The sequence below is a fragment of the Microcebus murinus genome, chromosome 2 (assembly GCF_040939455.1).
Source record: "Microcebus murinus isolate Inina chromosome 2, M.murinus_Inina_mat1.0, whole genome shotgun sequence".
Lineage (NCBI taxonomy): Eukaryota > Metazoa > Chordata > Mammalia > Primates > Cheirogaleidae > Microcebus > Microcebus murinus.
Window position 1 is genome coordinate 76012189 of NC_134105.1, and position 71368 is coordinate 76083556.

General features: G+C 45.8%; 1 protein-coding gene and 1 long non-coding RNA gene across 3 annotated transcripts in view; one reads left to right on the forward strand and one right to left on the reverse strand.

Annotated features, from left to right (window-relative positions):
- Nucleotides 1–531: 531 nt before the first annotated feature.
- F3 (coagulation factor III, tissue factor) lies at nt 532–12446 on the reverse strand. Of its 2 annotated transcripts, XM_012790975.3 has the most exons (6): nt 12194–12444; nt 10930–11041; nt 6405–6604; nt 3880–4058; nt 3110–3269; nt 532–1503 (listed from the first exon to the last, which is right to left on the reverse strand). In XM_012790975.3, exons 1-6 carry the CDS (start codon nt 12288–12290, stop codon nt 1367–1369), a joined length of 885 nt encoding a protein of 294 aa, XP_012646429.1. In that variant the 5' UTR covers nt 12291–12444; the 3' UTR covers nt 532–1366. The 2 variants fall into 2 exon arrangements, with proteins under 2 accessions (XP_012646429.1, XP_012646431.1); XM_012790977.2 differs by lacking the exon at nt 3110–3269 and having other exon boundaries at nt 12194–12446.
- A 37610-nt stretch (nt 12447–50056) lies between these two features.
- Nucleotides 50057–71368, forward strand: part of LOC105885755 (uncharacterized) — a 27336-nt gene continuing 6024 nt past the window's right edge. The window contains exons 1-4 of the long non-coding RNA XR_012917004.1: nt 50057–55476; nt 61469–61513; nt 62939–65622; nt 69215–71368. The exon at nt 69215–71368 is cut by the window's right edge and continues 6024 nt beyond it. This is a non-coding gene — a long non-coding RNA (uncharacterized LOC105885755). The remainder of the gene's footprint in view (nt 55477–61468; nt 61514–62938; nt 65623–69214) is intronic.

Below are 71368 nucleotides of genomic sequence, written 5' to 3' on the forward strand. Positions count from 1 at the left end.
AAAGAGTTTTTCTTTTTTTTCTCACATCCTATCTTCAACCACAACTCAAACTGATGACCATGGGAAGAAATCTCTCCAAGTCTGCAGTAAATTGTATTCTTTATCCCTTCCCTGTAAGATTATATCCCTGCCCATTGCCATGTGACTTGGAGTGTCTCCCAGTAGACAGAGTGTTATGAGGCTTGGTCACTTGGTTGGGGCAGTGGCATGTGAACAGAAGTGACAGTGAGCCAGTATGGAGTAGGAGTTTTAAGAGGTGGCTTGAAGCTGAGTTGCTGGTTTCTACCAGTTTTTGGCTTTTTCCTCTGCTCTGGCCCAAACAGGGATTTCTCTGCAGGTTTGGGTCCTAGAATGGCAAGATATTGAGAAGAGCTTCAGCCAACCCACAATCACCAAAATGTAATATAAGTAAAAAAATTAAGAAATGTTATATGCCACTGAGATTTTTAGGGTCATTTGTTACTACAGCAGATCTGACTAATACAAATACCAAATCATAAATAAATAATAAATGGAGGACATAATAAATACTCCAGCAACAATTCCCAGTCACCTTTATTTATACAAAAGTATATTAAATAAATTATCGCAATATATACAAATAGAACAATATTACCTATATAAATAGAAAATCCCCATATATAAAACCTTTTTAAAAATGATATAAATATTTATAATGCTGACCATAGACGCTTTAAGTACCTTAAATCATAAACTCTGTATAGTTTGTTAGTGTAGTAGTCTTATAAAAATATAGTTAGCTCTCAAATGTTTAATCATCACCATATAAGTCAGTTAAAGTGCTAAACTCTAATGCATATTAGAAAGGTACCCAAAATAGAATTCTTCTGCATTTAACACATTAATATAAAATTTGCCAATTGTTTTGAACTTTCAATATACTCCTAAAAATAAAAAGAGCCTAAACACCATATTACAGACATATGTTAGAAAAGTCCACCTAATTTCCATTTTACTTGCCTACACAGTTTGAAGTCAGGCTCTTGAAAGCCCTTCAAAAGTCCACCCAGGAATTTTTAAGGCATTTGTTCGTTTGTTTTTGCTTGGGTGACCTGGTTTCTCCCCGAGTACAGAATATACAATCTAAAGCATGATATGTGCAAAGGTGCCATAGTGTTAAAAATTAAAACATTGGTTGTACCGTTCATTACATTTCAAAGTGACTAATGCTGATGTCAAAATAAGAATGCTAATTGTAATGACAGGGTATCTCAAGAGCTTTTTCAAACCCAAGGGTCTTCATGCTCCAAAATACTCATTTGTGTTTCCGTATATTCTCTTAAAAGTTCTTGGTCACAGTGCAATACAGCATTTGCAGTACTCGGCAGCTGCCACAGCATTTCCTTTATGCAACGTTCAGTGGGGAGTTCTCCTTCCCGCTTGTCCCTGCTCTTGCCTTTCTGCACTTGTGTAGAGATATAGACAGGACGATGATAAGGATGATGACCACGAACACCACTGCTCCAATGATGAAGAACATTTCTGAAAAAGAAAAGGCACCAAGTCAACTTGGAGAGCTCAAATCCCATGTATCAGTGGGCAGAATTGAGGGCATAACCTCAAATTACACCAGCCTGCTTTTGCACAACTTGAAATTTCTTTCTTCCACTCTTTCCACCTCGCTTAGGAAAGAATGTGTCAAACCCTGGGTGTTTTAGAGCAACTGACAATGGCTAAAAGCATTTAATGGGCATTTAATAAACAATAATGTTCACAGAAAAGATACACGTAGCTGGAAGTAAGAACAGCTGTTGGAAACAAGTGGCTAAAAACAGTGCTGAATTTGGTGGCAACGATGATAGTAGAAGATGAAGTGTAAGTGCAAAGAGGGAGGTCCCAACAGCTACCAGGACTCAGGTGAAGAAGCGATGATGACTGCTGGTGCAGTAAGAATGCTTCATGGTGGAGGTGGCATTTCAAACGCCTCTGGAAGAACACATGGCAGCAGATAGAGAAGGGGCAGAAGCAGAGACCTGGGTGTGCTCAAAGGCAGAATTAGAGTTGGGCTTTAGGACGATGCCCCTGACGGCTGTGAGTAGGATGGGCCAGAGGGGGTGGGTGCAGGACCAGAGAGAAGAAGAGCCCTCTTCCTCTGTCAATGGCAATAAATAGAAGGGAATAGTTTATGTAAAAATGTTTTACATAAATATTTTTACATAAATAAAAATGTTTATGTAAAAAACATAAACATTTTTATGTTTATGTCTCTACTAAAAATAAAAAAATGAGCCAGGCATGGTGGCGCATGCCTGTAGTCCCAGTTACTCAGGAGGCTGAGGCAGAAGGATCGCTTGAGCCCAGGAGTTTGAGGTTGCTGTGAGGTAGGATAAAGCCACTGCACTCTACCCCAGGCAACAGAAGTGAGACTCCAAAAAAAAATTGTTTTAAAATTTTTAAATCCCATCTTAGCAAGGAGCTAGGTCATCATTACTATCTTCAGACTCTTGTTCCCTGAAAGTACTCAGAGCACGTTCCCTATAAAGCCTGTGGGAGATTCTCAGGCTTTCAGCCTCAGGCATGTCTGGATGCCCACAGGACTCCTAGTTAGGGACTATTCCTCAGCCAGTGTGTCCAAGCTCCTGTGTGTACACATGGGTGTACACACACGTGTCAGCCACAGGCATGTACACGGGTATGTTTGATATACTCAGTCCCTTCCCTTGATAGGTTAGACTCTATATTCTTATGGCAACAGCCCATAGCCACAAATGTCTATCAAGTGCTACTGCAGCTGGTCTAGAATCGCTGCCCCCTCCCCCCAACACAGATCAGAATTTAAGAATGAAAAATGCCCAGAGAAATCTGTGACTTGATGCTAAATCCTAAACATGATTTGTGTACCCAGTGCTCAACAGAGAATTTGGCACATGGTGGATATTCAAGAAAATGCTTGCTAATACAAGGGAGCAACATTTGGAAATATTTCTAAATGCTTAAAATCTAAGAGTACCAAAAACAAAACCAAAAAAACATCTAAAGCAGTTGCTCTCTGAATAGTTAACAAAAGAAGGACATCGTGGCTCTAGGGTGGAGCTGGTCCTCGAAGGCACCCAGGCCTCCCAGACAAATGACAGGCAGAGCCACTCACCTCTGAATTCACCTTTCCCTTGGCTTGTGCACTCAATGAGGCTTTCTGGACTCTTCTGGTTAGTCCTTCGGGATGGAATCACCGCTTGAACACTGAAACAGTAGTTTTCTCCTTTATCCACATCAATCAAAAACTCATTAGTGTTTGTCTTGGCTGTTTTCTGTGAAAAGATAAAGAGTTCTTAATTCATCTGGGCTCAGAGTGAATTCTTTTCCCCTTACTAAGTCACTGTGGAAGTAAAAACCTAAGCTCTAAGCAGAGCGTACACGGGCATATGTGACATATGAAGGATTAGAAGTGACTTGGCTAATCAGTTCCCCTGATCACTGCTAAAAATGCCTTTTCCAAGACTGAAAATATCCCATTTAGGTATATCCAGCCCAGTTTATCCCCTTCAGAAGATATTAATGTCTGCAGTGAAGAAAAAGGAAATATTAATTATTGAATAGAAAACAAACTTTGTCTCTGAGCTCCTCTACAGACAGAGAAATGTGGGAGTTGACGGGACCCATACGGATGATCTGCCCAGCCCCCGACGACCCTGGGTCTCCGAGGGGCCCTGCCCAAAGTCCCAAAGCAGATCAGAGTCTCAAGTAGAACCAGGACCTGTTGTCCAGCCCCCACCCAAGCAGGCTCCCCTCCCACTCCACCAAACCACCCGCTCGACAACCCCCATTCTGCTAGTTTTGAACTGGGTTCGAAGAAGTGGGCTGTAAAACCCAGGAGTCACAATTTAAAACGAGTCATAAAAACATGAAAAAAATTCTCACCTTTCCTGTACTTGAAGCTTTCCAATAATAAAGCGTATAGTTTAGGTCCTTGCCAAAAACATCCCGGAGGCTCAGGAACGTGCCATTCATTCTGACTAAGGTACGTGCATCTTGTACTATCACCTTCAGTTTTGTACCAACTTGTTCAAAACTCTGAATTGTCGGCTGTCCAAGGTTTGCTGAAACAAAGGAAATGAGCTTGGGTGGAATCAAAGAATTCTATACAAAGTAAAACCCTATTTATCACAGATAACAACGTATCTCTCATATAAAACCACAGCATTGAATCAAATCCCTGATAGTAGCAGGCTTGGTGGCACCAACGCTAGATTCCAAGACTACAGGACTCTGTGGCAGTCGCATTCCCATTGTCCAATGCTCAATGGGAAGGCAATGCGAGCCACAGGTGTAATTTTAAAGTTCCTTGTAGTCACATTAGAAAAAGTAAAAAACAGGTGAAATTAATTTTAATAATACATTTGATTTAACCAAATACAGTTGACTCTTGAACGACATGGGTTTTAACTGCACAGGTCCACGCACACACAAATGTTTTTCAGTAAATTTACACCAAGTGTAAATTTACACTGCCCCCCCCACCACCACCTCCTTCACCTCTTCCGCCTCTGCCACCCTGAGACAGCAGGACCAACCCTCCTCCTCCCCCTACTGCCCCTCAGCCTGCTCAGCACGGAGACAACGAGAATGAAGATCTGTATGACGATCCATTTCCACTTAACAAATAGTAAATACATTTTCTCTTCCTTATGATTTTCTTAATAGCACTTTCTTTCCTCTAGCTTACTTTAGGAATACAGTATCTAATAGGTGTAACATATAAAATATATGTTAATCGACTGTTATCGGCAAGGCTTCCTGTCAACAGTAGGTTATTAGTAGTCAAGTTTTGGGGGAGTCAAAAGTTTTACTTGGATTTTTGACTGCACAGGACGTTGGCAACCCTAATCCCAGCATTGTTCAAGGGTCAACTGTATATATCTAGAATGTTATCATTTTAACATGGAATCAGTATTTTTCAGGATGTAGTGTATATTTCAGACATATTGCATTAGCCATATTTCAGCTGGTCACTAGCCACCTGTGGTTAGCGGCAACTGTATCGAACAGTGCAGTAGTGTAAGGTTCCACATTCTAGGTACAATAAATCTAGGGCTGTGGGCAAGCCCAGGAAATGTCCTTGGTACCGCAAGGAACTGGTTTTAACCACTGGGTCTTTATAATGGCTCAGTTATTTCATGTGCTTTGGTTGAATGACAGTAAAACAAACACCAATCCTGTGCAAGTCACAGGCCAAAGTGTGTGTGTGTGTGTGTGTGTGTGTGTGTGTGTGTGTGTGTGTAGACATAATATAAATATACAAAATATTTTCTGCCTTGCACCAATGATAGACGTGAAGTGGGTTATAAAAAACTCAAGAACTAAAAGGAAAGTGTAAGGATGTCATCCACTGCGGGGAGAATGAATATCAGTGATCCTGCAAAGGCACTGGAGGTGACTGTCAAGGTGTCTGTACTCCAGCCTTTCGAGACACACAGGCAGAGGCACTGGAGGGGTTTGCCTCTGGGGAGGCAGTCACAGTCACCTGGGCAAAGGCCCCCTATTTCGACCTTCGAAGTAGGTACTAAAAGAGTATGGATGGTTCATTATCCATCGACCCCTCCTCACCACCTCAACCTGAGAAACCGTTCTCTCTCCCTGGACCGTCACAGGGGTAAATATAGAAACACTAATAACACAACACTTTCATTCTAATCAGCCTGCCTTACAAGAGGAGTTAATTTCACTCTTCCCAATGGGCCACATGTTTGTACGTAAAATGCCCAGCTCAGAACCACAGTCCTGAGATAAGAATTTAAATCTCCTGCTGGACGTGCATTCTCTGCATTCCCTCACTGGATCCCTGGGTTGGCTCACCAGGGCACAGGTCCGGGAGGAACGGAGTCCACATTTCCAAGAGCAGCGTGAGGGAGGCAGGCTGGGAGCTGGGCAGGTGCCGGCACACCACGAGACTAAATCTCGGCCAAGTGATTGGAAAAGGTCAGCGAGCCTGATTATGGGCTCAAAGGGAGACTGGACTTTCCCCATGGATCTATGACTGCCTGTGCAAAATCCTAAACTGGAATTTTTGGTATGATGATGGGACAGAAAATTCAGGATGTATGATATACATAAGGGAAAGCCGAAAGCCCAGCCGTGGTGGATTTCCTACCCCTAGCACCACCACCACCACCCCACACGCACATTCCACTGGTTACTGGTGGGGTCTGGGGCCAGACTGGTGGAGACAGTTACTTGATGACACTGTTATCAACTCCCAAGTTCACATGCTGTGAACCTCCTACCACATTTGGGCTGTGTGAAGAGGGCCATGGTACTTAGCAGTATCTGAGAAAGAAGATGTGTTCATGGATAAATATTTTTTATCTAATGGCCTCTAAGGGTCACAAGAATTTTCAGAAGTTTATAACAACTGGAATAAAGGTATTAGAAACCGAGCTACTTACTCTCCAGGTAAGGTGTAAACTCGGGGGAGTTCTGAAACGGAGGTTCCCCCGCAGAACCCACGGCGTCTACATTCCCTGCAGGGTAGGAAAGGACCCGTGCCAAGTACGTCTGCCTCACGTCCTGCACGATCTCGTCGGTGAGGTCACATTCCGTGTCTGTGGTGTAGAAGCATTTGCTTTTCCAATTTCCAAATTTAGAGCTAAAGAGAGGAAGACAAAGAAATGGAACATTATGATTTGCACCCAACAGGACAGATTGATTTCTGGCTGCAGTCTGTGATGACGACAAGAGCTCCACAACCAGTCCCGACAAGGCGCTTACTGTGCTGAGACTTGTTTTGAGTCCTCACAGCACCCTGGGGATAGAGGCTCTGTAATTAGCCCTGTTTTTTTACAACAAATAAGACAACTGAGGCCAGGGGTGGTGGCTCGCACCTGTAATCCTAGCGCTCTAGCTACTCAAGAGGCCAAGGCGGGAAGATCGATTGAGCTCATGAGTTTGAGACTAGCCTGAGCAAGAGCAAGACCTCGTTTCTATCAAAAATAGAAAAAATTAGCTGGGCATGGTGGCACGCCCCTATACTCCCAACTACTCAGGAGGTGGGGGCTAGAGGATCACTTGAGTCCAGGAGTTGAAGGTTGCAGTGAGCTATGATGATGCCACTGCACTCTACCCATGGTGACAGAGCAAGACTCTGTCTCAAAAAATAAATAAATAAATAAGGCAACAGAGACAAAGTGAGATTGAGTGACTAGCTAAAAAAATCACACAGCTGGACTTTGAACCAGACAGCAGTTTGACTCCTGGGGCTGTGCTCTAAGCCATTTTGTTAAATATCTTCCTTAGAATGTAGTGCTTTGTCATGGTAACATGGGAGAGAGAGCAATTCTCCATCAAGATCAGTATATCTACTTATTATATCATATTACATTGTTTATTACATCACATTCTATATTCTAAGAGAACACAGTCTATAGAGTAACAAAATCTGTATAATAACATATTATATATATTATAGCCTATCATGACCATTATTAGTGTGGTTATATTAATCATTTATTGATTCTATGCCAGGTACTGTACTGGGCCCTTTACACATGTTACTTCATTTGATACAATCATTCTAAGAAGGTATTGGATATTTTTTTACACATAAGGACAGTGAAGCTCAGAAGCACTAAGTAACCTGACCAAGGTAACACAGCTAAAGAGAGGCAGAGCTGGGTCTGTTCGCTTCATCATACCTCACTTCTGCAAGGTATGAATGCATCTCACACAGATTGCAGAATTATGATACAGGTAGCCTCTGTCTAGCAAAGTCTGAGACCAAAAGGCTTAAGACAGATCTTTCCTTGGCAAGACATCCTTGAAAAAGAAATAATCTAAGGAACTTCTACTAAAAATGAAATTCTTCTAAGGAACCAAAAAAAAAATCATAGGTCAGGTGTCACTACAACTTGAACCATGAACTTCTATTCTCTGGAAAGTGATGATTATGCTGCTCTTCCTGTCCACGTCATCGACTGCCACAGCGCAACCCCACTTGCTCTGGATCTCTAGAGCTCCTTGCCGTGTGCTTAGCTCTCCCTCCCCTGTCCCCCAGCACAGGTACCTCCAGAACACGCTCGATTGATTCAGTCTGCTTTGTACCTGGGTCCGAACTCTGTGCTCCTCACCAACAGCAGGGCTTTAGGGCCTTGCTGAGTCTTAGTTTGCATTTACAGGTTGAATTAATACACCATTGGGGGTAAACAAGTCACCATATGGATTCAATTGTCTAAATCCATACACAACGGCCATTAATATGTATTATTTAAAAATTTGAACTAAATAACAAGGCTGATTTGGGTAAACTTGTTCTTTATCCTAAAATGCACAAACTAAGATTGATATAGAAATATTTTGGCTTCTTATATTTCAATTTTTAATTCTAATAAAAGTAGAGAGGCTATTTTTGGTCTAGAATGATCAAAATACATTTTTATTATATCATTTCCATGTCAAAAGCGAATGAGAACGCGATGATTCCTTTCCATCGCTATGGCAAACGGCTGTTCGCACACCAGGAGAAAGAAAGACTGCATTGGCCTCTGCAGCTGCATACGTCTGACAGATACAGGATTTGGTTCCTCCAGCTCACAAGCAGGGACTATGCACTCCACGGCAAAATTTAACACAAAGGTCTATTCAGTACCACTGTGAGTAATAAATCATGCTAACAGGTAACGAAGGGGCAATTCTGTATAAATTCTTCAGAAGGCCATTAGCAGCATTAACACTTTAAAAGCCTTGGAGATTCCTCTAGGCATTTCCAAACCCCGTGATTTGGAAATAATAAAAGTCCTTCCTGAGTTACTAAAAAATTCCAATGGAATACAAATCGTCATTAATTTAGTTGTAGGTTGTTTTCTAGAAGCTTTGTAAATTCAGCTTTAGAATTCGGAATATTCCCATGGAATGACTATAACAGATGATGGTTTGGTGGTAAGGTCTGAGCCAATAACATTTTTGCAAAGAGGAAGATGCAGCCAGAGCTCCGGCAGGGGCTTCAGCACAGGTGCCTGTGGCTAGAGCCCGGCTTCCGTAGTGAGGGAAGGGAAGGAGGCAGGGAAGGAGCCCCAATGAGGAGAGGCAGTGGGCAAGGCTTTCCTCCCTTCTCCTAGCTTTGGGGCCCCCCATCATACTGGGCTGAGCCGTCTGAGGACAGGGTAGTGTGGCGTACTGGGGAGATCTCGGTTCCAGAGCTGGCAAGGGCACTCAGCATCAGTGCAGTCAGGAGTGAATCCCTTCCAGGGCGATAGTTTCCTAGTCTGGAAAACGTTTGCTCTAGTCATTTCAACAAGGAATCCCATTTACCCCTGGGGCAGGCAGGTGAGGCGTGCAGGTCTTACGCAAGGCTGATGGAGCTGCTCCCAGGCCCTCCAGCAAGAGTGTGGGCAGAGTGCCCTCATCCGCAGGAGCACCCTGAGTCTGCAGGCACCCCAAGCTTAGCCCTGTGAGTCTGGTGTTTGCAGATGAGGAGCTGTGCTCATTTAAATAATGGCGGCCTTATAAAGTCCGAGAGCTTAAGAGTTAACAATGGCTTATATTTAAAAATCAGGTAAATCATAAATACATTCCCACATGACCCTAAAACATAAGGCCGAATATATTTAGGAGGTAAGCGTTCCTCCCCAAATCTAATTTTCACTATCCAGAAGGAAAATTGGTTACTAAAGTAAACTTCAGGTCTGTATTAGAGAAATTACTTACTAATTCTCAATCAGTGGAATCTGAATTGACACGTTTGACCATAATTGTAGTCATTATCTCAGGTTATGACATTCCTTTCTCTCTCTCTCTCCAGATACACACACACACACACACACACACGCGCGCGCATGCACGCACGCACTTGAACACACAAATTCTCCTCCCTGTTGGTTTGGCAATAGTCATCATGAAGATCATTTTGAAAAACAAGAACATCCACCTAAAAGACCCACCCCATGCCTAGAACATTTTAGAGACCAAACACTTGCCAAGAATATGGTGAAAACCATCAAGGAAGACATAACCTTTAGATTGAATGTCATGAATTACTGGCTCCCAGGAAGAGCTGTCGATCAGAGATGAGACCCAGTGAGCAGAACAGCCCAGACAGCGGAGGGTGCGGACAGCGAAGTGTTTTTTCGAGGCTCCGTGACTCACGAATTTGGCTTCCTCCACCAAGATCATGTGTGCTACCAAATTTTGATTCACAGAGTCCAAAGATTAATGAATCAAACACTGCTTACGGGCAATGTATACATCAGAATTCCTCCCCACCTTTTCCCTAACTTGTTAGACATGGCTCACAGTCTAGACGGCAAAAGAAGACATCTGCGCTTAGATGAGATTAATCTATCATCCATGCAGAAGCATACTTCAGGGCCTACTCAAGAAGGTTCACCTCTCCACAGCTTATACTAGGCTTATGAATATTCCCATCATTTCCAAAAACAATTTAAACATTCTATTACTTTAAGACCCAGAAATGTCTCAGGCTTGATAGAGTGTAACACTGGCCAGCATATTACCATAAATGCCCTCTTCTTTGCTTTTTGTTAAATAATCTCATGTAGTAATCAGCTTTAAAGACATTTGTGGGCCAGGAACGGTGGCTCACGTCTATAATCCTAACACACTGGGAGGCAGAGGTGGGAGGATCGCTAGAGCTCAGGAGTCCAAGGCCAGCCAGAGCAAGAGCGAGACCCTGTCTGTACTAAAAATAGAAAGAAATTAGCCAAACAACTAAAAATAGAAAAAATTAGCTGGGCATGGTGCCGCATGCCTGTAGTTCCAGCTACTAGGGAGGCTGAGGCAAGGGGATTGCTTGGGCCCAAGAGTTTGAGGTTGCAGTGAGCTAGGCTGACGCCACGGCACTCTACCCAGGGCGACAGAGCAAGATTCTGTCTCAAAGAAAATAAAAAGAGACATTTGTGTTCAGCATAGGAGAGTAGAAACATCAAAAACCTTAATTTTCTTTCTTTGTACCTCGCTTACCTTATCTGAACAGTGTATACATGATTGATGGGCTTGGGTTCCCACTCCAAAATTGTCTTGAAATTAATTGATTTCCAAGTTAAATTATATGCTTCCACTACATCTGTAGTGCCTTTAAACAACAGAGAAACATCTATTATTATGTGTACTTCTCAGCATATGACTTTGAGTTGACAGTATAAAACATCTTTTCCCCTTCCATCACCATAAACTTCACATTTTGTTTTTAACCACAAAAGCTTCATTACTGAATTATCAAGAGAAAAAAAATTTCAAATTTTTTCCTATTATTTTCTCATGGCAAGATCTACCTTATCATCCATGGAAATGAGCAAGGATCTTGAAATCCTTTGAAATTCTTTATGGGGAAAGGCCTCTCATAACCTGACCAGGAAACACAGCCCAGAGCCATCAATGTGCCAGGGTGTTCGGCCCCCCTTGGGAAGTCCAAGATTCAGGTTCAACCCACCAGCGAAGGCCAGGTAGAAAGGGCTTACAATAAATTAGGGAAAGAGGCAAATCCCACATGTATGAGAAATTAGGACTGCATACATACGAAAAAAAGCCAAAATTGATTCTTTCCAATTTTATCTGAAATGTCTCTATACTAAAACTTCCATAGAGACCAAGGTGGCTGTGTGGCGGGTCACACCATCGCATGGATGTATTCAATCAGCAGCTTTATCATTAAGGCCCGCTTTGTCACCAGGCAGCAGGCCCCAGCTCTGCACAGCCCCAAACACAAAAAACAGGCATATGGGGCACGCACAATGCCGTAGCTGCTCCGATCCTAGCAACAGTTGGCAAAAGGATTGCCTACCCCTAATTCTAAAACAAAGACAACCAAGAAAACACCAAGGCTGCTCTTTATTAGGAGAAGACGCACATATAATGAAAGATGACATCCAAACCTTCGCACGCCGACCTGCGCAGATGCAGACCCACGTCCCATCACCTTCAAGGTCGTGACTCCCTGGGAAAATCTTTCCCCGGTGTTAAAGAGGGAGCCAAAAACCCGCTTATGCAACAACAATGGACGCCCAGAGCAAACACCTCTAGCAGAAGGGGCAGCCGGGCCGGGGCGCCAACTACTCCCGCGACTCCCGCCGGCGCGCCTCGGGGCCCACGAGCGCAGCCGAGTCCTGCAGGCGCGGGGGCACCACGGGGCACCCCGGGGACCCAGGGCGAGCCCGCTGACAGCCAGGACTGTCCCCTCCCTCCCACGGGCAGCGCGCCCCGACTCCCGGGAGCTGGCGCTACTCACCTGAAGCGCTGACCACCTGGGAGAGGACCCAGCCGAGCAGGAGCGTGCGAGCGACGGCGGTCCCCTGCGGGACCCGGGGCCAGGCAGGAGTCTCCATGTCCACGAGCTGGCGACGAGGTCAGGTGGGTTCCGATGCACCCGGAGGCTGGGGAAGGTGGGCTTTAGGCACCCCAGGCAGGCCAGAGAGAGCGGGATGGGGCGCGGGGAGCCCCGAGTCTGGGGAAGCCCGAGCCCCGCGCGCTATAAAGGCCGCGCGGACGCCCACGCCTCGGCCGGCCCCCGGCGCTGCCCCCGCCCCGCCGGCCTCCCAACTCCCCGCCCCCGGCCCGGGTCACTCGCCGTCGCGGAGGGCGGCCCCGGCGAGTCCACACCCCTGCCCCGCCTCCTCGCCGTAGGAAACTCCGGGACCCTGCAAGGGGTGACTCACCCGTGATTCAAACGCGCCGCGAGCGCCACGCTGCCCTCGCGCCGCGGGCAGGCCCAGGTGCTGCGGGGGCCCAGGTGTCCCCGGGCCCCCCAGCCCTCCCGGCCACCCAGGCCCGCCGCCGGGGTGGGGCTCAGATTTACGGAGAAGAGCGAGGTGCCTCCGAAGGAGTTGTCAAGTTGGAGGAAAGGGATCTAACCTTCTGTTTGGTGATACAGTGTTGTCCGCCTGGTGGGAGGGGCAGTATTTACAACATTTAATAGAAAGTACGGTCTCTGGGCTCCGCTCGGGGAGCGGAGGGCATTTGCCCACCTGGGCTGCAGTTGGGCTCTGCAGCCAGGTAACGGTGTGGCGGCCAGCGGGCCCTCTCCCAGCCACGGCTTCCTCCTCTCCCCCGCGGGGCAGGATGCCTGGCCCTCCCACCTCACCCGCCCTCAGCGCGGTCGCATTGTGTAAAGGTGGCGCAAACGCAGGTGGGCTGTGGGTAGGAACAGCCCACCAGTCTGAACGTCAGTTGGCCCAGGCGCCCCCCGGTCACACTCGCACACTCGGGACAGTGACTGAGGAGGGACAGCCTCGAACCTGGCAGTTTGCCTCTGGGAGAATTCCAGCGTGACATCTGCAGCCCCGTGGTTTCAGAAAGGATGGTTCTCACATTGAGGAAGACATCTGTGGGACTGAGTGAGTTCCACTCGAGTGTGGAGAAACCAAAAATGAAATTGAAAAATGTAATCAGACTTTCGTGCCGCTGGTTTTAAGCTTTGGTTTTTCTGATTTTTTTTCTGACTTCTCCTTCTGGGCTTTGCTGGAAAGTTGTCAGGCGTGTGAAAGTTAACTGTTATCCTATTGAGTGCCATTGTACTGGGTCTTGTCAAAGTATCTCATCGTTCGTTTATTATTATTCTGTAGTTGCCTGCAAGACACAACTGGAGAGTTCTTAGTGAAAGAAGGGTGTTTTCTCTCCCCTTCTCTCCCACTTTTTTCCCTAGGGATGTCAGCCTTGCATTTTAGTGCATACACTATATACATGTTTCCATATAGCCTGCTGGGTTATAGCATTGCATTCATTTTAAAGAAGTAAAAACTTGCAAAATTATTTTCTGCCTTTGCCTGAACTGAAATAGCACATCCAGGTTTAGCCCTGGCAGTACTTCCTTCCTAGAAGCTGAAAGTCACCCTTGCTGGTTTCTTCTTTGAGTTCCCTGCCAGCTTAAAACCCCAGAAGTTTATATTTGCAAAACTAAGTCATAGTATCCTCCTTTTTGCAGTCTCTGGCCTGAGTCATTTTCCCTGACAGATCTTCAGCCCCACCTGGGATGTGATTCTTTGCTCTCTTGGTTGAAGTTAGCTAAAGAGAAATTGTTACACTTCAATCAATTGTGTTAGAAGACCCAAGAAATCTTGTTGCTGCCTGTACAGAGTAGTTAACTCCACTTGGAGTCACTGAATGTCCTGAACTCATATAGGGCTTTAAACAGTGTCAAGATGAGCCATTTGATAAGAAAAATATGTTTACCATTAGATTGTAATGCAAAACTTGCCTTAAATGTTGATAAATTAGATGAATATTTATTTCGCAGATGTATTTATATTTATTTCCCAGATCTAAAATTGTCAAGCAGGGAAGAGAGGAATTTGTTGGGTCTTTGAATAGGGTTTTGAATAAATACAGAATGACATTTTTCAAGCTTTGAAAAATTTCTGTGAAATATTATTTACCATTGCCAGTTTTCTTCCTTCTCTTCTTGGCAATGGTAAGTAATATTTCACAGAAAATTTTTTTCCCAACTAATCAAATTGTGGCCAGATGATTTTATAGATCAACTGCTACGTGGCACCATTAAAAGTACATTTCTAAAATTCCACTGTTAATATTTACTGCACAGGAGCAAAATGATTGTTAAAATTATTCCCTAACTTTGCACAATATTTTTTCTCCCTTCAATAAAGTCAAGTTTAGCAGTTACCAAAGTTCCTTCCTACCTGATACATCTTCAAGGCTCTGAGAAGTTCAAAAAGTTACTAAACTATAATGATATCTTGCTGGCTTGATCAATTTCTTTCTGATTAGATCTTAGAAAGTCAGAGGGTTGGAGAGCTCACAGACATCATTTTACAGATTAGGATCCTCTGGCCAACTGGCCTGAGTCACCTGGTGTATCTAACCACACAATGCAGATCTGATCTTCTTACCTCAGGGGCTTTCCTTCCATGACTGTGCCTTCTCCTATTCCCAATGAATGCAAGTAAAATTGGGGCATAAACTCATTAAGTGAGTAATTAATTTATCCATCCATAGGCACTCAACAATATTCTGCAGTTGGTATAGAAAACACTTGCAGTTTGGGGAACTCGTTCTTAGGCAGAAATATCCTGATGGTTAGTCCTTGAAACAGGCACGCATGGAGACATGCAGAAGGGTTTGAGTTCTTTTTGCATAACTAGTGATGAAATGTGGTTGAGGAGGAGTTTGAAAATGATTGGGGCAATGTTTCAGCCCTTCCTCTGTACTTTTATAGTACTTGCTGCCAATTTCACCCACTCAATTTCATGAGAACTTCACTTACTTTGAATTGTGTGTTTACTTGTCAGCCTTCCTCCTAAGAACTCCTTAGGGGAATAGGGACTCGTTTTTTCTTTACATCTCTCACCCTTTGCACCATTAGCAGAACATAGGCATTTAATACATTTTGAATCAATGAATTTTTTTATGAAACCATGCATGCAGCCAAATATCTTCACTGATGTTTAAGAGATGAAATCTGTCACTGAAAATTTTCTTTCTAGGGACCAGGCAGTGAATGTTCCGTAATGCTCAGATTGGTAAGAAAATAAAAATCCATCCTGAGTTGAAAGGCACCACTTGACAGTAAGCTCCAGCTGTCTAACCAATGATTAACCATCTTGGCTGCCACTAGAAAATCTAATTAGGAGAGGTAACTGAACATCAGAAAACAAATGCAGAAGTTTGAGAACTGGTTAGCATCTTTCTAAATGACTGGATTCTAGGGTGATTCAGAATATGCTCAGCCATGTGATGAGGTTATAGATAGCTTTTTTTTTTTTTGCATATAAAAGCTTAATGACTTTTTAGAATAATTTCCTCAAAATATCTATCTTGCCAGGAAAGAGATAGGTTAAGATATATGATAGCAAATAAAATTGAGAGTAATTTTAAAGTACCTACTATATGCATACAAAATGGTAAAAAGAACATTGAAACCATTTTACTTAAAATTCAGGTAAAAGACAAAGTATGAAAAAAAGCCAGACAGGATTAAGAGTCAATGGGAACACAAAGTTCTGGAAAAAAAGTGACTCAGCAGAACCTAAGAAACATCTGGCAGGGTATAGTTAGTCATGGAAAAATTGGCAGTCATGATTATGCATTTTGTGAAAATAATTATATACTAGTCTAACAGTCTACATTTAGACCAAAATTAATAGTTGAAATCCACTATCCTTGTCATTCAAATACTTCTATCAACTGTCTAGAATAGCTTACAGAAAGCCTCACCAAATAAGTTATCACATAGCACCAATATCCTGGAAAACATCATTTTAGAGAAAAACTTTTCAGTTCAAGCCTTATAAAAGGAAAAGTATTTTCAATGCATACCTATCTTTATAAACTTAAGGCTTGTTAAACTATCTGTCAACTTTCATTTTGAGGAATAGTAAATATTATTTTTATTATTTACATAAAATGGTGACAAAACAGATAAATCATAAATGTGAATTGTGACTATTGTTTTAGCAACAAAAGTACTTTAAAATGAAGACCTTTAACCTATATCCTTAACATTTATATGACTTAAATTTTTGTATGTGGTATAATTTCATGCAAGCATCCCTTACTTCCTAATTTCTTAACTCCTTCTACTTGACATATGTACTAAATTTGATGAACAGAAATTCATTCATTCAACAAATACTTGAATGTCTACCAGATGCTGGTTTCTCTGCGAGACTCTCGATGTAGAGAGTAAAATAAAAAAGGCCCTTACCTATTAAGTACATCATCATTTCTACTTATGTCCAGATTTTAATGATTTGAATGATTTTCTGTCAGCATTTGGACTGAATATAAAACAATTTTTTGTTTTAGAGATAGGGTCTTGCTATATTGCCCAGGCTGGTCTCAAACTCCCTGGGCTCACCTCTTAATAGTATCTCATTGGGTATAAATTCCAACCTATGAATTTTGGGGGGACACCAATATTCAGACTGTAGCCAGCTGGACCACAGAGCAATAGCAGAGAGGAGGAAGAGGCGATCCCAGGGCTGAGGCCAGCGTGAGAAGGGGGTGAGGTACCTGATGTGTTTAGAGAGCAGGGTCTTGCAGATGAGAACATGGTGTGAGGCTGGGAATGGGGCTCGTGGGCAGCTTTGTGAGCCCTGCTATGGAGTCTAGACTGGATTCAGCAGACGGTTCCTTAAGCAGCTTACTCTTCTGGTCATGGTCTGTCGGAAGAATCGAGTTGATGGACACATCAAGAAGCTAAGCCCCTAACCCACATGGTGGCTGTGGAACAGAAAAGAAGGGACAGCTGTTGGAAACAGTATGAAGGCAGAAGCAGTAGGACTTAGTGACTAGCTGTGGGTGGGGCAGGAAGGAGAGGGAGAAGGACGTTTTGGGGGCAGAGAATGGTGGCACCATAGATCGAGACAGAGCCTGGACAAGAAGGTGGGCAGCACAGGAATGATGAGTTTCAGACATGTGGAGGTTGAGGGGCCCATGGGACCTCCAGGAAAAATGCCCAGCACAGAGAGTTGGCAATGGGTTACTGAGGCTTGGAAAGAAACTGAGGCTAGAGGTAGAAATTGGGAGCCATTTGCCTAGAGGTTTGGTCAAAGATGTAAATGTAGACAAGGAGAATCTGTAGTGACAACAGTGCAATTAGCAAGTGACAGAAACCCTCTCAGCCTGTCTTAAATCAAAGGGAAGCATGTATATTGATGAATTAGGGAAGCTCATAGCACCAATGGAAGAGCCACAGAAACCAGGGCTTCAAAGAATGGGCCTCTCCATTGCTCTTGTCTGTTCTTTTTCCTGTCTCTCCTTTGAGCTGGGTTCCATTTCTTCTGCAGTCAGATCCCTCATGGTAGGGCCTGAATGCTGCCAACAGCCCCTGATTCACATCCTCTTGGCTTCATCACAACAGGGTCCGGCCATTAGTGCCAAGCAAGGATTGCGACTGCCCCTACTTGGGGCACCTGTCGACTCCTGGAGCCAATCTCTGTTGCCAAAGGAACACCAGCCATGGGTCAGGAGTCTACTCCTGGGGCCAGGGAGCATGTTGGCAGAGCTAGTGGGCACACAGAAATAGTAACTACCACCAGGTCCAGGGTTGAGGCTGGGAAGTCCATGTTATATTGCTGGAGGAGGAAGAGGACCCAGGGAAAAAAATGGGTGAGTGTCCAGAGAGATGGGGAAGGACAGGATGGGACCCTAACACTGAAGGAGGAGAGTTTTAATAAGAAAGAGGAGGTCATGGCAGCTAAGAGTGAGCAGAAAACCAGTTAGGGGAAGACCTTGGAGATATTGTGGGTTCGGTTCCAGACCACTGCAACAAAGCAAATACTGCAACAAAGTGAGTCACACAAATTTTTTGGCTTCCCAGTGCATATAAAAGGTATGTTTACATGATACTTTAGTCTATTAAGTGTGCAATAGCATTATGTCTAAGAAAATGTACTTACCTTAATCTTAAAATACTTTATTTTAAAAGTATTTTATGCTAAAAAATATATGCTAAAAAATGCTAACAGTATTTATGCTAAAAAATGCTAGCAGTCAATCTGAGTCTTCAGCAAATCGTAATCTTTTGCTGGTGGAGGGTCTTCATGGCTGCTGATTGATCAGGGTGGTGGTTGGGGAAGTTTGGGGTGACTGTGGCAATTTCTGAAAATAAGATAGCAGTGAAGTTTGCTGCATCAATTGACTCTTCCTTTCACAAAAGGTTTCTCTGTAGCATGCAATGCTGTTTGATAACACTTTACCCACAGTAGAACTTTCAAAAATTGGAGTGAATCTTCTCAAACGCTGGCACAATTTTATTAACTAAGTTTATATAGATGGAGTAGAGTCTAGCTCAACAAACCACTTTCTTTGCTCATCCATAAGAAGCAACTCTCCAACCTTTCAAGTTTTATTGTGAGATGGTAGCAATTCATTAGCAGCTTCAGGCCCCACTTCTAATTCTAGTTCTCTGCAGTGACTTCCTCCACTGAAGTCTTGAACCTCTCGAAGTCATCCCGGAGGGTTAGAATGAACTTCTTTCACACTCCTGTTAATGTTGTTATTTTGATATCCTACCACAAATCACAAATGTTCTTAGTCGCATTTAGAAGGGTAAATCCTTTCCAGAAAGTTCTCAATTTGCTTTGCCCAGATCCATCAGAGGAAGTACTATCTGTGGCAGCTACAGCCTTATAAAATATATTTCCTAAATAATAAGACTTGAAAGTCTAAATTACTCCTTGATCTATGGGCTACAGAATGGATTTTGTGTTCACATGAAAATATCAATCTCTTTGTACATCTCCATTAGAACTCTTTGGTGACCAGGTGCCTTCTCAGTGAGCAATGATATTTTCAAAGGATTCTTTCTCTCTGAGAAGTAAGTCTCAAGAGTGAGCTTAAAATATTCAGTAAACTATGATGTGCTGTCATCCAGGCTTTGCTGTTCCATTTACAGACCACAGGCAGAGTAGATTTGGCATACTTCTTAAGGGCTGTAGAATTTTCAGAGTGGTAAATGAGCATTGGCTTCAACGTAAAGTCACCATCACTGGCCCCTAACAAGAGAGTCAGCCTGTCCTTTGAAGCTTTGAAGCAAGGCACTGACTTCTCCTCTCTAGCTATGAAAGTCCTAGATGGCATCTTCTTCCAATAGAAGAAGGCTGTTGCGTCTTCATTGAAAATCTGTGGTTTAGTGCAGCCACCTTCATCAATTATCTTAGCTAGATCTTCTGGATAACCTGCTGCAGCTTCTACATCAGCATTTGCTGCTGCACCTTGCACTTTTTTTTTTTTTTTTTTTTTGAGACAGTCTTGATCTGTTGTCCCAGCTAGAGTGCAGTGATGTCACCTCACACAACCTCACAGCAACCTCAGACTCCTGGGCTCAAGTGATCCTCCTGCCTCAGCCTCCTGAGTAGCTGGGACTACAGGCGAGGCATGTGCCACCACAGCAGGCTAATTTTTTCTATCTCTTGGTGGAGATGGGGTCTCACTCTCGCCCAGGCTGGTCTCAAACTCCTGACTTCAAGCGATCCTCCCACCTCGGCCTCCCTGCACCTTGCACTATTATGTTATGAAGATGGCTTCTCTTCTTGAGCCTTATGACCAACATTTGCTAGCTTCAAACTTTTCTTCTGCAGCTCCCTCACTTCTCTCAGCCTTCATAAAATCGAAGAGAGCTAGGGCCTTGCTCTGGATTAGGCTTTGGCATAAGGGGATGTTGTGGTGGGTTTGATCTATCCAGACCAAACTTTCTCCACATCAGCAGTAAGGCTGTTTTGCTTTTGTATCATTTGCGTGTTTACTGGAGGAATGCTTTTAATTTCCTTCAAGAACTTTTCCTCTGCAATCACAGCTTGGCTAACTGATGCAAGAAGCCTAGCTTTCAGCCTGTCTCAGCTTTCCACATGTCTTCCTCACTAAGCTTCATCATTTCTAGCTTTTGATTTAAAGTGAGAGACGTGCAACTCTTTCTTTCACTTGAACACTTAGAGGCCACTGTTAGGTTATTAATTAGCCTAATTTCAATATTGTTGTTTCTCAGGTTATAGGGAGGCCTGAGGACAGGGAGGGAGATGGAGGAATGGCCAGTGACTAGGGCAGTCAGAATACACAGGACATTTATCAATTAAGTTTGCCATTGGAGTGGTGGCCCACACCTGTAATTCCAGCTCTTTGGGAGGCAGAGGGGGGAGGAATGCTTGAGGTCAGCAGTTTGAGACCAGACTGGGCCAAAATAGCAATTTTTTGTCCCTACAAAAATTTTTTAAAAAATTAGCTGGGCTTGGTGGTGCTCTTGCAGTCCCAGCTATTTGGGAGGCTGAGCTGGGAGGATCACACGCTATTGGAAAAATGGCGTCGATAGACTTGCTTGACAAAGGGTTGCCACAGACCTGCAATTTGTAATAAAGGCACTATCTGCAGAAGCAATAAAGTGAAGGAATGGGTATGTCTTGTTCCTCCACTGAAGGCCATTACCTCTCATGCTTAGACACTACCATCAAATATTTGGCAAAGAAATAGACAGTAATCAAGACATAGCCCTGATGTGGTTTTGACAGGTTATGTCATGCTCATAACTATAAGATGGTCTTTCTAAGAATCCAGAAAATCTGTAAAATGACTTTATTCCCTTTTTTATTTCCTGTTAACTGATGTCATGATGCGAGTGGAAAAGCAAATGATCATTTGGAAATATTCAGTGGCTCTCAGTACTGGGTCTATTTCTATTATTTACTACCAGTGAAAATAACCAGAAAATACTACTCTAGCATCCTCCAGGTACTAACTTATTTAATCCTCAAGACAACCCTGTGAGAGATAGGTAGAACTTTACATTTTACAGATGGGTTACTGAAACCCAGAGAGGTTAAGTAACTTGCCCAAGGCTACACAGCTGGGAAATGGCTGAGCTGGGACTTGAACACAAGCAGTGGAGCTCCAAGGTGCAGCTCCATGACCACCATGCTATGTTGCCTCTGCTTCATGGTGGTGCTAAAGCATGTACATTTCTTATGAAAGCGTGGTAAAAACCACTAAGTTTCCAGTTCCTTTTTCCTTTCCGCCCAGTTTTCTCTGCCTTGTGAAGCTGACCCTCTCTGAAGTTCTTGGCCTTAAGATACGGGGAATTTCCAAAAGAAAACCAAGCCAAAACCTGGCCTTAGTCAAGAATAAAGGGCTCTTTCTTGTGCTTTGATTCCAACTCATTCTGTCCTTAATGTTGTTTCACATCTGAAATGCTTTCCTCTCCAAAACAGAAAAAAAAGAAGCTATATCTGAAAATGGCCTATTTGTCCTGACAACATGAAATAAATGCTCTCAGCATTTTCTGTTATTTATTGAGAAATCTGGGTCATGGTGATAATTAATACACTGGAGTTTGCATTAGGAAGGCCCTTTCTGACCTCCTCTTGCTTAATTTAGCTTAATTGACCTCTTGCTTAATTGAGCTGATGAGTCAGTTTAATATATAACCACCTCCACTTACCTACCAGCCGTCCCACGCCCTCTTCTTGCTTACAAATGTATGTCCTATTTATCATCATGATACAAGCGCCCAGGCTGAAGATAGAACTTGTGGAGTTACTTACATTCCCTTGGTCTGTTTATATGATGACTTCCTACTTGAGAGCCCCCGAGGGGGCCCCTCCGCAGACGAGCTCCCTCCTACAGGATGCAGGGCGGCCGCCACTGCGGACCTGACTCCTCCATGGCAGGTCCCTTCCCCAAACCTAATCTAGGCTGCCTGGTGCCACCCGCAGAGCCTGCCTTTGGGAACAAGCTAGATGGCATCAGTGCTTGAGTGTCTGGGGCCTGGCCATTCAAGGTTGAATGGTTTCCTACCTTTGTGTCCTTCCTATGTGGTCATTTCTGTGTCACCTTTAAAGCAGCCTAGAACAATGTTGCCAGTGTCCGCAGAACCCGTGACTGAGGCTGATCCCAGGAAAAATCACCCTGTGCCCTTTTCCTCCCTCAGAAACGTTTTCATCATTTGGCAGTCAGGTTCCAGTAATCACCATGAGCAGCTGCGAGAGAAAAACCCACGGGGACAATGGTGGTTGAGTGAGACTGTTATGTTTGCGTTTCAGGGAGTCGTGGGGGAAGACAGAATTTTATTTTAAAATGGGGAGGAGTTTGCAGTTGGTTGTATGGACGTGAACCCCAAGTGCCCACCAGCTGACTCCGAATACCCCAAGAGAGGTCAAGGAGAACTTTCGACCCATGCCTGAGAAAGTCATTTTGCCTCTGCCTTCCTAGGGCAGAGAGGTGATGTAGCTGGAGATCCTGCACTAGTGATACCGGGCAATACCAGTAGATTCGGAGCCCCAGCTGCATTTTAGCCTGGTTGGGTGGGGATGGTTTGTTACAGCCTCACACAGCAATGGGTTACAGCAACAACAGGGGTGCCAAAGGTGCCATCTCTGTGGTTCTCTCTCACAGAGAATTCCCCTACTCTAAATCACCCGAGAGAACTGCTTCCTTCATGGCAGTTTCAGCTCTGGCCATTGCACTCTTTCTGGATAGTATCTGATGCCTCTCAGGATAACCCCAACCCAGCATTGGGCCTTGCTCTTGTGCGTTGTCTGCAAGGTAGGCTCCGTGGAAATCTGGTCCCAGGATCTCTGACCCAGACCTTTTCTGCTGCTAAGTAAGTGCACATGCTAGCTCTTTGCTTTCTTCTGTGCCTCTGACCTTTTGGGCAGGGCACTAAATAGTCTCCAGTTGGTGTTTCAAAGAGAAGGTTAAGAACAAGTTAAGCCTTTAGTTTAAACGGTTCAGTTAATCCAGAAGGAAAACACGCCGAGGTTTAAGGCCATCAGAAGTAGCCAAGTGGCATAGTCTCCTTCCACTGAGAGGGGAGACGTGTGCGTGCTCACGTGTCCACATGTGTGTAGCCGTTTGACTCGTTAGGGTCCCAGTTTCCCTACTCATATTCTATGATCTCAGGATCTCATATTTTATGTTTTCCTACTTAGAGACAAAGATGTGTGGGCCAGAACTTATTTTCATGGCTGATCTATGCCAGTTGTATGGAACAGTTACTGTTTCTAAATTTATCTTCAAGGTTTTAGTCGACATTTATCTTCCTCTAATGATTATAGTTCATAGTTTCTGTGAACGTACTTTCTAAACTGAGTCAAGTGAAAGCATCCAGTGTTTCCAGATATAAAGTGGTTATGAGAGTTTGACACCAAATTCAGAGTTGTCACTTCTTTTCACCAGAATTAACTCAGATATTAAAGGCCATGTACTTGTGGACCTGCTTATTTTATTTAGCATTGGCACGTGCAGTAGCAATGGTTGCTGTGGGCACGGCCCTGCCCAGCCTGAGACTCGCCGCGCAGGTGGTGCGGGTGAACGCTCAGCTCTCGGGGAGGAACGGCCTGACCAGGCACGCCGGTTGGGCACACCACACGCTCGGGACAGGGTGGGTGACACCCAAAATGGAAGGCTGGGTGGAAACTGGTTGCATGACAGGCTCTGCACCTGCTTTTCCCTATTCATCACTTTCCATTTTCAGCAGGGATGTGCTGTTCTGAGCAGGGCGTGGGGAGGAGAGGACTTAATAGGGACAGGTCAGAGAGTGAGGCGCAAAGCACTTTTCTGGATTCTCTTATCGCCTATAATATCCTCCCAGGCAAACTCACTGGATTTTCCCTTCAACTAACAGCTTCTGAGCTCTCAATTGGTAAAAGCCTTCTTGATGACTGTGGACAAGTAATGGTGGTTCCCCCACCCCAGCACCCATCTCCGAATACTCCCACCTTCACTAAGCGCTGTCTAAAGGAGTAGGCTTCCCTTTGCCAGAACACTTCATAAGTAAGTCATTGTTTTACTGACACTGATGAACATTCCATGTAGGTTATTATTGTTTAGTCACTGATAACATCCTAAATATTTTGAGTGTTTGCCAGTTTGCTGCTAGGTTTATCTGATTTACTTTGCTTGAAAACTCTGGGAAACAGGCGCTATAACCTTCTCCGTTTTACTCTTGAGAAAACTGAGGGTGAGCAAGGCTAGTGTGACTTGCTCAAGGTCACACGCTGGGGTGTGGTGGATCTGGGGCTCAAAGCAGGCTGGATGGCTCCAGAGCATGAGCCCTTGATCCCGTTGACCCAGGCTGCCAGCACCCCCACCCCAAGCTCTCGCTGTGCACCAGCAAGGAGTGAGGTACTGCAGGGGGCCAGGAGAACAAGATGATCCTCCTGCCCTCCAGGGGACAGGGCGCGGGGTGCAGAAATGTGTGCTATAGAGACACACGGTGCCACGCCCATGGCACAGGTAGAACAAAGAGCGCTGCAGGGGTCCTTTCTGGATGGGGCACTATTTTTATCTTTCAATCTCACCTGGCTACCGTGAATTATTGTATATTAAAATGATGATTCAGACTTTGAAAACTAGGAAAAAGTGCCTTTTACACACACAAAGAAATGGTTGTATGGCTTCAAACAAAATTTCAGAGCCTGTTTTCTCATTTGCATCCCTGGTAGGCAGGGAATATTTGGATTCCTCTGTTCATTTTTTTGGTTTTTCTCTTATAGTCTATTCTCTCCAAGGGTGAATTCAGCTTCCTTTAGCAGCGAGCTTCATTACTTCTCAAGATGTTAATGTTGACATAAAATCTTTTAATTCACATAGGGGAGGAAGAACCGTCCCGTAAGCCGGTCCACCCTTCCCACACCTGTTAAACTGCTCCAGCTGCATTAGTCAACAAAACCAGGCAAAGAAGCGAACAAGCCCAAATCCACCCAGCCCTCAAGTGCTGAACAGTTGTTTGACTGACATGTAATGTTTAGACTTGGCTGCCCAAGCCAATGACAATGGTGACACTGTTTGATCTTGTAGACAGAGGCTAAACTTCACTGATGTCTTTAGGTGTTGAAAGTAACAAAAACCTTAGATTAGTGTCATGATCAAAATGCTACTTAGGAATAGATCCAGGCAGACTTTTTTTTTTTTTCCTATGGAAAATGCACTTAGAATGAGGCAGCAGGAAGCCATGGGATGAGGGGGTCAGAAGGTTGGAATGGACAAGCCCCAGAGTCAGGATGGAAGAATGGTTTCCTGAGCTGTCCCGCTGAGCTCCAGCCTGCAAAACCCTGTGGAAGCAGGGGAAGAGGGAGATCCTAGCAGGACTCCAGCAGCCCTTATCCTTTCTGGAAAACACAAACAGATTGTTAAGAACTGTGTACAAATTGCTACATGATACCCAGCATCCTGTGGCCGAGTAAACGGAGACATTTGGCTACTTAAGTCCTTGATTATGCTGAAAATTTTAGCTTTTCAAGGCAAACTGATATTCTATGAAGCAGAGATTCTACACCAAGGATGTCCAAGTTTGGACATGACATATTCTGTCTTATGAAATAGAAATGTATCTGTATTTTTTTTTTTTTTTGAGACAGGGTCTTGCTCTGTCGCCCAAGCTAGAGTGCAGTGGCATCATCATAGCTCACAGCAACCTCAAACTCCTAGGCTCAAGCAATTCTCCTGCCTCAGCCTCCCAAGTAGCTGGCCTTGGCCTCCCAAAGTGCTAGGATTGTAGGCGTGAACCACTACACCTGGCCTGGTCATTCCTGCACTTTTAAGATATACATCAATATGGTCCTAGGAATGAAATTCTGAGCATACCTCCAGGAAAAATTAGTATCTTGAATAACAAATGGAAGCTTCTTTTTCCTTATCAGGCAGATGAACACATTTTTTTGAAAAGGTTTGCAATGCAAGGAATTGTTCAGTTGTATATTTTCCTAATTATTAATAAACCAGAAAGTAACTTATAGCACTGGATTAGTTAAATTACCTAGGCACTTCTTACAAAGTATTAATCTAAGAGGAGAAAATTAGACTTTAAAGTAAATAAAAGAAACTGGTCTCCACTCCCTGCCCTTTTCTTGATGGGGAGAGAGAGATGGACTGTGAGGTCTCCCATCCAGGAAATTGGAAGAACATTCTCTCTGGTCCCTGCAGGGCCTGTCCTGTATCTGGCTGTTCTAGGGAGGTCCAAAGGTAGAACAAAAATATTTTTCCACTGTAGAAAATTAGCCCTCAGAAGTATTGACTGGAAGGCTCCGGAGCTGGCTGAGATGAGCTTCACATTGCCTTGACCAATATACCGCTTTGCCCTGGTGCGGAGCTATTCTTCACCCTCTGCGGGAACCTGCAGGGGACTCAGGTCTCTGGCAGCAATTTCTGGATTTGAAGATGCATGCAGTTGTCATTCCTGCTACTCTGAGGGCAAGGAAGTGCCTTTTAAAGAACATGTTCATCTCTAGCTCCAATACCAGGCTTGGAATTGGCACACAACAAATGTTTGTTGAGTTGAGCTAAATAAACTAGAATCCAGGGGAAAATATAATTGTTCTTTATGGCAACATCTCTATTAATGAAGCACATGTGTCACTATGGCATGTTTTACTCCCATAGATGTGTCTACCAGAGCTAGAAATAACCAAAGAGGAAGAGAGTGAGAACTCTTTTCGACCACACCCTGCCAGGGCATCCCCCCGGCCAATATAGGTAGACGGCATTGCTGGAGCTCACGTGAGGTTCAGCCTTCCACTCCTCTGCAATCTCAGAGCCTGGGGCTCGCTCTATCCTGGTTTGGCTGCTTCTCCTTAGATGTTGTCAAACTCCATCCTTTCTTGAACAGCTTTTTTATGATGAGTTATCACTATAAAAAATTCATTCTGTGCTGCTTCTAAGTCTTCTACTTTGCGAACTGAGCATGCATTTGTTATTCTTTAATACTTCTTTGGAATACATGCCTCCTGGATTGTAGCCCATACTTAGGACCTTTTTTTTAACCTTCCTAAAAATGCTTTAATATATTTGATAATGTGTTGGGGAGAACATTACTTTTGCCAGGGTTGAGCAGAGGAAAGTCCTTGCATGCTACCTACTCCTCCTTAACCAGTCCTTCCATTCCCAGCCCATTCCACCTCTTGCCATATTTACAACCTATTCCCCATTACATTGTTGATTTCAGCATAGTGCCAGTCGTTTTCATGTTTGCCCTTAGATTCATGACTAGCCCCATCTGTCCCACCCTGCATGGCAGGGAGGTATGTTTCCCAGGCTCCTTTGCCCTCCTGCTTCATTGGGAGGAACTGGCAGAAGACTGGAGGGCAGGAGAAAGGGAAAAGCCAGGACATTTCTCCCCACTCTCATCCCCTACTTTGGTCAGCATGCCCATTGTTGGCTGTGTCTCCTTCTGAGACCCAGCTGGGCAGTCCCACACCTGGGATTTGGTAGCTCCACCTCTTTCTGTTGTCTTCCTGCCCTTGGGCATGGTAGCAGATATCAGCTCTTGTTCCTCTTGAGATTGCCTCACTGTGTATAGTCTCTGGTTTCTTAGATCTTACATTATCTTTGTATTCAATTCCCTGTATCAAACTTACTCTGCTTGAGAAACCTAGAGTGGTTTCTGGTTTCTGACTAGACTCTAATGGGTGCAGCATTCAGATACCACTGCCAACTTCATACAAGCCCCTCACTTTCTCTCTGACTGCCCTGTGGAATGGAGCACCCTCAGGAAGGAATGGGTGCTCTCACATGATATTGTGATAATCAGTTGTTCATGGAAGATCTATGAAATCTTGGAATGGCTGGTAAGTTATGAGTAAGTATAGATGTCATTAACCACTTTGGTACCAGCATTGACTATAGTCGATAACCACAGATGAATGCACACAGCTGAGCGACGACTTTAGCCGATAGCCATGATATGACTTTTCTAATTTTTCATTTATCAAAATAAAATTGTGAACATTTAAAAATAATGTAAGCCGGGCATGGTGGCGCATGCCTGTAGTCCCAGCTACTCGGGAGGCTGAGGCAGAAGGATCGCTCGAGCCCAGGAGTTTGAGGTTGCTGTGAGCTAGCCTGACGCCAGGGCACTCACTCTAGCCTGGACAACAAAGCGAGACTCTGTCTCAAAAAAAATAAATAAATAAATAAAAATAATGTAATGAAAACATATATGTATATGTTACCTATCCTGACTTACAAGTAAAGCTGCCTGTAAATAAAACAAGCTTTCAGTGCTTTAAAGCTTTCTTCATCACACAAGAGCAAAACAGATTCAACGTCAATGCACAGCACAAACTATTGTGGGGACTATGAGTGCCAGCTATGGGCAAGGTTTCACGGCCGGTGAGTGCCATACTGAAGTGGTTAATTAGCATTCATCTAAATACTTTCCAAATACTCTCTACATGCTGAAAAACATTTAATTTCTATTCCTTCTGGAGAAACCATTTGGAATTCAGCCAGGCAATTTCCAACTCTGCCTTAGCCTTCACTTCCTGCTTGTACAAAGCCTCAAGATCAACCAGAGGTGAGAGTTTAGGGCCTTCTTTGGTCTTTCCTGAACAGGTACACAGGCTTGGTCATGAATATAACCTTCTAGATTCCCAGGAATCTATCAAAGCTTTTCAAAGCTCCCTACAGACATTTCATTTCCCAGATTTTTAAAAAGCTTTTTGGTTAGCCTATTGTTTGACCCAAATGTTATGTACCACCTTCAGGCAGCTGTAATATTTTCAACCAGTGCCTCAAGGAAAAGCTCTTTGCACTGAGTATGCTCCAAATCAGCTCGAATAAAGACAGCTTTCTAAGTGGAGTCTCCCAGGAACCACCAAACAGGTCAAATAGTGACAATTCTCTGGGAATGGGGCTTTGAAAGGGCTCCTACTGCATCCTGCCCCCTCCAGCAGCTGCCAGCCTGCTGATTTTTACTGTACTTGTGAGGCTGTCAGTTTTTAAGGCTATTGCTGAGTTGGGGAAGGGAAAGTGGGGATACAGCAAGTTAAAATGTCACAAATCTTGCTGCTCTCACTGAGATTCAGCTATTTTCTTGAATAAACTCTCCTTGGATTCCTGCAAGCATTGGGTTAATTTCCAATATTCTGAAAAAATTGCTTCTGACAAATTTTGCCAGTGATCTTGTTGCTTTTATGGAGAAGATTTCCAAAGGTCCTCACTCTACCATTTCACTGATGTCCCTCCATGGATTCTTTCAATAGCATGTATACTTTCCTTGACATAAACTATTCTTTTCCAAACACTGAAAATTCTAAAGCCCCAAATAGTTTATATTTGTTCTGTTTTCAAGAAGTGAGTTTTCTGAGATAAATGTTTGTTCTTATAAAACCACCAATAAAACAAGGCAATTAAAGGATATACAAAGAGGTAATCCACAGAAAAAGATAAATTGTTTGTGGCCGCCTACAACTTTTATCGTACTTAATGTCTTTGTGCTTGTTTGTCTCAGTGCGGACGTGGTTAACCCAGAAATTTCTGGGTAAAGTTTGAATGTGATTCAGCTGCTCATCTCCTCCCTGGGCCCACACAAGCCTGAAGCAGGATGAGACCGAGGCAGAGCTGGTCTTCGGCAGCCCCTGGCTGTCGACCACCAGTGCTAGTAGTTAGCTGGGGCTGCCATAACAAAGTACCACAGATTAGGGGGCCTAAACAACAGAAATTTGTCTTCTCACAGTTCTGGAGTCTGGAAGTCTGAGATCAAGTTGCTGGCAGCTTTGGCTTCTCCTGAGACCTCTCTCCCTGGCTTGTAGGCGGCCACCTTCGTGCTGTGTCTCTATAAGGCCTGTCTTCTGCGAGTGCCCACTCCCAGTCCTATTGGATTAGAGCCCCACCCTTATGACCTTGTGGGACCTTCATGACCTTAATTACCTCCTTTAAGGCTCTATTTCCAAATACAGTCACATTGGGAGTCAGAGCTTCAACATATAAATTTTGGCAGGGCTCCGGGGATAAGGGGTACAATTCAGTTCATAATAAATGTCTAACACAGAGTAAGTTCTCCAGAAACACTCGCTGATGACATGCACCCTCTTTTGCTCCTTGATATTTACATTTCTGCACCACCCTTACCCCTCTGCAAGAACCTCCCAAACTAGGCACTGCAGCTTTTGGCCTGTTGTGAGAGCAGCACAATGTCTGGTATGGAGCTGCTGGACGAGGAATCCTGACACCAGAGTGCAAAACCCGCCTCTGGTACCAAACAGCTGTGTGACCTTGGGCAAGTCAGCTAACTCACCAATCTTCTCCAGCTTTTGCATTCTTGGGTGCTTTGACCCAATTCTCTTTCTCTGCTCTCTGTCCCTTTGGCCCTGAATTGGTCACCAACCTTTATTTCTAAAGCGCCCTTGCTTTATCCTCTGTGTGGCATGTCTAGGACTCAACTAGTAAAATACATCCTGGTAAATGCACTCACTATATAGCTGTGAGTAGTCTCCGTCTCTGCCCAGAAGGGTTTCTGGAAATGCTGTCCCTGCTGTTGCTGCTCAGCTAAGAGTGGCGTTAGCATTGCTGGTGGTTTAGTGCAGGCAGGAAGGGAACACACAGAGAGAGTGAGCTGGTGGGGAGGGAACAAGGGGCAGAGCAGAGCTGGGAGTCCTTTCTCATGCATTTACTCAATCAACTTTTACTGAGAATCTACTTGTTCCAAGCATTGTGCAAAGTGATAGACCAGAGCTATATCAGGGGCTTCTCTGATCACAGGATTTGGACTTGGCATGAACAATGAAGTTGTAGAAAAAGAAAGACGACCTGAATTCAAGTCTTGTATTTGATGCTCATTTCTCTGTGTCCACAGGCAAGCCACTTAGCTCCCCAGTCTTGGTTATTCCATTTAAAAAACAAGGAATGGATCAGTTGTTGTCTATGGCCAGTTCTACACTTTGGCTCTGATCTTCTAGAATTTTGTTTCACTAGGCATGGGATGTGGATCTTGCCTAAACAAAAATCTGTATTTTGAGTCGATTTCTGCACAAGGTTGCTCTGCTAGGAAGGTGGGAGAAGAGAGGTATATACCAGTGGTGAAAATTTAGGGGAGGGATTAACTGTATAGTTTACTCAGAAAACTTGGAAATGAACCCTTAAAGGAACCAAGTATTTGCTTTATTATACTGTCCTTTGGTGGTGTTATTCAGCAATATCTCATGTATAGTATGAAAGAACTCATTTTAGCAGTGTAGACAAAGAAGGGTCCATTGTGAGTTATTAACCACAAGGTGATTAACCAGATGTTCATAGTAAATACAGGCTCAAGGGGCAAAACTATATTTTCCTAGAATAACCAATGCCATAGTCACATGTTTATGTGTTTTGATACAGGAAACATGCTTTGTTAACTTCTCTTTCGAGCACCTACCAACACAGAGTAGACAGTCAACGGACATAATAGTCCTTGTTTTCTAAAGGGAATTTTCTTCATGTTGGCTTCATAAAAAGAGAGACAAAACCAAACCAAATCTTAATACTGACAGTGTTTTCTAAATTGTTGGATAGCTAGATCTCATTATTTTCAACACATTTAATAGAAGTTGTCTAAACCTTTGGAGTTAGCAATTTAAACCTTTGGTACTGCAGGACTGGGTGGCGTCTCTGTGTTCAGGCTAATTTGGTCTCAGTGTCAGTCTTCATGGGCAGCTTGGTTGTACAGGGAGGTGGTAAATCACACTGGCTAAGGCCCTGGCTTCAGTTCTGGCCAGTTCTGGCTCTGCCACTTACAACTTTGTAACTTTGGCAAGGTACTACTAACCTCTCTAAGCCCAGTTTCCAAATCTGTAAAATGAGGGTGATAATATTACCTACACCTCATAGAGTCATTATAAAGATTAATTTTTAAAATGCATTAAAGTACACAGTGACTGGCACAAAAGTTAAAAGCACAAAAAAATGTGTGAAGAACTGATAGTCATGGGTAAAAAGGAGACCTTTCTATGTCTTCTATTTTTTCAGGATTCATATAGCATAGCTGCTATAGTAATAATGATAACTATTATTATTATTCTGTTATTCTTGTTGTACTTTAAACCTCTACATGAACTTTATTAGGAGACTAGGATGCCACTGAACCACAGCTCAAGTAGTTGTTGAACCTGATATGTCATTAATTTGTATTCCAGATGTCCCCTTAGAAAAGTCCCATAAGCCACTGTCTCATGTTATTGGAGTGCTTACAGAGTTTAGGAGAAACAAAGTAAAAAGAATATGCAATCAAAGAGAGCTAGGAAAAATAAGAAATATACATAGAAGCCTTAATTCTTTAAAAAAAGTTTGCAGTGGTCTCATACATTTGTATTTATAAACAGTACCATATTCTTTATGAAAAAATGCTTAAAAGCTTTGAGGATATATATGTAACTTCTTCAAAACCTTGCCAAGAAATGAAACATATACAAGCCCTCAATACTGATATAAATATTTTTAAAATCTTTCCAAACCAATGAGTCTAAACACTACACTTCCTTCTATTTTCCCAGCCTCCCTCCTTCAAATGAACACTCTTGTTTTCTTTAGATCCCAAAGGAATCTGTACTGGTGATCAGAGAGCAAAATTTCAAGAGTTCCTCTTCTAACATACTTAGAAATATTTTAAATAATTGTGCCCAGACAAAGACTTTGTCTGGAAAGACTTCTGTCTGGAAATAAGTGAACTTTGCCTCAAGTCATTGGAAATTTAGTGAGTAGTCAGTATTTTAGAATTGCAAAAGAGAATTTAAGCAAGGTCATTGTTTTCTTGGAAAAGGAAAAAAAAAATAAGGGCTCTATAATAGAGAAAGGTTTTGGCCATAGTTATATCTAATATAGGAAGATAAATCTGCCAGGACCTGATCCAGCTTCATTGGACCAAATAACACTGTTCATGATCTCACTTTTTCTTGAGAGTTTTGGGACTGGATAGCCACATTTATTGAGAAGCTAAAGACTGCAGTCACAACATGGGGATGAATGAGGCATCCCAGCTGGTCTGAGATATTCACAGAGGATTTTTGAGTGACCAAAGAGCCTATCTGAGATTTATATACCTGGTCAACTTCCTGCGTCTACTCCCTGCAGATCATTTATGCTGCAGATACAAGGTTCTCCCTCATTTTTCTGGAGCTTTGGATCTCATCCTCCTTGTAATGGCTATACTCTCACAAACATAGCTCTTAATTTTTTCTTGCAGCTGGGGGAAAAAAGCAAAACAGAACAAAGCTAGAGGTCTGAGCAAATGAAATGGCCCCACTATTTTCTTTTACTATGTCAGCTTAAGAGTTCCAAGTGTCTTTTACAAATATGTGGTTGTTTTTCAGAAACTTCCAAACGCAAACAATAAATTATGGTCCACAATATATGGACCAAATGCCCATCAGTAATGGAATGAATAATTTGGGGGCATAATCACCACAGTGGAATACATCACGACAATCAGAAGGAATAGCCTACTACTAATACAACATGAGTGACTCCCATCAACATGTTGAATGAAAGAAGCCAGACACAAAAGGTGTACACTATATGATTTCTTTTACATGAAACACAGAAACGGGAAAACTAATCAGGATAGGGATTACCCTTTAGGGGAGGAGGTATAAGTAAGTGGGTCTTCTGGAGTACTGATGATATTCTGGTTTTTTGCTCTGAGTGTTGGTTACACAGCTGTGTCTTTTATAAAAATTCATCAAATTGTACACCAATAATATGTACCCTTTTTATATGTTTCACGTCATTGAAACTCTTTTTTAAAAATGATATATGTAGAGCAAGTGACTATCCATTGGCCAAAATCTTTTCTGATTTCAGTCTGACATCCCTCACTTTTGTTTTGGCCCCTCTTGCATTTTACAATTTATCTTGGGAGAAAAGTCCTTTAAGACTTTTCAGAATTTTCCATGATGGCATCCCTGGTAAACACAATCAAGTGTTTGTGATTTTGGGGGGGGGCTAATGATTTACAGATGTCTGTATCAGGGATTTTGGATGCTGTTGAGAAACACATTACTGTGAACTTTTCAAGCTACTCTTGCTGGGCTCATGTGAGCCGTCAGCTAAACTATTTCTTTTGTTCACAAAAATACATGTTCTTTTATGGCAAGATTGCAGTGGCGATTATCAGCTGGCACGGGCTTTGTGTACTTTACCCAGCAATGAGAGACTTCTTACGGAGTTGAGTCACCTGACGTTAGAGAGCTATCGGAATAACTCAGATGCGAGGGTGATGGAATACAGCCTACAACAAGGCATCTGAAGCTCTGAAATGCTAGCAGTCTTTGAAGTGTTCTACTTATTCTTTATTTTTATACTGACTGGTTGATATCAGAGTTCTCCCAGAGATTATTCATAAGCAAAGAAGTAAAGCAAATAAGTTAACTGATTCATCTTGATATTTGTTTGATGAAAGAACAAAACTGATTTTAAAATTTGTTTCGTGTTAGTAATGATGTGGGAATCTGATTATATCTGAGCTCATCAGAAGGAATATCTTAAGACAGTTTTAAAATGCTTGAGTCTTTTAAAAATGTCAAAATGTAGTTACCTATATTCTTCTCTTGATTAAAATATACGTAACCTTAACACTTGTATCCCATAATATGCTAAAATAAAAAATAAAATAAATAAATAATTAAGAAAAAAAGAAAAGACAATTATTTTCAAGAAGAATTTGATTTATATATTTTTATTTACCAATATTGAAAATTATTAAAACATAATTTGATACATCATTATACATCCAAGAAACGTATTATAGTAAAGCCTTAAACAATGGCTTTTCAAAATTCCTTCAAATAAGAAGCTATATTTTGCCAAGAAGGTATTTAAGTTGGATCTCAAAGCCTTAAACAGATGACTCTGGTATAAATTGTTCATATAACAGATTTCATATTCTGAAACATAGGGGGTAAGAAGCTGCTTCATGCATGTTTTTTTTCTCCCTAACCTCATTTAGTGATGGGTTAGTAGCCAAAAGAAGTAATACTTTCTTCTATATTTTAATGAAACTATTAATACCTTTGCCTTTAACTTCAATGTATGTAATGTGCTACTGGCCACCATATAAATGGAGACCGAAGAGTAGGTTGTATATCCCTAGACCTTAAATCAGTACTAAAATTCATGATTATTTCTTCTATGTACTAGGTATGAGACAAGTTCTCTGTTTTCTCTGAGCCTCAGTTTCCACATCTGCAAACAGGGTCAGTAACTTCTGCTCTGTCTTAATCACAGGTTTTTATGAGTATCACTTGATATCACAAACCAATATTTGTACTCAATGAACTTTTGAACATCCTTTTTTAAAAACTGGGTTTAAATGTTGTCACCTATTACTTACAATAATAAAAACAGTAACAAAGAACAATAAAACAGATAGGAACCATTCCTAAATGAAACACCTTTCGGTTTCAAAAAGAATTGACTTTTCAAGGAAGTGGAACTTCTAGTCAACTAGCTTTTCCCACAAAGAAACACTTTCCTTTCTCAGGCAGGCCGGAGTTTGACCCCACCGCTTCCGTCCCAAGCAGGAAGGCCACTGTGGTTTCAGGAACTCTCAACCCCCCAACAGTGATGGTCTATTACAACTTACTGATCTCTCTCTTCTCCTAGGAAGCACAGAGATCCTCTTTCCTTGGTCAGGCTGAGGTTTGTGAGAGCATAACTCTTTCAAGTGGGCTGAGGCTTAAAGTCCCCAAGTGTGACTTTTTTGAAAGAACAAACTATCATAGTCAAACCTCTGTTTTTTCAGGAATAGATGAAGCAGTCTAACGAAGGTGCATGGCATGTGTGAGTGGGAGGAGTGGTGAGGTGGAGAGGACTCAAGCCCACCCCTCAGCTGGACCATAGCTCTCCAGCACAGCAGTATGATGGGGACACGGAAAAGTTCTCCTCCAGCCAGGCCCTCGGCTTTGACAAGGCAACAGGCCCTCTCCCTTGACCCTGACCCAGAGGGCTTCTTAGTTACCTGAATTTCCTTATACTCAAAGCAGAGATAGAACATTCCTTCCTGTAGGACCAGGGAAGGACTTTTGGGACAAAAGCTCAGACATTCTGCTAAGCCTATTAACTTCTGTGTGATCTCTAAACTAGCACCCTGCTTAGATTTGAGCCTTCATGAAGACCTGCAGTTTGCTGAGTGCTGAAAACCCTTCACAGTTCATTTATGCCTGTCCCTTTGAATGTGAAACAGATTTCTTGCAAGATGGAATAATTTCTCAGTATGTTGGCCTTTCTGATACAGAATGCCTGAAAACTGGGACTATCTTGGTCAGCCAGAGCCAAGACGTGCCCTACCTTCAGGTGCTTTTGCTGAAGGGTCCACTCTTAGCTGTATCTGGTATACAGGATCTTTTCATCTCTTCCCCCCACTCCTTCCTCCCTACCTTTCCCCTTCCCAAAGCTCTCCTCCAGCCATGGGAAATGACCTGGTATGCGCAGTTGATCTAGAGTGATGGATAGGCTGCCCAGCAATTTATGATGTAATCTAGCCTAAAATGATCCAGGAATTCAACTAAAAATACCAAGAGGATGAAGTTAGCACTAGAAGCCAAACTCAAAAGGGGCACAGTCAGAAGCAGATAAAGCTGGGACCGTGCCATATCCATGTTTGTGGCATCCAAAGCTACAAGGAAGTGAAACCCAAAGCAAGCACTAGCTAGGAGGCAAAAATAAGACTGGACAGAGAGAAAGAACAGGGCAGAACGTAGAAGTTAGAAGGGCAGAAAAAGATAATGTTTCCTGAATATTCAGTTTCTTTTCTTGGGTTTCTGTGCATTTCGTATAATAAACCTCCATTCTTTTGAGTTAATGTGATCTATTTGCTGCACCCAGAAGGGCAAAACCAGAACAGTTAGATGCGTGTGCTCCTCCCTTCCTTCCAGTGAGCGAATGAAGTCTGCGTGGGGGGAATCTCAGATTACTCTTGTTATGGATTCTCCATGCTAATAGAGTCTGCTAACTCATCAGTAATATTAGAAATATTCCAGGCTTCTAAATTACTGGACTCATATATATAATCACGTCTCACTCTCCTCATTTCCGGTTCCAGTTCATGCTTTGTAGAGAAGGGCTCCCGGGCAGGCTTGGATAACGACCCTCACTCTCCTCATTTCTGGTTCAGGTTCACAGTTTGTAGAAGAGGGCTCTGCTTCATGGCTGAGGGCCGTAGAGGTTATTTAAATCCATCACACCTTAGCGTTTGTAAGGAGAGGGGAAGGAGGAATTCCTCAAGACAGCATTTTGGATTTCTGGCCTGTAGGAGAAGGCGACTAGGAAAGGCCAATACCACCATAGACTTTGATTTTGCATAGCCGGCTATTGGGCATTAAAAAAAAAAAGGCTCAGGCAGCAGCTGTGAACTTTAGGGCAGTTCCAGTTCACCAGGTGCTGACTGATGGGACTGGTATCAGGCAGGGTGTACATTCCATCCCTGTACCAGAGCAGACAGAGGTGACCGTGCCCAGGCTTGCTGGAGGGCAGCAGTGCCAGGGCCAGGACCACCACTGGGTCATCTTCCGTCCACTCCTCATCCATCTGCAATGCAGGATTTCATTGCACAACTGAACGCTTTATGTTTTTTGTTTTCTTCACTTAGAAGTTCACTGAAAGTTCATTTCTTCCATTAGTTGATCTTAAAAAGAATTCTCCTGTAATTGGAAACCTGTATTGTGCGATGAACTTGAAATGAGCAGGCTGATCTGACTAGCTGTTTCCGTTATTGTTTTCCACGTTGAAAAGCATTCGAAGCTGCTGAGGAGATCGTATTTTCTTAAAGCATTGTAGCTCATGCCTTTCAATCTTTTCATGGAAAATCTGCCTGTTAAGGCCTCACTGCTCAGTGCTTTCAACCTGCAAAAGCAATCAGAGTGCAGGCTGTGGGCTGAAGGAGTAAACAGCGTGTCCCTCCAGAGAGTGGAGGGGACCACATAACTTTGGGAGGCCAGCTCACTGGGAACAGTCCAGAAATTCCTAACTTGCAGCTCACTGCAGGTACCATCATAATTTGAGATGCTGTGACTCATTTCTCTCGCCCCAGCTCTGAGAAGCTCAGGAGCCTAGTTTCTGTTATGGTGGCAGCACAATGGCTGGGACTTAGAAAGACTTAAAAAGAGAAAAGGGGGTCACATGCTCTCCCTGCCAAGCATAAAACAGAGGCCTGTTTGTGTAACTTCTCTTTGGTCATCCTGCCTCCGTTCCGGAATAATCTGCTCCATGAAAAGAGTGAGCAGGAGCCCCAAATTGCAGGTCCCATCCACCCCACCCCCACCCCATGTCCTTTAGCGCTTCTTTCAACTCAGTGGTAATTACCATCAGAAAATGCTTCCAATTTACCTCAGAATAAAACCCCCTTCAGGAAAAAGGATCCAAATATTCCTCAGAAACAAGAGTTCTGATTGGCTTGGTGGCATTTCTTCCCTGGCGGGAAGGGGGAGTCTTGGGCCTGTCCATGCCTCAGATGAATTAACGCTGTTGCCAAGCAACCATCTGTAACCTGGGGCCGGACTAGCAAGATGAGAAAGAATAAGGCCACTCATTTCGCAGTCTCCATTCGTTACCAGCTTGTGGCTTTATCTGAACAGACTGTGAGTACACAAAAGGGTCCTCAGGCTTACTGTAGTAGTGATGGCGTATTCTGAGACAGAGTGACAGAGAGTAGCAGTGGCCTTCAAGTAGGCTGGGGTCACCTCCTGCAGCTCTAGCGAGGTGTCCAGTGCAGGGAGCCACTATCTATAGCACAGTTGTATATGTGTTATTTCATTTAAGTCTCGGCAACCCTGGGAAGTGGGTATTAGCTGTTCTACAGATGATGGAGCCAGAGCTCAGAGAGGTGAGGTGACTGGGCCAAGATGACACAGAAAATGAGCAGCCGAGTCAGGCCTGGGTCCTGGCTCTGTCTGGACTAAAGCTCTTGCCCCTTCCTGTGCGCCCACTGCAGCTGCCAGACTTGGGCCCTGGGAAGGAAGTGAGGCAGCCAACGGGGCAGGCGCTGGTGTTTATTAACTAGAGATTTGCCAATTTAAAAATCCTGTTGGGTTGCTCACCAGCTGATTATCACTGATTTCTTTCTGGCCGCAGTAGCTTACTAAGTGTTTATCCACGTAGCTACACTCATCTAGTGTTTATGGAACATGCTGAGGGTTCCTGGCTTCACACAAAGGGGAAGTCAGGTCTCCATGGTGGGGTGAGGAGAGAATTATGTTCTCTCATTTGCCCTCACCGTGCCCTCCCCAGGCTACGGGCAGCAGTGGCCCTCATGCATCATGGCTCAGGTTTGCTTGCCCCTTCTCTGCCTGGAGAGCTCCTCTCATCCCGTAAGACTCTTCTCAGTAGCGGCTTCATGACTCTTCCCGGCAGTTTACTGCTCCTCTCCCTGCTCTCAGAGCACTCTGTGTGACACCAAGGTCCTCCTTTACTGGTGGACTCGTGGCCCCAGTTGCTAGAGGCCCAGTCAGGAGACCCCATTAGCTGTCAGTCCCCCTCAGGAACTCCCCTGCTGCCCGCGTCAGGCCCGGGTCTGGCGCCCCGTTCGGGGGTGCTTCATCAGTCAGTGAGGAGTGGAAAGGCTGTCTCGGCCTAACCCAGGACAGCTCCGAAGGCCAGAACTCCCGGTGGGGTTGCTGAGGCCGCCGTCAGGCCTGCGTCTCAGCGCGACGTCTCTGCCCGTCCTGCTTCCTCCTCGCTTCCACAGACGGCGGTCCCGAGGGCAGCCTGGATGCTTGGCTCTGCCTCCGTCATCTTCCCGGGGAGCCCCGTGTGCCACACCCTCCTCAGACCTTCTCTGTACATGGCTGTCTTGCCAGTGAGACTGTGAGCTCCACAGGGCCAGAAGCTGTACCTGCAGTGCCTAATTCGGGCCGGGGCACATAGTAGGTGCTCAGCAGCTATGTGATGAATGCATGAGTGTAGTCACTCATTTAAAAACTACTGTGGGATGGTAAAGTTGTTCCTAGTTTATATGATGGAATTAAATATATTCTGTGTAAAAAAAAAAAAAAAAAAAAAAAAAACTACTGTGGGGCCAGGCATGGTGGCTCACACCTGTAATCCTAGCACTCTGGGAGGCCGAGGTGGCAGGATCACACAAGGTCAGGGGTTAGAAACCAGCCTGAACAAGAGCGAGACGCCGTCTCTACTAAAAATAGAAAGAAATTAATTGGCCAACTAAAAAATATATATATACATATATAAAGAATGAGCCAGGCATGTGGCGCATGCCTGTAGTCCCAGCTACTCGAGAGGCTGAGGCAGGAGGATTGCTTGAGCCCAGGAGTTTGAGGTTGCTGTGAGGTAGGCCGACACCACAGCACTGTAGCCAGGATAACAGAGTGAGACTGTCTCAAAATAATAATAATAATAATAATAATAATAATAAAAACAATTGTGGGATAAGAGGAACTGAGAGACTGGATGCCTGTGGATGGACACCTCGGCTGGTCTTTTGTTTGTTATAAAAATATTGCCTTCCCAGGAGAGGTTGCATTTCTGCTATCCTCTACGCAACTCCGTTATCTAAGCAGCATGGGCTTCTTCTTCCTCCCCAAAACTCTGTCCTGCTGGACTAAAAACTGGGCTTTGGGGTGTGGTCCCTCAGGAGTTACTGAAATAAAACGAGAAGCCAAGACCAGGAGGTGTGTCGGCAGGGCACCCGTGTACGGCTAGAGGCTGGTTGTTCCAGAATAACAGCCCTGTGCTCTCTCGCTCCCTCTATACGGAGATATTTTTCTCTTAGTTTATTTCTGTTTTACCGTAACCTAATTTAAAAAATACTCTGTTTCAGGAGAGATAAATGTGTTTTTCATACCTGGCCAGGTGAGTCCCAGGGACTCCCCAGTGGTCATGGCCATAGTGGTGGCCCAAGAATGTCATGTAGAGTCGGGACAGAGAGATAGCGACAAGCAAAGGAATTTGTGAAAAACAGCGATTCCTGTCTTGACCCTTCCCTGAATGCAAGTTAGAGGCATGGGTTCCTTTCTCCAGGAAAGGATAGAACTGTTGCTGACTGAGAAGGAAGGAATGAATGAGCAGTCCTCCGGGGCAGAGCGCTCTGGTAAGCTGTACACGAGGGACCTCAGAGCACTTTGAGGCTCTTTGGAGCTCCATGGATCTCATGTCATAACCTCCAACACTCTCAGGATTCTTATTTCAGGGGCTTCAAGGTTATTGCCCCGGGTCTACTTTTGAAATGGCCTTGGCCAAGCCACCAGCTGCGATGGAGGCTCCTTGCTGGATTTCCCTGCGGATGGGGAACAAAGCTGGCCCAGAGGAGAAACTGCCAGAGAGAGTCCTCAGCCTGCACAGAGGATCTGCCTCCTCTCCTGACTGGGGCAGGCACATGCCTCATGCCATCTCACGCTCAAAGTGGCCCCCTCTGGTGTGACACTGGCGGCCTCCCTGACTTGCTGCAGTGCAGCTGTGTTTGTGTGAACATCAACATATAAACAAGAGTTGCCGGTGTGTCATGCATGCAGAGTCATAAAATAATAAAATGCATCTTTATTTGCAGTCTCTCACTGTTTATTGATGCTGTGTTTATCTCCGGTGATCCTTCCCTGCCTCTGGATGAGAACTCAGCAGACCCCAAAATGTTTTGCTTACTCTTAGGTGAGGGAAAATTCTAGAATCTTTTTAATCAGTAGATACTGACTTAACTCAGCATTTAGAAAGTCCAGTATAAGAGAGCAATCAAAATAATATAGGTTTGAGGGAAGTTTAACTGCACATTTTTTCCTTATTTAAAGAGGCAACTTTGAACGTTGTGCTGGACCTAAGGGTTGGAAGATTAATGGATGTATGCAGTAGCACCCCATTTTTTAGGGACTATCAGGGAATGAGGCATTTCAGAGATATTAAATATTGAGTACTTAAGTACTTAAGTCATATCTCTTGAGGGACTAATGGTTGTGTTAAACATTTTTCGTGGAAGATTTCTCCAAATCTCTTGTGAACCTACTGCTTTGAGAAACAAGAGTGCAGTGAGTGTCACAGCCCATTTGCCTTGCTAACTTTAGAGTGTTACTATGAAAACCAGTAATTGGATCATTCTGAATTCTGCATTGCCCTCTGAGCCTACTGAGGCTTGTCAGCTGTTTACCTCTGCCCTTGGTGGACCCAGTTGTGATCCTGTAATTCTGTTGGCCATGAATGCCCCCTCTATAGCTGCCTGTACAAGAGCCTGAGGATGCCTTGTAAACTAGTGTTGGCATTGGGGGTCTCAACCTGAGAGTTGGGTTTGCTTAGGTTTACTTTGATTAGTCTTTTGCTTGTAATGTGAAGTCAAATGATCAGAATTCAAGTTCCATTTCTTTGTCTTCTTGCCATAGGACCTTGGACAAGTTATCAACCCCTCTATGCCTGGATTTTCCCACTAACAAAAATGGTAGTAGTAATACCCTGCCTGGGGTTGAGGATTAAGCTGTATCATAAGCTGTAGTGTGTTATACAAATGTTGGCTCTTTTCACTGAAAACACCTGCTCACGCTCAGCTTTCACCCCAGCGTATGTTTGATCAGGAGCCAGTTGTCCAGGGCACGTGTAAGTTTTGAATAACATGGAGAGGGGTTCTTTACATGAAGGGGTAACTCTGACAGATGCAGCAGGGAATCTCTAAGAGGAAGAGGTCTCCCCTAAATTCCCTATGATGAAGCTCGGTGCCCAGGACACTGTGATGAATGAGAATTGGGGCTCAGCAGCATATGCAAATTCCCTTTACTTTTCCCTTTATCAAGACACAAAGGAAGGAGTAAGCCCCCAGTAATGTCTCTCCATTATCCATATATTTTTGGGGAGTTAAGTGTCTGTGATCAAGGCCATGTTACTGTTTTAGTATTATTAGCATTTTAAGCCCCCCGAGGCCTCTGGAAAGCAACCTGTGGGCTGCTTCAGCACTAAGAGTGGTGTGAGCTACAAGATGGTGACCTCTGACCCTAACTCTATTCCTAACCTGGATTTCTGGGCTCCCGTTGACACATGAAGTCAGCTGGCCTTTTGATATAGGGAGCTGTTGGATTGGGGCTTGTCACATAAACTAGGACCCTGCTCAAAGCCCAGACTTCATAAGATTGGCTGGTTTATCACAACCCTGCAAGAGTAGCCACATCCTTATTGTGTAAATTCAGGTTTAACCACAGACCAGCCAACTAGCCTGTGCCTTGCTAGACAAGGTGGAACCTATCCCACAGAAAAGTGTTTTCTTTTAATAAGGAGGGAAGACTCCTTGTCAAAGGGCTTCAGGATTTCAGATCAGGACACCACAAAGACTTTGAGTTTTACAAGCTGTCAGGTCACTGCTCCAGCAGATGATGTAAATTATCAAGCAATTAAATGCTGTTTTAATGCTACTGTTAATCCGTATTTGAGTTTGAACACATTCGTAGAAAAACACAGGCTCCTTCTGCACAAAATTGACAAAGCAATTTATAGAGGAAACTCACAGGTGCTCCGTGAATTGGATAAATACATGGGAGAAATGTTAAAAGCTGGGCTGAGAGAACAGTGAGCAGTAGAAATGAACCTTTTATCTTGAAGATATAGTAAAAGTAAACGCAAATTAAATGGCCTATAGTATCAATGCAGTTGAATCATAAAAAATAAACACACAATTCTTGTGGTGCAGGTTATATAAAGATAAGCAATTCAGAGTCTGTTTTCTAAAACAGTGGGCTTTTTCCTGTTTTAGATAAAGAGTGCATCAATGAATTGGTGCAAATGTGTTTCTGCTCACCATCTTCATATTTCCCTTTTCTCACTAAAATTATCCACCTCCCAGGAGGTGAGAATCAAAGGAGATAATATGTGTCACTATCCTTGGCACACAAGAAACACTAAATAAATGTGGTTAAATTGAAATCTGAATAGCACTTTTCTTCTCCTCCTCCTTCCATTTCCTTTTTCCATCCTCCCTGCTTTGTGGGTTCTTACTGAGAACTGGGCTGAGCTGGCACTGAGGTGGCCCTGCCTCCCACGACTTTGCTCATTCCTTTACTCAGCCGGTATTCGCTGAGCTCCAACTGTGTTCCAGGCTCGCTCCAAGTCCTGGAGACCCAGCATTGAGGATGAAAAAGTCCTTCTTTACATTTGAGGGCTCATACCCTAATACTTTAATAAATCCGTAGTATAATTTTGAGTACTATTAAGTGCTATGAAAAAGACAAAGGAGGATAATGGGAGCTATTTTGTGCAAAGATCAGGGAAGCCTCTCTGGAGAAAGTGGCATTTGAGCACAGTCCTGAATAAAGTGAGGAGCAGACCCATGGAAGGATCTAGGCAAAGTATGGGGCAGAGGAACAGGAAACGGTGTGTGCAAAGGCCCTGAGGTGAGAACAAACATGGCTTGATCTCAGGAAAACAATAGGATCAGGAGGGCTGGAGTAGAGTGAGCTAGGGAGGAGGTTGTCAGAGATGAGCCCGGAGGCATGGGGCGGGCCAGATCACGTAGGGCCTGGGGAGGCATGCTAAGGAGTTTGTTCACATTGTCTTCTAGCATCGATGGAAAACTATTGGAGGGTTTTGAGTCTCAAATATTGTTTATGTGTTTAAAAAGGATCACCTTGGCTACTGGAGAATACAGAAGGGCAAGAGGCCAACCATGGGTCTCAGGGAGGGACGGAGAGGGAGTGAAACATAGTGTCTGCGGCTCTGGAGCGGATGCCAGGGTTTGAGGCGGCCTCTGCCGTGGATGAGCAGCGAGCACAGGGACGAGTTAACTCCTCTGCACCTCAGTCCCCTCACCTGTAAAATGGGGATGCTGATTGTGAGGACTGCCACGCTGTGCAGCTCTGGGGGAAGTCACCCCCGCAGTCCGGAGAGTCCAGCGTGAGCAGTGCCACTCTGAGCTGTGCGACACAGCCGTCCTGATAACGGTCCCTACTCCTCTGGGCTGCCACGAAGACTCAGTCATGACACACATGCGAGTGCTTAGAACAATACCTGGGACCCAGGAAAAGCTCAATCATATGAGTTATGACTTGTAGTTGAAGTGAGAGATGGAGTTAACTTGGATTAAAGTGGTTACAGTAGGGGTGGCGATGAATGATAAAATGTTTTTCTTATGATTTTTTATTTCAGCATATTACGGGGGTACAGATGTTTAGGTTACATATACTGCCGTTGCCCCACCCGAGTCAGAGCTTCAAGTGTGCCCATCCCCCAGACGGTGCACACCACACCCGTTCTGTGTGCGTATACCCATCTCCTCCTCCCCCTCCCACCTGCCCGACACCCGATGAATGTTACCACTATATGTGCACTTAGGTGTTGATCAGTTAAAACCAATTTGATAGTGAGTGCATGTGGTGCTTGTTTTTCCATTCTTGGGATACTTCAGAGCCTGCACTGGCTTGCAAGGGTACAACCACTAGTGATGATGGAACTCGGAAGCATGTCTTTGCCAGGACTTCTGGCAGGTTTTCTCGGTGCGATTCTGTTTTGCAACTGAATTTCTCAGTATCTTCCTCACCAGTATGCTTTCCACCTAAAAATAAGGACTGTATGTAGTGTATATTTGATAGAGTGATTGTGAGGATTAAATAAGATCCTGCATGTAAACCCCCTGACTTAGTGCCCAGTACATTTTAAATTTTAAAAAATGTTGGCTATCATCATCATCATCATCATCATCATCATCATCATCATCGTCATCATCGTCATCTGAGCAGCTCAATGTTCCAGCATGACAGACGCATGCACTTACAACTCCACAGAAGAGACATCTCAGCAGTTTCCCCCTCTTGTGAGGATAGCTAAGGAGAGCAGAGGCCTTTGGGAATTACTGCCCCGAGGCCACAATGTCCCTAAGGAGGCCTATCTTTGTGCCCTCCAATACCCTCGATGACCCCCAAAGGCTTGGGTGGGAACCAGCCCAACCAGGAAAAGAAGCACCGGGACATAAATAAAGGCATCGGATTCAAAAGGCACAGTTCATCTTCATTCCATTGATTTTACCACTTATAGAACCCAAGCCAACCATTTAAAGTTATGGAATTTGTCCAAGTTCTGTTCCTTTGTCTCACCCACTTGGCCCTAATGAACGTCAAACACGAGTGTTGTAGGTGGCAGGGGTCCCTGGTGGGCCCGGGAGCTGCAGACACCTGAGCCCTTCTCCAGGCCCCAGCCAGGTGGGAGGTGCGGGTGGCTGCCCCGCCCCATGCCCAGCCTCAGGTCCCAGTCACACTGCTGTCTGACGCACGGTGAGGTAACCTCCCTGTCTTATTTGTTCTTGGATGTGTGAGCCATATAATCCTCTTCAGAAGTTGTAAAGCTGAGACTGCAGCCCATAACTGCACATAAAAAGAGGCCGCCATTTTCCCCTCCTTAAGCCTGGTAATGATTGCCGCCGTGAGCCAGTCATCATGGAAATGACTCAGCCCTTCTCTCCCGTGTTAATAAGATTTTACTGTCTTTGGTCCTGACTCAAACCAGCTTGGGGCAATGTAGGGATCATAGGAGCTGTACCTGAGTGTGTCACTGTGTAACTTTACTTACTTACCCAGACGCTATGCAAACAGGAGCCTTTCCAGCCCTTCTGCCTTCCTTCCAAATCTGCTGCAGACTTAGCCCAGTTCACACAACGGGCATCTGTTACTCTCTTCCTTTACCTGCCAGGAAGCTGAAGCCACTGTTCTCTTTTCTCTTTAAAGGCTAGTAAGCCTTTAAAGAGATGGTTAGTGGGCTGAACTCAAAATAAGACATCTGAGCTCTCTTTGCGACATCATCAACACTTAGTTTCTTCTTGGGGGTCCCAGTGTGAGAACTGATCCAAACCCAGGCGTTAAATGAAACTTCCAGTTAGAGTTCCTGTGGGACCCTCTGTGTCTTTTCTTAGTTGTAATTATCACTGTGGGGCACATCTGGGGATCCTGGCAGTTCAGAAGCCAGCAGGGCCCGTTCATTTATTTCACAGACATTATCAATCACCCACTCAGTGCCAGACAGCGCTAGGCACTGAGGACAGAGAGACACAGGCACAGTTCCTACAGAGGTAGTTAGGGGGCAGCGGCCCACACTGGTGGTCAGGAAAGATTCCTACAGGAAGGCACGCTTACATGACTCCTGCAGGCTGCACTGGAGCAGTCTAACTGGAAAAGGGCAAGGAAGGAAGCAGAGGAGCATTTCTAAAGAGAGAGGGAAGAGCACATGAAAAGCGTGCATGACAAAGCTGGCTGCCACAACCCCAACCAACCATCCATTCTCTCCTCCTTCCTGAGCACAGGGCCAGGTGGCACTTCCTAGCCTCCTTGCAGCTGGGCATGGCTGTGAGGCCGAGTCTGGCCGAGGATGGTAGGTGTGTAGAGGAGATGAGCAGTCCTGGCCTCTGAGATCCTCTCACGTGTTCTTCCCTGTGCTCCCCACTTCAGCTAACTGGGAGCAGATGGGAATCAGGTCACAAAGGGCCCTGTGCTGCCTGAAGGGAATCCATGTTATGGGGCAGGTAATAAGCACTGAACACAGCAAAGTGACCATGCTCAGTTTCTAAATAATGGACGTGGCAGGATATTATTGCCAAGGTTGAACTTTACCAGAGCTCAAGAAATCCCCTACCCTTCTGTTTTCCAAAATCCTCCAACCTTCTGTGTTCTAAGGCTAAACCTCAAGGGACCATCCTGCCCTCAAGTGTTTTCAAGTAAGACCCGCCTCTGTCTTTCCTGGAGATTCCAACAAGACTCCCCTTATTTTTACTTCCTTGCATAAAACTCCAGAGTCCCTTTCATTTTTTTAATACAGTCCTCTATCATGAATATTCTCCCTGTTGCAACAGCCTGAATAAAATCATCTCCTTAATTGTCTGATGCATTTGGTCCTTCCCATGGGCAGTGAACTAGGAGTCAGAAATCTAAGTGAAGCTCTGCTTCTCCTTGAGAGTAGACCTCCACCCTGCTTTATTTTTTGTCAACAAATTTTATTATATATGTTTGGAAAAACTCAAACTCTGCTTTTCCTCTGCTTTCATACCACAACAGTCAAGATAGAAGAATTCTGTGACCCTGAAATATGGGGGCGTTTCTCCCCACCAGCAAGCAAGCCATCAGGTCTGCAGCAGACACCAGCCGGGCCCAACTCATTTCCAACACTGTCTAACCTGAGGATGGCGCAGAGCCCGTGGGGTGAGGGCTCGGTCCTCAAGACTGCCCTGCCCACCCCCACTCAGGGGTCAGCGGCAGCCCCGGGCCTTCAGAACGTCTGAGCTACCTGCTTCAGGATGGGGTTCTCACAACCCCGCTTTGGGTTCTATTCATTTGCTGGAGTAGCTCACAGAACCCAGGGAAACACATTTGCTGGTCTATTATATGGGAGAGTTTAAAGGGTACAAATAACCAGCCAGATGGAGAGATATAGAGGGTGAGGTCTGGAAGGATCCCAAGCACAGGAGCGTCTGTCTCCATGGAGTTGGGGTGCACACCCTTCTGGCACATGGACGAATGCTTGTTCACCTTCTCAGCTTCCAGAAGCCACCCCCCTCCCCGTCTGTCCTTTGGGCCTTTTATGAAGACATCATTGGTTGTCCCTCACTGAAGCACAGACGACTGTGTTGATATGTGATTGGACAAACAGGGAATGCTCTGTCTGTTGATATTCTCCCTGGTCTCTCTGTGTGGCCTGCCTTCCTCCAGCGCATGGGCAAGACCCTCTTTGGAACGAGGGGTCTTATGACCCACAATCAGGTTAGAGTCCTGGAGGGCAGCAGGGCAGGAGAAGTTCAGAAATTCAGTTTCCTGAGGCTGCTTCTGAGGCCAAAAATGCCCCAGCATGATAACAAAAGAATGTAACAAAGGTGGGCTAAGGGAGCCATGAGCCAGGAACTGTGGATGAAAACCAATATACTCATACAATCATAATACCACGATATATTAATGTATTTGTCATCAGTCTTCCATTAGAAACTCCCAGGGGAAAGGGCTTATCTTCTTTGCTACTGTTTCTCTAGTGCCTGGCACAGTTCCTGACGCATAGCAGGTGCTGAGAACTTAGACCAGTCATGACACAGCACTCACCCACCCACTCGAGCCTGCTCCCATGCTCCCTCGGCTCTTCCTCTCTGTGTCTCCCTTGTTTCTGCTCCCTCTTTCTCTGTGTACCGTTTTGTCTCCTGTGCTCTAAGCCCTCTCTGCCAGACTGCCTCTCTCCCCTTCCTCATTTTGGATCTCTGTCTCAATCCCTCCTTCTTGCCCTTCTTTGCTCTCCTCCTTGGGCTTTGGGTCTGGCAGTCCCCTCTTTTCCCTTCAGCTCCTACTCTTCAGCCAGGTTGTTTGTTTGGGAGGGTGCAGGCCCAGGGGAGAGGGCTCCAGCTATGGAGCAGGAGGGACCAAACCGAGTCTGTGTTTGGATCTGCTGAGTCAGAACAACTTTAGCGACTTCAGACACGTGTCTGGCCACAGGCTCCCTGAAAGGTAAAGATTCGCTCAGAATTGGCCAAGCCCGCATTTCTGTAACAACTCACAGGGGTCCATGAGCCTTGCTCCAAGCAGACTGCTGAGTGCTGGGAGGAACAAAGGACCCAGATGAGGCCCCTGCCTTCCAGGAGCTTCTAGTCTAGTGAGCCAAGGAGGTGAGGCCCACAGACGGCCTCACAGGAAGCTGCCAGGGAACACAGGCAGGCAGAGCGCAGGGGTGGGCCGTGCAGGCCATACGGGCCGTGGGTTCTGAAAGGGATCAGCCTCCTTAATGCTGGAACTTTCCGGTGTGTGGTCTGTCTGTGAATGTCAAAGCGGAGCTAAGGGAATCAACTGCAGGTGGGAGAACAAGAAGAGAGAGGCAGTGGCAGTGTCCCTCGGGCCACTGTGGCCCGTGCTTGCACTTCAAGGCCCTGCACCCTCGCCCTCCCCAGCCCCAGACCAAGACGCAGTCAAGGAGCAGAGATGTCCTCCGGGCACACGGTCGGTGGGTCAGAGCTGACAGCTGGGTGCAGACAGGGCCGTATAAAGGTGCGGCTTCCTGCAGATGCAGGGCAGCGGGCCTGCAAACCAACCCTCCTTCCTGCGTCTTAGTAACGACCAGCTGAATTGACTTAGATAAAGGAAATTGTCTGAAAATCTTGATTAATAAAACCTGCAGAGTGACTGGTGCCTTTTCCTCTGCAGGCTGGGCAGTGGCCCCGTTAGAGGATGCTCTGAGGGCAGAGTACAGCCCCGGGCAGAAAGAAGAGGATGGTTGACTTGTGCTGCTTGTGGAGACTCCGGGCGGGTGGTGATCCATCCAGCACGAAGCCTATTCATGCTGATGCCAAGCCAAGCGGTACTTGGGATTCCTTTTGCGACTGCTTTCATACATAGCGTGCGCCCGCATCTTCCTGGGAAATGCGGGGAGAACGGTGCGGCCCCTCACGGTGTGTCTTTTTAGACTCTGGGGTGGCGGAGAAGGGAAAGAATATTTTCCTGATACTTTATAAATGTGGGGTGGGGGGAGATGGGGAGTGGCGGTAATGACTAAAGTGAGTAGATGTGTCCCCCCAGAGGATGATTCTTAGAGTAAAACATGATTCGAGGGAGGAGGAAGACATTGGCATAGATGGGTGTATGGGTGTCGGGGCTGGGGGTACCTCCCTGGTTCCTTCACAAGAACAGCTCTCATTTTGCAGTCATGTTGCCTCCGGGCCTTTCTCCCCAGCAACTTTGCACAAAAAACCCACTGAAAGTCTCCCGGAAGAAGGCTGGTTCATTTGGCCACGCCTCCCTTATCGCTGGGGCCTCCTCCTCGCATTCCACTCCCGGTGCTGACTCATGGGTTGTCTTAAAAGCTGCAGTTTTTGCACCCTGGGAAGATAATTTTACAACAGCAGGTCGGCTCTCTGAGTCCGGCCCGTGTGCTGTTTGAGTTGGTGTGTCTATAAGAGCTGTACCAACATCGGAAGCCAAAGTTTATGGCTCGGGTTAATGGATATTTAGGGCAAAGTCCCCAGTTCCGTTTTTGGATCCCCTCTCCCACAAGGTAGGACGTTTAGAAAATGTTTAAATGGCAATGCAGAAAAGATTAACTTGATTTATTTGTCTCTCTATAAAAAATTAGCATTTTTTAGGTTCCACATTTCAGTATTAATATGCATTAAGTTATTTCAATAGTAATAGAACAATCCTAGAGGCAGAGTGAGAAGGGGCTACTCTTTCTCATATTTCTTGACCATCGGTCTGCACTGTGCCAGGCATCATGGGGTCCGACCCCTCACAGACATGGGGCGTCGAGAAGGTGTGAGTTGCCCTCACTGCGCAGCTGAAGCAGGCGGGGCTCAGACAGGCTGCCCGCGCGTGCGGACGGCTGACACGATGCAGCCAGGACCGGAAGCCACATGTGCATGACTTCAAAGCCAAGGTCTTTCCCACCCCACCAGACTCTCCACAGAGCCCAGGGTGCCCCTCCCTGCCACTGGAGTCGCTTAACAGTAAGAACACTTTTAGAGCTAGTTGCATTATGGCTCCCAAACTTCTTGAATCCATGCCATTGAATTCTCACCTCAGTGCTGTAGGGTATCGTTGTTAGGTATTGTGGTGGACACCTGTTGTTTTTGCCTGCCCAGCACCCACTTCTGTGTCTTATGGCACCAGCGCCTTGGCTGTATCTTTGGGGATCATTCTTCCTCCATTCTTCCTCAGTCCATGTGGTTTGCCTGGGGATGACCCCACTGGCTGGCTCTATGGGTCTAGACATAGGGGTCCTCAAACTTTTTAAACAGGGGGCTGGTTCACTGTCCCTCAGACCGTTGGAGGGCCATTGGAGAGTGCGGTGCACATTCCGCACATGAGCACTGTGGGCCTGGGACGAGTCGGCTACTAAGCAGGATAGGCAGCGGCGGCAAAAACAACCACGAGCCAGATAAATCTCCTGGGGCCACATGTGGCCCTCGGGCCGTAGTTTGAGGACACCTGGTAGAGTCTAGCTCCTAACATGGCCAATGCAAGCACCTGATCTCTGTGCTGGGTTTGGGAGTCAGCATCTGGCCAAGCTGGCCAATCAGGGCCAATGAGCATCAACTCCTGACCTTGGCAGGAATCCTAGGAACTCAGAGTGTCAATGAAAAAGAATCCAAACTCTGTAAAATAATTTAAAGAGGTTTCTTCTGAGCCAAGTATGTGTGACCATGGCCTGGAGCCATGCCCAAGAAGCCTTGAGCAAGAGGTTACAGTTTGGTTTTATACATTTCAGGGAGACAGGAATTACATGTAAAGTCATAAATCAATACTGTGGAAGGTATATATTGATTTGGCCCCAAAAAGTGGAACATCTTGAAGCAGGAGGTTGCAGGTTATAAGTGGGTTTAAAGATCTTTAATTTGTAACTGGTTAAAGAAATGAAACTTTGTCTAAAGGCTTGGAATGGAATGTTTTAAGATAAGGAAGTCTGTTAATCAGAGACAAGGCACTGGACGTATACCCAGACTCAGGTGATCTGTTGAGTAAAATGAGGACCTGCAGGTGTGGTCCAAGCCCTGCCCTGTATATCCCTAAGCCTGTCGATGGGTTACGAAGGACATCTCCGAGAAGGGAGGTGGGCATGTTGAGGCTTGTCTGACCTCCCTTCTCATGGCCAGCAACTCAGCTTTAGGGTATTTCTGGGGTCCCGGCTGGGGGTGTAAGATTTTGTTATAGTTCATAGGGGCTTTCCTTCTGGTAATGCTGCAAAGCTGGTAGGAAGTGCTGGTGGTTGTGTTTGCTTAACTTGGGGAGAGCCGGGCTGAGAACGGAGCGAATCCAGATGAAAATCAAGTGAAAAAGAGGCAGGAGACAGGTCCCTGCTGACGTTGTCTGGCACCCAAATCCAGCAGTGCTCAAAGTCCAGGCTCCCCTGGACTTTTCAGTTCATTAAGCTAAGCAGTTTGCCTTTGTTTAACTCAACTAGTTTGAGTTGGATTTCTGTCACTTTGCTTTGTATTATATTATTCAAGTTATTGCTCTCCACCATCCAAGGAAATTTGAGATCACTGTTGAATCACTGTCAACCTTATTGACCATTTATTAATTGTGGATTCTGGAGATATAAGAAGCATCTAGTCCCAGAGATGTTTCTTATTTTGCTGTAGGGTGGTGGATGGGGTTGCTGATAATAACAGCACAAGGCATTATGCAATGAAGTCACCCTGAAATACACTCACTTTCCCTTCTCCTTGGTTTCTCTCTCATTGGAAAACTGCACAAGGGAGCAGAGGAAAGGACAGAACTGGGGAAGGGGAAGGGAGAGGTCGTGTTTGGGGACGTTGGAAGGAAGGGAGGCAGGACCTCCATGTGAAATGCATGTTAGGCAATATTAAATGTGACACCAGGCATTTGGTGAGAGGTCAGAAATGAAAGCGCAGTTTCAGGCAACATACATAGAGGTAAGAGGTGAAAGGTGAAGTTTCAGGAAACTATGTGTGGAAAGGAATACAGAGGGCTAGAACTGAGTGGTGGAGCAGACTTTTAGGATGGGAGAGGAGGAGTTGGCAGAGAAGTTTACATAGCACTTGTCCTACTTAGCACCAGTGTCTTCCGAGGGAAAACTCACAACCTAAAAATTTGGAACACAGTAGGGTGTCTGTTTGGGTGGAAAGGCTACTAGGTACTCATGGCACAGGTGGAGAAAGATTTCTCACGCAGAAATTAAGATATATCAAAGTAAAAAAGAGTTTATTTTTTCCTTTTAGAGGAGGTAGTGGGGACAAAAAGGGAGAAAGAGAAAGTGAGGAGGGAAAAGGGTTGGGGAAGAGAGCAGGGAGATGATGTGGCATCCCAAAGAAAGAGAAGGTGGTGCCAGCCAGCAGTGAGGAGGCCAAATGGCTCACTTGGGGGATGAAGAGAAAAAATAATAGTGACGGCAGTCAGTTGGTAACAAAAGTGGCAGCAGGTAGATAACAAAAACTGCAAGGATGTCAAAGTCTAAGAGTTGATTTACTACCTTTCCCTGGAGAAGGGTTTATCGCAGGAGATGTGACTCTGTCCTCCAGATATGGTTGAGGGTGTAGCTCCGTCTCCTGCTGTTTACTCAGGAACTCTGTAAAAGCAGATTCTCAAAAAGCTATTTTGGAAGAGAGAGATTTACACCCCTTTTCCGTCTATTCAGCTTTCTTCAGAAGTTGTGCAAAACAGAACTCCTGCAGGGGACCTGCCAGTGGGAGAACTTGTAGGATTGATCTTTAACTGTTACTGGGGAATTGTGGGATTACCTATTTTCCTGTTATTTTTACAAGGCCTCCCTTGGTCTTCAGCATATACATATTCATCAATGTTCAGAAAATGCAGATTCTTGTCAAAGTCATAAAATCCATTATTCTTCCATAAATCATTCATGTCTTTTTCCGGTTGAAGAAAATGTAAATGTTGAGAGCAAATTGCCTTTGGCAAGTTTGCCATGATAGTTTTTTTTTTGTTTTTAAAGTGAAAGAGCTCAGGGAATTTCATCGCAAAATATGACTCCTTAGTATAAAAAGTATTTTGAATTAAAGGCTCTTAGAGCTCAACAGGAGTTAGAAGGGGCTTTCTCTCTATCTGCCTAAAACCAGACAGACTCATCAGAAAGAATAATTGTCGTTTCTTCCCTTCTTGGTTATCTTAATATACTGCAGGAAAGAAGATGAAGAAAGCTACCAGACCTGGCCTGACCTACTTTAAAGATAATACCTGTCTCTCAGGTTAATTTAATTTCCAAAGAGTATTATTTACAGGGCAATCTATTTTCGCCATCCATTCATTCTCCCAAGTATCTATTCATCCTCACTAGTAACCATCTATTGCCCCTAAACAGAGTTACCTATATTCCTCATGTCCCTCTCACCTTGAAAATGAGGATATATAAACTTCTGGACCCCACTGGGATTTTGGGTAATTACTCCCCATGCACACAATAAATAAATTTTTAATATCTTTTATTAGTCTGCCTTATTATGAGTTTATCTTTCAGTGAAACTTCCAGGGGAGAAGGGTGTTGGGAACTGAGGCCTTTAAAGTTCTTAACCCAGAAATACCCTGAGCAGAAAATACCCTGAGTTGCCAAAAAGTGCTTAATGACCGTTCCAGAAAAAAACTGCAAGATATTCCAGGCTTGCTGCCTAAGACTGTTTATAATTGATCAGCCCTAACCCCCCCCTCCCTACTTCATTGTTTCTGTATGCTTATAAAACCAACAAAAGATCTAAATAAAACAGACCTTGACAACCCTTTGCTTGGTCTCGTTCCTTTCTCTCGCCCATCTCTTTCAGGCAAGGTCCCCCTTAACCCCGCGAGTAACAAAAGGTCCCAAGGGCCGAGACAAGTGGCGCCCAACGTGGGGCCCGAGGTACGGACCTTTGTCGAGTGACGCTGTGGTGCGCTCTTCGGCTGAAGAAAACCCTACAGAGACCCTCGTTCTGCCGCTCACAGAGTCGACGGTCTGGTGAGTAAATTTTTACATTGTCACCCCATCGAGATGGGCCATTCATTGTCTAAAGAGGCCGTTTTTATCAAAAATCTCAAGGCCTCACTCAGAGGAATTAGAGTTAAGAAAAAGGATCTAGTAAAGTTTTTTGTGTTCATTGATCGTGCTTGTCCTTGGTTTATTGTTGGTGGACCTGAGATTCACCCATGCAAATGGCAGAGATTTAAACAATTTACTTCAGTGAAACTTCCAGGGGAGAAGAGGAAGTTTTCTTTCTCTCCCACAAAAGCAATTTCCGAATGTCTGAGAATTAAATACTTTTCATGTTTAATTTTGCATATGCTAAATTTGGATTCAAAATAATACAAAATGCCCTGCCAAATGATAAGACTTAAACATTATTTTAGAGCAGAACCTTGTCAACCTTTTGGGTACATCTGGGATGTTTTGATTATTCTGAGAAGTCTGCAATCTTATGCACATCATATGAGAAGATTGCACACTGATATGGAACTGCTAATGGAAACTTGTATGTAAGAATTTTGTTTTTTCTGGTGTCGTGGAGCAAACCCTTATTTATCTAGAATGAGAGAAAAGAAAGGGACAGGGGGACACATTACATTTCTAAGTTAAATACAAATGCCTTGGATCATTGGAATGGACTGAAAGCTGTGTTATTGGGTCCCTTTGGTTCTCAGAGCGCTTCGTGACTTTTCATTAGGCAGCACTCTGCTGTCCATGTCCCAGGCTCCCACACACATTTGTTGAGGACTATTCAGATGATGTCATCAGTGCTTTTTTAGCAAAGTCCCCTGAAGACAAAGCTCGGATTGGCTGTGCAAATCTCCAGACCTGGTCCAGAATCAAGCCCCACTTTGAGGGCAGGGATCCACTCGGGGGTTCTGCTGACATTGAGATGGAATGGTTCTTCTGTTATACTTAACCTCTGGCCCCTCCTGGGGACAGGGCAGGTGACCTGAGTGACTACCACACCTAGGGGAAGATGGAACACCCTACCAATCTACAAATCAGAACTTACCATGCCAGCTGTAAAAGACTGCAGAGGACTCTCTAGCCCATGGGCCAAGCAGCATAGGTACAATAGAGTCTGGAAGGTGACCTAGAACACCTTAAGTCTAATTATCCTGTCATTAGCTTAAATCTACATTGTAGTTCACCCCCACCCAAAAATCAGCTTTCAGAGAGGCTCCTAGGAGATCTAAGACTGAGGTCATATAACCCCCAACTGTCCACCAAAGTGGTTCCATGTGGACATCTGAACCACGAGGAAGGCCCAATCCAGACACTATAAAACCAGACCCAGACCATAACCAAGGCCTTTTTTTGTTACAAAAAGAGGCCCTTTCTCCATTCTGTGGCAAATGTATTTTGCTGTTACTCTGCAGACCTATATCTTGCTCTTGTTCTGTAATCCTATCTTTCTTTGATAAACCTCATTTAATACTTATCTTTCTTTCAGTGTGTCTGCTCACAGACACACTGGTCTCTTTGACCAAGAGCACACCAAGTATTGACATTTCAGACTGTTGACCTGACACTTCCAGTGCAGAAGTGTCCTATCACTGCAGGATGTTTAATATCCCTTCCCCCTCTACTAGATGTTTGCAATACTCCCCAGAAATAACAGATACCTTGGGACATTGTTCATGACCACCATCTGTTACCAAAAACTTGGTACTTGTCCACAAGGACGAATCAGAATGAGGACAAGTGTTTAGGGGATGAGGAAAGAGATTTTACTTTGCCAGCAAAGGATGAAAAATGGTAGACCTTCTTGTCTCAAAATCCAAATTTCCTGAACATAGGCAGAAATACAGAGCTTTTAAAGGGAGGGCCCCTCAGTTCTAGGCTGTTGTGGTTAACTGTTCTAATCTTCTCATCTCTGCCAAAGACAAAGCCTGTGAACTCCACTAGCCACCTGCATGGGGGTTGGTGCCACCTGGGATAAGAACAAAAGGCCTTCTCCCTGTTCCTCCCTACCACTGGCCCAAGGCAGGGATGCAGGTCAGGCTGCTGGTCCCAAAAAGAGTGGGGGAAGTTTTAAAGAGACAGAACATCATCTTTATCTTAATAATCTTCTTCTTTCTTCTGCTTTCTTTTTCTTCTCCTTCCCCTTCTTCTTCCCTTCTTCTTTCTTTCCCTTTTCTTCTTCATTCTTCTTCCCCTGTTACATATCCACCCTAGACTTTACATGCAAGTGTTACAGATCTGATGCTTTAGAGTTAAGATTCTGAGTTATTCTTGGGAAGGAAAAGTTCCAGAAATTCAGAAATTTAGGGAGTGGTGTGGAGCCCAAGAGACACAGAGAGCAGCATCTCTCCCCTAGAGCAACCCAAACCTTTCTTCTGGGTTTGGGTGAAAGATGATCCCTCAGCTTATGCAGCCAGCTTTGCACTTGCTCTTGCATCTGGGAGCTCACAGGGAAGCTCTGGGTGCCTTCCCTGCCAGACTTCCACACTCTGCAGCACCTCCACCCTAGCCCTGCCCGCTCCCAGCTGTGTCCTTTTACTTCCTGTTGTCTGGGGCCCTCCACACATGTGAACGTTCACCGCCGGGCTCTAGTGTTTTTGAGGGAAAGCATTTTAAGGAATTTTTAGACAGGGCTTCAGTGGGGGGAGACCTGGGAATTTCCAGTATAGTTCTGCTATCCTAAGGGTATTAAACTGTAGTCCCCCAAATATTTACAAGGTCACATTGTCCCTTCCCTTGTTTATGAAAAGGATAAAACCACCCAGCCGATGGCTGACCATTCCATTTTCAAGTATACCTAGATCAGAAAGCCAATCTGGGCAGCTGCTTCAAGGCAGCTTGTAATTGCTTTCATGGAAGCAATAATTTATCTAGAATGGAGCAGCTACTCAGCCCTCAGGAATACAAATAGTTGGACCACCAAACAAACAAACAAACAAAAACCAACTGTAGGGGCCAAGGAGGGGAACCCTTAGCCTCTGAAGTTTTGCTGAAAAATCAGCTCACAAAAGGAAGATTAATTGGAGAAAAGCCATACAAATTTATTTAATGTGTACACATAGGAGCCATCAGAATGAAGACCCAAAGATACAGGGGAAATTGTTTATGTTTAGTTTTTAACAAAGTATAGATAGTTGTATAGAGATATGATTGGAAAAAAGGTATGATCTAATGCTAATATACTGAGTAGAGAAACTCAGCAAAGCCTGTCTGTCTAGATTCTTTTTGGCGTCCCTGAGCTCGCATTCCTTCCTTCTGGGTGTGGGGCAGGGCTCTTTCTGGAATAGGGGTCTAGTGGCCTACAGTCAAACAAGGTAGGGCAGATCATTTCTTTATGTAGTTTTTACAAAGAATATTATTAGGTTTTTTGGCTGGCTTTTGGAGAAATGGGTTTTGGTTTCTATGACTGGCCTTGGGGAAGAGGGATTCTGGTTTCTATGGCTGGCCTTGGGGAGAATGGGCCTGAGAGGCAGGAGGGCAAGAGAAGATCAGAGAAAAACTTTTGCTTCTGAGGCTGCTTCTGAGGCCTTCATCTTGGGGTATTGTTTTCTGAGCCCCAATAAAATGGAGAGGTGAGGCCAAAGAATTAAAAGCTTTTACAATTACAAATTCATTAACCACCTCTCCCCCCTCAATAATGTTATGGTCTCAGAGAAAAATGGGAGTTTAGGAAAAAAGTAAAAGATTGTGGTGACAGATATGGCATTAATTAATTGAATGGCTTTAAGAAGTAAGAATTTGAAAGCATTTGAATTAGGATCCTAGAATTCATAGCTGGTCTCCTTGCCCACCAGGAAGGCATGTTAATCTGGATTCTTTAGAGATCAAAGAGATTTCTTAAATTCCTTTGGGGGCAGTAAAGTGGCCTTAGCCTCCATCAGCCCCATTTATGGGTAGAGCCTCCAAAGCCCCCAGATTGAACTGTGGTTAACAATGTGCCTGTCATTCTGCCCGCTGCCTTCTGGACCTGCACAAAGAAATCAGGGTTTGCCTCTTCAAAGAGCAGGAGGGGAGCAGCTCCTGCGGCAGTACAGTTCACAGTAAACGCTCGGAGAAATGTATGAGTGCTGCACTTCATTATAACTTAAAAAAAATCCATGAGACTTGTTTTTCCTGTTAGAAAACCCTGTGGAACAGTGTGTCTAAGGATTCTGGAGAATCAATGACAGACATATGAGTGGCTTCTTAGGGACACAGGAGGAGATGTGATTCACGCAGGCCGTGTGTCAGGGAGGTGATGGGTGCTCGGACTGAAAGCTGTAGCTCGCTGAAGCCCCTCCTTGCATGAAGCACTGCTCGCACTAGCCCGTGCTGGGAATGGTGAGAATGGTATGTCATATAACAATAGCAGTGACCGTTCATCTAATACCTGCGTTGCTAGGCACCATGATAGGAGTTTAACATACAATACCTATTTCTTTTTTTTTTTTTTGAGACAGAGTCTCTCTTTGTTGCCCAGGCTAGAGTGAGTGCCGTGGTGTCAGCCTAGCTCACAGCAACCTCAAACTCCTGGGCTCAAGCAATCCTTCTGCCTCAGCCTCCCAAGTAGCTGGGACTACAGGCATGTGCCACCATGCCTGGCTAATTTTTTTCTATATATATTAGCTGGCCAATTAATTTCTTTCTATTTATAGTAGAGACGGGGGTCTTGCTCTTGCTCAGGCTGGTTTCGAACTCCTGACCTCAAGCAATCTGGCTGCCTCGGCCTCCCAGAGTGCTAGGATACAATATCTATTTCTTAACAACAATCCACTCCTAGAAACAATTCAATAAGCTTTACATATATTTCCTCTAATTCTTATAACAAGAGGTTTTACTATCCGTGCCTCATGGGCAAGGGAATAGGCTTAGCGAGGTGGTAGGGTACGTATCCAGGGCCGCACACCCAGTGTCACCTCGCAGACAGGGCTGGCGTTTGCACCTGGCCTTCCTGAGGGTGAGCGTCTTGATGTGCATGTGTTTTGTGCCCCTCACAACACAGCCTCGGCCTGTCGTTCTGCAGAAGGCCCTCAGCAAATGCTAACCCATCATGTATTTCAAATTCATATTTGTCGCCTACACCCAGGGGTGGTACTCTGGCCTGTGTCTGTGCGTGTGTCTGGGGGTGGCATAAATGGGATCTGGACGTGGTCTCTGGGCACTGGCACCCACAGGCCACGTGCCACCCATCTCTCACCTGACTCTTCTGCATCTCAGAGGACACCCGGATTCATAACCAGAATTGACCTCACACACTGTCTGGACCAATCCCCTTTATTTTATAGATGTTCCTATCTATAAATCCATAGATATATGACTTCTTTAACCCTTTGCACTCGGATGTCGAGTGTGACTCCACACGGTTAGCAAAAAATATAGAGATTAAAATTACTCTTTGAATGTATCAATACTTTGAAATATAAAAAAATCCAAATAAATAAGTTTGTATGAAAAGAAACTCCAGTTTTTTATTCTACTGCCATGCTTCGTAAAATCTGGGGAATTTAAAAAATTAAATCCCGAGTAGAATAAAGGAATCGAGAAAAAAGCAAGCGAGTGCAAAGGGTTAAGTGAGGCTCAGAGAAGTTGAATCAACCAAGGTCACACAGCCAGGGCGCGGCAGGGCTGGGACATGAATGCAGGCCACCTCCTAAACTCTCGTCCCACGCTTTTCCACTATACAGCAGAAAGGCAGGGCATGAGGGGATGCAGGGGCAGCAAGGGCTGCTCCCTGCTTAGCCATCTGGTCGAGGGACAGTGAGGCAGATCACATGCTCGCCTGGGCCACCTCAGTGTCACCTAGCAGCAGCCCCAGGTGCTCCTACAGGGCAGGCAGGGAATAAGCCTGCCAGGAACATTTTGTCTACTGGGAGTTCGGGCTTATCAGTGATTGACAGCGTGGACCCATGGGGGAAGGTTATCTTCTGGAAGTTTCATTCTGTGTGCTCTCTTAAAGACCCATTGTTATATTCATCCAAGCAAACTACAAATTTGTTGCAGATTTCTCTAGATTATATTTGACTTGTTTTGCTTGTTTCAGATCTTACCTGTTATCCCTGTCTCAGCATTCCAGAATGAACTACAGGTATGCAAATCTTGGTTAATTTTTTAAAAACATGAATATATACAGTTGAAAATACTTTTAGTTTATGAAGTGACTTCTTCAAAATCTGTACCAAATTTCACAAATTCACTGCTTTTTGTTGCCCTGTGCAACAAAACTATCCCCTCCTTGTGTTGCTCTTTCCCTCAAACTACATCAACAGACTTTTAGGCATACATGATACGAAAGGCCCTGTGAGAGATAACAGAGAGCTATGAAAACTAGTCACTATCATCAAGGGACTCACAATTTAGTAGTAGAAAAATAACAGTCGCTGCAGGTATTAGAGATTCCTGTGTGCCAGGCACTGTCTGGGCACTGTGCCTGGCTGTCTCACTCCTCCTGACATGCTTAGTGGGGTGGGACTAGCGAGTGGGAAACCGAGAGGCTCTGGGAGGTCTTGTGTCTCACCCAAGGTCAAGACTACTGTGAGTGGCAGAGCTGGTCTGTGCACCCTGCTGTCTGACTCCATGGCTGCCTATTAATGTGCTACAGCCAGCAGGTGCCACCACTTAACGGTGGCTGCCATGTGTGTATTGGCTCCTCCCAAAGGGTGCAAACCCCTGGTGGGCTCCCAATATCTTGCATCTTTTGAGTTTCTAACAGCCCCAGCAGTGCTGTGCCCATGGTCCAGGCAGACTGTTTCTTAATTGATTGCATGAGAGAGGGGAGACATGTTATCTTGTGGTGCCCTAAGAATCCAGATAGCCCTTATAAGGAATAAATCCTCTCAATGGCTAGAATGAAGTCAAGCCCAAGAATGCTTCTCAAGGCAGGCCTTGGCAGGCCTTGGCGAGGACCTGATCACCCAAAGCTGCCAAGCAGCCATGGCTTAGGATTGTTACATCCCATTTCCTCGAGCAACTGTACCTGTTGTACTGGAGAGACAACATTAAGTCCAGGGATCAGGAGCCTGGGGGTCCTTGCTGGAGAATATGCCGTAGAGTTGAGGGGAGACAAGCTTGGAGCTGGGCCTGCCCTCAAATGCTGAACGTGGAGCTCTGAGCTGTAAGAAGGCCTTGGTCTGGGCACCAGATAAAATGTATGTGTGTCTATATGTATGTTTCTATCCGGTCTTTCATTCATTTATTTAAATTTAAAATTTTGATGATGACATCATAGGTTCCACTCTACCTGTCTAGGGGCCCTCTTCTGGGCACCCCCTGCAGATATCCCCTGTGTAAAATTTACGTTTCTGAGGGTTGGGGCTGGGGAGAGGCAAGAGTCAAAACAGAGGGGCCGAGTCCCGTGGAGACTGGGTCCCTCCTGGAATACGTCACCTGTGACATTTAAAGCCATCAAAGTCATTTCCCAGCAAACCTTTAAGTCCCCAGGCAGAAGGGCCTGGAAAAAGTTCCGTCTCCCCTTCCTCCACCTCCCCTTTCACCTTGGTGTTTCCCTTTCCAGGAATAACAGGCGCTACCTGTGTGCGCTGGCCAGACGCAGCGCAGCCGGAGAATCTGGAGCGGGCTCGCTCCCAGGCCACGCCACGCCCAGGTCTGCTCTCCCTCCCTCCCTCCGCACTTATCTGCCGAGGCCCAGCCCCCGCCAGGGAGGAGAGGTGGGCTCAGCTGGAGTGACTCATGCCAAGGAAGTGAAGAGCCCAGACACACCGGGTTTATCCATTCCTCCCAGGTCTCAGCCCGTGCTTACTAACCCAGCAGTGTCTGCTGCTCTGAGGACTCACGGCAGTAACTGGGAGTCTCTGGGGACCGGCCGTCTAAGATCTGTGGGTGACAAATATGACTTGATGATCTAGTCCTTATTTCCAGTGCCAACAACTTTTTTTCTTTAAGTCATTAAGGAATTTTTCAGTAGGATTAGATGAAACAGATTTCTCAAACTTGTTCCCAAGCTCAGATCCAACCAGGATTTTTCAACGTCCTCCTGGTTCCCTGCCACGTGCAATAAACAAATGCGAGGGTCAAATATCATTACATCATGGGAGCAATGTCCAGGGTGAGCCTGGTAGAAACGGCATTTAAAGGAGCCATGGATGCCCTGGTCACAGTTCTGGAGACAGGGTGATATTCAGGCCCGGCTTCTCTCGCCTGAATACTACCTCACCGCACAGTTCTTAAGCCAGGCGCCCTAAGTTGGCTCAGGAGCGCTGAACTGAAAGGTGGCTCCTCCAGTGTTGGAGCAAGCTGGGACGTGCAGTGCCTGACCCATTGGTCCTTGGAAGTCTCAGAGGGACAGAAAAGGTCCCTAACGATCATTCCCTCTTATCTTGCAGTCTTTGAAGCACCCCTTCCAACTGAGCGTCCCTGGAGTGAGCTCAGCTTAGTTGAGCATTTATTGAGAACCTACTAAGTGCCGTGCTCAGAGTATCACCTGTACGATTCTCATACCAATGTATGAGGGTTTCGCTGGTGGCGGGGACAGGTGCTGGGTGCGAATATCTTTTTGGCTCCTGCTTTTCATCCCCATATAAATGTTCTCTGAAATCAGGGCCCGATCTTGGACCTTCTGGAGGCTGCCTCACACTCTGAGTACCGGGGAGGGATTCGTAGTTCATGGCTATCTGGCAGGTGGAAGCTTCTGTGACCTGGAAACCGGTCTGTAGCTGCTCGGCTATAATGAGGCCGCTTTCTGGGAGCAGCAGCAAGCCGCCCTGCAAACCTCATGGGGCCAGGAAAACCCAGAAACTGCATCAGGGGTCTGGCTTGGCCCAAATCCATGTTGGAAGTTACTCTGCCCGACTTCTAGGTGTCAAGGAGTTTGTTAGTACTTAGGAACAGTTCATTAGCACTGGGAAAAAATCAGCGCAAACCCTGGCGGGCAGGGAGGGCGTGTGTGTGTCTAGATATTTTGGCATTTGGTCACCGCCCTCCTGTGTGGAGTCAGTGGTGCCCCTCACCACAGCCTAGGGCTGGCGGGTAAAGGGAACATTCTGGTTAAATAAAGCCGCCTTCATCCTCACACTAAGAGTGGAAGGAAGCCCTTGAAATGTCTTTGCAACTCTCTGCATTTTCAACTGCGCCACACCTGAATATTTTACTTAGGAGAGAGCAGAGGGAGGAAGGAGGGGTTGGTGCTGCCCTCGCCGGCAAAGCTGTGACGCTGTGGTTCGGCCACAGCACCCCAATCCGAGAGGGGACCCGAGGGGCCTGTCTGGGGTACGTCTCCACCGGCTCAGAGATGCGGAGCTGTTCTCCCAGCCCTGGCCTTCCGAGCCCGCAGTTCTGTGTCCTGTGTCTCAGGCAAACGTAGCCTCTTGGGTTGAGCAGAGAGCGGCAAATGGCCAGAAAGAAATAGTGATTCTCCAAAGATCTTGCCTAATAAGAGAGAAATCAACGCTGAGCACTAAGCTCTGTTATCAGATCGGGAAGCCAACACATCTCAGCCGTTGCTCCTGCTGGGGTTCGGGCCTCTTTGATGAGCTGGTCGGGCCGCCTACCGGGTTTATTTTTAAGGGGTGTAGGAGCTTCTGGGAGAGAACTCGTTCCAGGGGAAGTGCCAGGCACAGTGGCCAAGCTGGGAGCTGAACATTGGGTGTTGGCGGCAAGTGGTGGTTCTGACTTCACCCCAGTGTAGACACGTCATCTGGGTCACAGGAGAGAAAGGGGACTTCCAGTAAAAAAAATATATATATATATATGTGTGTGTGTGTGTGTGTGTGTGTGTGTGTGTATGAAATAAATTATTCTTTAAAACTCCCAGCTCTGTCCTGTCACTCACTGGCTGAGTGACTGTGGGCGAGTTTCCTATCCTCTTTCTGCCTGGGATCCTCATCTGTGACATTAAATAATGATACCCACAGTTCCCACCTCAGAGGGCTGCTGTGAGGTCATAGGAGGGTTTGCGAACTGCCAGGAACACTGGAAACGCCAAGTGCCTGCTACATAAACGAAAGCAAACCCTGCATGAGACTCAAGGGCTCAAGGAGCACTACTTGGGGACCCTTAGTGCCCACGATGGGGAAACAAGCCCTCCCCACTCTCCACACCCCGCCAGGCTCCAGCACGTCAGAGAGCAGCACCCAGCACGGTGACTGCGGCACCCGGGCGTCTCCACAGGCGGGGGACCTTCTGGGACACAGAGACACCTAGGACTGGGGATGGCACCAGGAGAAAGCCCCATATGGACAGGTGAGAGGCAGCTACCAGCCGACCATTGCTGTTAAGGTGGCCTCGTCTACACACACGAGCCGGTGAGGCGGGAGGGGCTGGGTCACAGGAGGGGTCCCCCTACAACTCCATGCAGAGTTAAAGTGAGTTTCCTGGCAGCTGGCAGCTCACAGAGAGTTAAGGGTATGGCTTCTCCCCCCCACCCCACCTGTTATTTTGTTGTATTTCATGCCTGAGTCCCTTTGGGCTGCTAGAGCAACATGCCATGGACTCAGTGGCTTTTGAACAACAGAAATTTGTTTCTCACAGTGGGAGGCCAGCAAGTTCAAGTTAAGGTGCCGGCAGATCGAGTGTCCGGCGAGGGCCCGATCCTGGTCCGTAGACAGTTCCTGCTGTCTGTGTTTTCTCCTGGTGGGAGGACAGACAGACTCCCTCGGGCCTCTCTTAGAAGGGCGCTAATCCCAGCGGGGAGGGCCCTGCCCTCGTGACCTGCTCGCCTCCCAAAGCGCCCACCTCCTGACCCCATCACCTTGGTGGTTGAGGTTTCACCACATGAATTGAGGGGGGACACACGCATGAGACCATGGCCCTTAGCAAAATGCCTTCGTTCTTTTTCTGTTTCTACTTCCATGGGGCTGGGCTTTGTCCATCTTTATTAATCTGCCTGGACCTTGCTTTTTGGAGCTTGCTCACAGAAAACTTTATTTCAAATCCTCTGTCTCACTCATTAGGGTGGTTGTTAAAACTAACAAGAAGATTATTGAAGATGGGATCCTTGCACAGCAACTGGAATAGAAGCCGAATGGGAGGGGAGGCCAGGCTGCGTTTGACAGCGAGGGTGTAGGGACGCCTCCTTTTAAAGAGGCTGGGACCACTGCCCGAGGGTTGACGAGGGGCTTCAGGACTGGCCCTGCTGGCTCCCCTCTATATCACAGGCAGAGGGATGAGAAGGAGGATATGTTTTAGCCAGTGTGCTGTTCACAGGGAGGGGTTCCTTCCTCCCCAAAGCTAGGTGGAGACTGGGGGCACCACCAGAGTGGAGCAGCATGTGGTAAAACTGAGAGAGTTCTTGGGGGTGCTGACTTGTGTGCTGGGAGTTTGGAGGCACCTGCAAACGTTGAGGCCAAAACCTAGAGATTTCCGAGGGCAGAAGGCCTGCGGAGGATGCCGGGCAGAGGAACGAGGTTACTGTGTGTCAGGGGCTTGGGGATAAGCTGCCCGGCCACATGGGGCGATACCCCACTGGAAGAGGAGGTTGAGGCACAGAGCAGTGCTGGCCTAATGGGGACCTCAGGGTAGCTGGACACAGCCCAAAGAAAACCTAGCCCACCATTTATGATGAGACCAGTACACCAGTCGAAATTTCCAGTATCATATAGAGTCTGATTGAGCCAGGTGACACTAGTGACATCTACCCAGCACAGACTGGTGGCCAGTCATGTTAGATGGTCCCTGGCCCTCCCGTGGAAGGGACGATGAAGAATGAGAGGGCAGACTACACACTTGACTTCCTTCAAGTCCCTAGCTGAGGTTGGACTTTCCCAGGGAGAGAGAGGAGGTGAGATTTAAATTGGATTTAAGGTCAGAGTGTTGAACCAGACTGCGCTGGACACTGAAGGTGATTGGTAAGTCATAATATCCTTAAGACATCATTGCACGATGGGCAAGGGGCAATGGGCAAAGGGGGCGATTGGAGAGAAATGAAACCGAATCATGCTTGTTTCCCACCTAGTCGAGACTCCTCACACCATTTTTTTGCAGTCATGAATTCTAGGAACTTTAAGAATATATTTTCTTCTTGAAACAGAAGATTTGGAGAAACCTATAAAAGAGTGCAAGAGCAATCACCTTGTTTGGAGCAGAGATCTGAAAATTCTAAAACATTCTTCATGTTCTTCCATGCCTGGGGAGCTGTCTCTCGAAGATTTGTTGATAGATGGCGCATTAGTTTTCTACTGCCGGTATAACAAATTATCACAACCACAGTGGTTTAAAACAACACAACTTTATTATCTTGCAGTTCTGTAGGTTAGAAGTCCAACATGAGTCTAGTTAGGCTAAAATCAGAAAGCTAGCAGGGCTACAGTCCTCGCTGGAGGCTCTGGGGTGAATCTGTTTCCTTGTCTTATCAGCTTCTAGCGGCTCGCATTGCTCGGCCCATGGCCCCTTCCTGCATCTTTAAAGCCAGCAGTGGCAGCCTGAGTCCTTCTCATCACGTTGCCCTGGCTTTCTCTTCTGCCTTCTCCTTCCACCGTTAACTGCTCTTGTGATTATAGTGCATCCCGTGGATAGTACAGGATCCTCTCCCGGTCAGTAACCTTCATTTCATCTGTACTCTTCTCTCCCCTTTTCCATGTAACCTAACATATTCCCAGGGTCGGGGGTTAGGATGTGGACTGCTTTGGGGAGCCTTTATTCTCTACGATGTGTGGCTTGTATATTATTAAATTCAATTTAATTTAACAAACATGCATGTGATCCTCACACTACACCAGCCAAGATTCAGTCGCAGGCCATCAGCTGGCCTCCCAGGAGTTGGGGGATGCCAGGTTTACTGGGAACCGTGAAAGGCAGCAGCCAAGAGACCACTGGACTTTCCCCATGTCCTGTGGGCCAAACAGAAGCCGTTTCATCCCACTTAGGCTGCAAGCAGGGGTGGCTGGAAGGCATGTGCCCGCTCACCCCTGAGCCAAGGAGCTCTGAACCCCCGCCCCAGCCACCACCCTTCTCCACCCAGATGCTCTGCTGACACCAGCACGTACCCACTCCACCACCAGTAAGCACCTTCTTATCAGTACTGCAAGTACCAATTTCAACATCCTCGGTGGGTATAACCAGTTTCAGGTGCGGCAAAATGCTGCCGACTTAGGGAACAAGAAAGGTGGTGAGGCGCCCTCTCACTGGGTTCCTGAGTGGTGAGGCTCAACTTTCTCTCAGGTGGAACTTTCCGGCACAAAGCTGCATTTGCAAGGGTGCTGCAGCCTGTGCTGGCGGGAGACCTGGAGCCACCCCACGCCCCCATCTTCAGGGAGGCCCCGGAGCGGAGGGCGCAGCGCTCTTACCTGCGCCTCCTGGGATGGGAGATGCGCGTGGGGATTCTTGCAGCTTTTCTGTGTTTTGCCAGACTGGTGGCCGCTCCTGGCTTAGGGTGCGCTAATAGTTGTTGTCTGGCCTCCAGATGGGAAAATGGGATCCGGCCCACCCCTCCCCGCCTGCCGAGCAGGTTTGCTGGCCTTGTGCATGTCCTGCCGTGTTGAGCGAGGTGTGCTGTGCTCAGCCCCTGCTAGCTGCACTTCTCACACCTTGCGGAGACACTCTGGGTTCTGGGGGAACCTCTCCCTCCTCTGGGGGCCTAGCAGCTTCTGCTGGCTCTGGGGCACAGGGCAGGGGCAGGTGTTGGTCCAGTGGCTCCTGAACATCAGAATGTTTCCCCAGACCCGTTATAGGAGCACTTTGAGGACAGTAAAGCCTTCAGGCCACCCGCAGCATGGGCTCCTGGGCAGCTGAGACACGCACCAGTGGTCCCTTTCCCTCCACCCCAGCACCGCCCCCACGCCCACTCCTGCTGTCTGGCACAAAAGCTCTCATTCTGTTTCTTTTCTTACACATTAAGGCTCAACCGCCACTGGAAAGGACGAGATGGGCGGTTAAAACAGAAGCTCAAGCCACTGGGAACACAGGACTTGTTTTCCTTCCTGGAGAGTGAGAAGGGCCGTCCTCCCCTAGAGACGCAACACAGGGCCTTGGCATCAGCGCCCCCCCCAACGTTCACTCATTTAGGATGAGGTCACATTCAGTCAGGAGGGGACAGAAGTCCTTCCTTCCGAAGCACAACCATCCACAAAGCCACTCTCTAAGCACATGCTTCATAATGAGCATCATTACTTTCATAATGGGAAAAACAACCCGTATTTTTTAAATGTTCAGGTAGGCAGGCCATGCAGATTGCAGCCTAACGAGACCACATTCCCAATCACAGCCAGCAGTTTCTAGTGTTTGGACATTTTGGTGGGGCTGTAGCCTGACTGTAATTGTGTCACAGTTATGAATATTTCAGAGATGCGTACACAGGGAATTTTCCTACCCTGGAAAGAGCCCTGGACCAAGGCAGAAGACCAGGCTGTCGACCCAAGCTCCTTGACTTCGCTAACATGACCTGAACCCCTCATTTCTTCTCCTTCTGTCAGGCGGGCAGAGGGAGGCGGCCCTGCTGGGGGGGCTATGAGAGTCTGATGGATGGAGCCAGGGAAAGTGCCTGGTCACCAGCCGGCCCTGGAGACAAGGGGCTGAGAATGCCCTGCAATTCTGGCGATGCTGTCAGACAACAGTAGCAGAGTGTGCACCTGCTCAAGCTGCAGCTGCCCCCAAGCACAGCGTTCAAGGGACACCCTCAGCAGAGACCAGGACGCCGATCCACCACTGTGCAGGGGTGAGGCAGGGAGAAGCCGGGCTGGGCGAGGGGCTTCCCTCCCGGCTTCAGTGAGACATGCTGCCCAGGCCGGCAGCGAGGCGCGGCCAGGATCTGCTTCAGGGGCACGTTTCCAACAGAGGAGTCCTTTAGGGAACCTCACCACAGGGATCCCGGCTCTCTCTCAGCTGGTCCCTCTGGCCCAGGAGGGAGCTCCAGGACTGCTGACAGCCACAGAAGCCGTCCTGCGCCACCGCCACCGCCCTGAAACTGCACCCTCTAACGCTGCTCCTTCGCAAGGCTGGGAAGTGCGGGTGTTGCTGCTGCTCAGCAAGAATGACAGGGGCTCCCTACCTGGGCCGCTGACTTCCTAGAGAACTGCTTTGTCGTTGTGTTTTGGTGTGTGGCGTCACAGGCTTATGTTGAAAGTGACAACTGCAACTGTGACCACAACCTTGCTCTTCCAGAAAACACTTGCTCAGGAAGACAAAGAGCAATGAAACGAGTCTCTGTTTGCCTCAAGAACCTCCCCCTTGAGACCATTTAAATGAACACACGACTGTTCGACTTTTCAATAATTAACAAAATGACTATTTTAAAAGCCTTGCCTTCCTGTGTCCACCCATCTTTAACTTCTGCACTGTGATCCCCACCCAGTTCTCATCAGGCTCCTGCACAGAAGGACGTGTTTTCAGCTAGACCCCCCAACCCCAGGTCTCTTGCCTTTGCGCTGCTACTGAGACTCTGTCCACGAGGGATCTCCCTCGTTGTGACACAAGCAGCCCCAGCGTGCCTTTCCAACAGGTGGTCGTGGTGGTATTTTTGGACATTTGCCAAAGGATATCCTGACAGATCCAGCATCTGTCTTCGGGGTCTTCTAGTCATTGCCTTGCCAGAAAGACTTAGTTTCCCTTTTGTATTTTGTTTTCCCTTCACCTTTACCTAATTCATCTAATTCATGGTATTATCATGCACGTTGTGTATTCTTGGTGGATGCTCTGTGGAAGGAGGGAAGGTAATGCTGTCCCTGCCCCCCCTCATCTCCTGAATCACAAGTCCTGAATGACCAGAATCTGCATTTGTGCCTGAGGGTTCTCCTCTCTGGTGTAGTCTGTGCTTCCTAGGCCCAGAGCACCAAGGAATTAACACATCCTGGCCGAGCAGCAGAGCAGGCAACCAAGGACTCAGGAAGGAGTGTGTAAATATCCCAACTTCCTCATCCTTGGGTGGAATAATTTTTCTGACGTGTGTCTTACAGCTTTCCCCAGAGTTTCCCTTACAATTAAGCTTTATTGGCCCTGTGATACCTGACTTTATGGGCACCACTTACTGGCTTCCTTTCCTCCCTCAGGTCTCTTC

Coding starts and splice junctions, on each gene's coding strand:
- F3 (XM_012790975.3), bottom strand. CDS start 12,290: ATGGAGACTCCTGCCTGGCCCCGGGTCCCGCAGGGGACCGCCGTCGCT. Junction 6,605..10,929: donor GTATACACTGTTCAGATAAG/GTAAGCGAGGTA, acceptor TCCTCTCTTTAG/CTCTAAATTTGGAAATTGGA. Junction 4,059..6,404: donor GTTTACACCTTACCTGGAGA/GTAAGTAGCTCG, acceptor CCTTTGTTTCAG/CAAACCTTGGACAGCCGACA.